The sequence below is a fragment of the Mus musculus genome, chromosome 3, assembly GCF_000001635.26.
Source record: "Mus musculus strain C57BL/6J chromosome 3, GRCm38.p6 C57BL/6J".
In the NCBI taxonomy this organism is placed as follows: Eukaryota; Metazoa; Chordata; class Mammalia; order Rodentia; family Muridae; genus Mus; species Mus musculus.
The window spans coordinates 15,369,060-15,441,148 of NC_000069.6; the positions used below are offsets into that span (position 1 = coordinate 15,369,060).

General features: G+C 38.6%; 1 protein-coding gene across 6 annotated transcripts; it reads right to left on the reverse strand.

Annotated features, from left to right (window-relative positions):
- Window positions 1-2,601: 2,601 nt before the first annotated feature.
- On the reverse strand, window positions 2,602-57,463 carry Sirpb1a (signal-regulatory protein beta 1A). Of its 6 annotated transcripts, none has more exons than XM_017319615.1 (6): window positions 57,274-57,463; window positions 47,778-48,128; window positions 42,130-42,447; window positions 41,352-41,666; window positions 9,934-10,048; window positions 2,602-2,799 (listed from the first exon to the last, which is right to left on the reverse strand). In XM_017319615.1, the coding sequence occupies exons 1-5, from the start codon at window positions 57,344-57,346 to the stop codon at window positions 9,936-9,938; spliced, it is 1,170 nt and encodes a 389-aa protein (XP_017175104.1). In that variant the 5' UTR covers window positions 57,347-57,463; the 3' UTR covers window positions 2,602-2,799; window positions 9,934-9,935. The 6 variants fall into 6 exon arrangements, with proteins under 6 accessions (XP_017175104.1, XP_006530136.1, XP_006530137.1 ...); XM_006530073.1 differs by having other exon boundaries at window positions 47,778-47,933; window positions 57,274-57,401; XM_006530074.1 differs by having other exon boundaries at window positions 47,778-47,890; window positions 57,274-57,346.
- Between the last annotated feature and the right edge of the window lie 14,626 nt (window positions 57,464-72,089).

Here is a 72,089-nt window from a genome sequence, read left to right on the forward strand (position 1 = left end):
ATTGGGTCTTCTGGATCATATGGTCCAAGTGGTAGAGGAGCCTGAATCTATTGGTGTGCCTTCTCCTATCCCAGGCCGCACAAAAAGATAGCAGCTTTCTGAGTCACTTCTTAAATTCACCTGGGTAACACACTCAAATGAAAAGATGTGCTGTCTCCAGAATCCAAATAGACCTACTTAACTTTTTGCTTCTTTCTTGGTGGTGGGAGTAGCCAGGTGAAATAACTCATCTTTCACCTTAGAAGCAATATCTGTGCATGCCCTATACCACTGGACTCCTAAGAATTCTACTGAGTCTTTGAAATTTGGTTGGATTTATTTCCTATCCTCTGATATGTATATGTGTTACCAATGAGTCCCAAGTGGTTACTACCTCCTGCTCACTTAGTTCAAGAAGAATAATCTCATCAATATAGTGCACCAATGTGATATTTGTGGAACAGACAGAAAATCAATATTTTTTCTAACTCAGTTATGACATAGGGCAGGAGAGTTACTATATCTTTAAGGGAAAACTGTACAAGTATTCTACTGGCCTCACCAAATGAAAGCAAATTGATTCTGGAAGATCTTATGGGCAGGTACTAAGAAGCCATTTTGGTAGATCAATAACTACATACCAGGTACCAGAAGATATATGTTAATTTTCCCAAATTACAAAACTAGATCTGGTACAGCAGCTGCAATTGGTATTATCACCTGATTTAATTTTCAATAGTTAACTGTCATTCTCCATGATATATATGTCTTCTGAACTGGCCAGATAGGAAAGTTTAATGGATATGTGGTGGAAACCACCACTTCTGCTTCTTTCAAGTCCTTGATGGTGGGAGCATTTTCTGCAATTCCTCCAAGAATAAGATATTGTTTTTGATTCACTATTTTCATGGGCAGAAGCAACCCTAAGGCATCCATTTAGCCTTTCCAACCATAAAAGCCTTTGAAGAAATAATATAGTTTTGGCCTGGCTAATGTGAGCCAAAGCTGTTGGCAGAAGCTTTTCCCTTCCCCCTGCTGCTTGAGGAATTCTCCCTGTTCCTGCCAGTATAAACAAGCCTTTCCCTGCCATTGTAAATGAGTTCAAGACTACCCAGACCCTACCCCGTCTGAGGGCACTCACTAACAGTCAACATGACCACAACTGCCAGAGCAAGACTAGCTGCTCTCAAAAATTAGCCATAAAAAAATAGCAATCCCTGGGACCTCAGCCTCAGTTTGAATTTGAAGATAAACCAACCTTGATGACAAAGTTTCTGACACACCAATAGCTGACCACCAAAAGTTAAAAAAAAAAAAAATAACTGTTACTTTGCTAGCTAATAATAATAAAGTTGTGTAGCCTCCCCCCCCCCAAAAAAAAAGTATTAAAAAAAACTGTACTGTTAGCAATCGGAGTTTACTTTCTCTGTGAGGCTGAGCAACCCCATGCACATTGGAACAAAAACCTCTTGCCATTGCAGCAATCTATTGTCAAGCTGTGTTTCTGGGGGTCATGTTCTCAACATCTGGGTCCCTGGGGGTCATAACACCTTCACTCCACAGGTCAAGGAATCAATGTGAGAATTCTGCCAGCTTCTAAGTATATCTATACCTATTATACATTCTGTAACTGGGAAAATGACCACAGGGTATGTTTGAGTACCTATTAGAACTACTATGAGTAAGTCATTGGCCAAAATGTCATTAATGACCATAGATCCATACACCCCTACTTTAACTGGAGGGCAATAATGTTTTTTGGGATCTCCTGGGATCAACGTCAATTCAGAAGCAGTAACCAATAGACCCTAGATCATCTGATTATTTATTTTCCCCTGGTGTACAGTTAACCTTGTAAAAGATCATAGGTTTCTTTGGGGAAGAACTAGAGAATGGCCAACAACAAAACTTTTAGGTGTCTTGTTAAAATCCATCATCAGGGGAACCTGGCCACAGCATCATTCAAGCTGGTTCTGGGTTTGCAAACTGGCTCCAGTATGAAGTGATTCACTGACCAAAATTCCTTTTTTCAATGATCCAATGAAGTCTTTATTTCATTTGTGTGAGAATTTTTCTGCTTATATAGATCAAACAGATATGCAGTAGGATTCCTATTTATTTTATGCCTTGAAACACTATGAATGATTAGCCAGTACCCAGTATGCCATCCATTGTTTCGTTTATGCTGTCCATTGTAATAACTATGATCACCTTGACTCTGGAGATTCAATGCTGCCTGGACATTGCTACCCCAGGGCCCAATTAAACCCATCGTATTTAATTCATCTTATTGAGCATCAGCATCTCCAACCCTAAGGTCTGTGACAAGGAAAAGGGCAAAAACAAAACTCTCCAAATGTCCTGGTGACCTTCTCACCAGCTTATAGCTTATAAAATTTATGAAGGGCATATCTTTTGGGCCTTTCCATTGTGGAGGACTAGGTTTTACATAACATATACAGTCTAGCATTGCAATTTCCTTGAGCCTTAAATTCCTCTCATCAACATTAAGCAAGGAATATCAGGTATCTCTAACTTCTTTTCAGTAGGTGTGCCCTTCAATTCTGTTGTAGTTCATCCCAGATATAGTCAAGTTGACAGCCAAGACTAGCCATTACCATGTACATCCTTAAATTCTTTTAATAATGAAAATAAAGACAACAAGAATACAATTCAATATGCACAGCTTTAAAGTTCTGGGATAGCAATACATATGCAGAGGTACAACAAGAAATTCTGAGTTGAAGTTGTCCTTCTAATTGAGTCCTTAGTAGTAGTCTTCAATAGCTGCTCATTAGCACTTATTTCCATTCGGAGCCTCTATGAGAAAAGTGATGGTATATATTTAGGATCCAATGTGGTGGGGGATGAAAAGGAAAATTGTGATGAACCAATTCTGACTGGATACTTCTTTAACCATGTACAAATTATTTTAGTGCTAAAGTGTGCCTGATACAGCTCTCTTTCTACATGGCTGTCTTGAATGAATAAGATATCCATGTCAACAAAATGACATGCATCATTTCAGTCTAGCTCCTGAATCAGGCAGTCTTCTGAGTCTAATCTTCATAATTACAGACAGGTCAAAGGAGAAACAGTCATTTTTACGGGACATATGAAAGCAGTAAATTTTGGACACATAATCTAGAATGATCTTTCTTTTGAACTCCATGTCGTTCTTTTACTATCATTGACTCAAATAGGAGATCTGAGCCAATACACCTTATACTATGCCTGGACCTATCACATCTACTGGGACACATTGGACACCTCTATTGATTATGGACCGAACAATTCCATAATATGATAAGACTTTTGCTATGTGGAGGGTCCCAAACTCCCCAGAGGACCCTCCACACCGCAGGCACACTAGCACACCCAGGATCTTGAGATCACTGGTGAGTGGAACACAACATATGTTCCAAAACACATGGAGGGTTTTGTGCCAGAAGGAACAGGGACAAAGGAAACCCATTCGACCAGTGGCTGGGGTTCATTCAGGATGGCACCAGCTCCATGCCATTTTGGGCACGAACTCAACAGGCCCTAGCACACCCAGGATCTTGGGATCACTGAGACCAGTGGATGCAGGAGAACACATGGGCAACAGACATAACAGAGAATCTTGGACAGGGTCCCTTTGGGCCTTTATCCTCAGCAAGGAGTTGGAGCTGAGACCCAGAACCCTGGGCACCTTCTCCATCAGAGAGTTGGCCTCCAGGGAGGGCTCTGACTCCAAGACTCAGGAGGTAGATCTGAGCTCCAGACTTCTAGGCACCTTCCCTGCAAGAGGAGAGTTTGCCTGCAGAGAGTGCTCTGACAACTGGGACTCAGGAGATAGTTGAACTCCCAGGAGTGCTGACAGAGGCCAACAGAATCACAGGAGGAACAAGCTCCAGCCAGAGACAACTAGAGCATCTAACACCAGAGATTACCAGATGGCTAAAGGCAAAAGTAAGAATCTTACTAACAGAAACCAAGACAACTCAGCATCATCAGAGTCCAATACTGCCACCACAGCAATTCCTGGACACCGCAACACACCCAAAAAGCAAGATTCAAATTTAAAATTATATCTCATGATGCTGGAAGAAGAATTTTAAAAGGACATTAACAACTCACAGGAGAAATACAGGAGAACACTGCTAAAGAGTTAGAAGTCCTTAAAAAAATTATAGGAAAATACGACCAAACAGGTAGAAGTCCTTAAAGAGGAAACACAAAATTCCCTTAAAGAATTACAGGAAAACACAACCAACAGGTGATGGAATTGAACAAAATGATCCAAGATCTAAAAATGTAAGCAGAAACTATAAAAAATCACAAAGGGAGACAACTCTGGAGATATAAATCCTAGGAAAGAAATCAGGAACCATAGATGTGAGTATCAGCAATAGAATATAAGAAATGTAAGAGAGAATCTCAGATGAAGAAGATTCCATAGAAAACATGGACACTGTAGATTGCTTTTGGCAAGATAGCCATTTTCACTATATTGATCCTGCCAATCCATGAGCATGGGAGATCTTTCCATCTTCTGAGATCTTCTTTGATTTCTTTCTTCAGAGACTTGAAGTTCTTATCACACAGATCTTTCACTTCCTTAGTTAGAGTCACACCAAGGTATATTATATTATTTATGACTATTGAGAAGGGTGTTGTTTCCCTAATTTCTTTCTCAGCCAGTTTATCCTTTGTGTAGAGAAAGGTCACTGATTTGTGTGAGGTAATTATATATCCAGCTACACCACTGAGGCTGTTTATCAGGTTCTATGGTGGAATTTTTAGGGTCACTTATATATACTATCATATCATCTGCAAATAGTGATATTTTGACTTCCCCATATTCAATTTGTATCCCTTGACCTCATTTTGTTGTCAAATTGCTCTGGTTAGGACTTCAAGGTAAACCAATGGAATAGAATTGAAGACCCAGAAATGAATCCACACACCTATGGTCACTTGATCTTTGACAAGGGAGCTAAAACCATCCAGTGGAAAAAAGACAGCATTTTCAACAAATGGTGCTGGCACAATTGGCAGTTAGCATGTAGAAGAATGTGAATTGATACATTCTTATCTCCTTGTACTAAGGTCAAGTCTAAGTGGATTAAGGAACTCCACATAAAACCAGAGACAGTGAAACTTATAGAGGAGAAAGTGGGGAAAAGCCTCAAAGATATGGGCACAGGGGAAAAATTCCTGAATAGAACAGCAATGGCTAGTGCTGTAAGATCGAGAATTGACAAATGGGACCTCATAAAATTGCAAAGCTTCTGTAAGGCAAAAGACACTTTCAATAAGACAAAAGGCCACCAACAGATTGGGAAGGGATCTTTACCAGTCCTAAATCAGACAGGTGACTAATATCTAATATATATAAGGAACTCAAGAAGATGGACTCCAGAAAACCAAATAACCCCATTAACAAATGGGGCACAGAGCTAAACAAAGAATTCTCAACTGAAGAATATCAAGCGGCTGAGAAGCACCTGAGAAAATGTTCAACATCCTTAATCATCAGGGAAATGCAAATCAAAATAACCCTGAGATTCCACCTCATACCAATCAGATGGCTAGGATCAAAAATTCATTTGACAGTAGATGCTGGCAAGGATGTGGAGAAAGAGGAACACTCCTCCATTGCTGGTGGGATTGCAACCTGGTACAACCAGTATGGAAATCAGTCTGAAAGTTCCTCAGAAAATTGGACATAGTACTACCGGGTGATCCAGCAATACCTCTCCTGGGCATATATTCGGGAGATGATCCAACTGGTAATAAGAACACATGCTCCACTATGTTCATAGCAGCCTTATTTATAATAGCCAGAAGCTGAACAGAACCCAGATGTCCCTCAACAAAGGAATGGATACAGAAAATGTGGTACATTTACACAATGGAATACTACTCAGCTATTAAAAAAATGAATTTATGAAATTCCTAGGCAAATGGATGTATCTGGAGGGTATCATTCTGAGTGTGGTAACCCAATCACAAAAGAAGTCACTTGATATGCACTCACTGATTAGTGTTTTTTAGTCCAGAAACTTAGAATATCCAAGATACAAGTTGCAAAACACATGAAACTCAAGAAGAAGAAAGAGCAAAGTGTGGGAAATTCGCCCCTTCTTAGAATTTGGAACAAAACACCCATAGATGGAGATAAAGAGACAAAGTTTGGAGCTGAGAGGAAAGGGTGGACCATCCAGACACTGCCTCAACCGGGGTCCATCACATAATCAACCACCAAACACAGACACTATTTCATACACAAGCAAGATTTTGCAGAAAGGACCCTGATATAGCTGTCTCTTGTGAGGCTATGCCAGTGCCTGGCAAACACAGAAGTGGATGCTCACAATCAGCTATTGGATGAAACAATGGGCCCCCAATGGAGGAGCTAGAGAAATTACCCAAAGAGCTGAAGGTGTCTGCAACGCTATAGGTGAAACAACAACATGAACTAACCAGAACCCCCAGAGCTCGTATCTCTAACTGCATTTTTAGCAGAGAATGGCCTAGTTAGCCCTCACTGGGAAGAGAGGCCCCTAGGTCTTGCAAAACGTATATGCCCTGGTACAGGGGAAACACCAGGGCCAAGAAGTGGGAGTGTGTGGGTAGGGGAGCAGAGGGCAGGGGGAAGGTATAGGGAACATTCAGGATAGCATTTGAAATGTAAATGAAGTAAATACCTAACAAATACCTAAAAAAAAAATACCTAAAAAAAAACACAACAACCAAAGAAATGCAAAATTCAAAAAGATTCTAACTCAAAAGATCCAGGAAATCCAGGAAACAATGAGAAGACCAAACCTAAAGATAATAGGTAGACAGGAGATGAAGATTTTTCAACTTAAAGGGCCAGTAAATATCTTCAACAAAATTATAGAAGAAAACTTCCCTAACCTAAAGAAAGAGATGCTCATGAACATTCAAGAAGCCCACAGAACTCCAAATAGACTGGACCAGAAAAGAAATTCCTCCTGACACATGATAATCAGAACAACAAATGCACTAAATAAAGGCAGAATATTAAAGGCAGTAAAGGAAAAAGGTCAGGTAACATATAAAGGCAGACCTATTAGAGTTACACCAGATTTTCCCACCAGAGACTATGAAAGCAAGAAGATCTTGGACAGATGTTATACAGACCCTAAGTGAACACAAATGCCAGCCCAGGCTACTATACCCAGGAAAACTCTCAATTACCATAGATGGAGAAACAAAAGTATTCCATGACAAAATGATCTTTACAAAATATCTTTCCATGAATCCAGCCCTTCAAAGATAATAATGTGAAAACTCCAACACAAGAAAGGAAATTACACCCTAGAAAAAGCAAGAAAGTAATCCTTCAACAAACCTAAAAGAAGATAGCCACAAGAACAGAATCCCAACTTTAAGAACAAAAATAACAGAGCAACAATTACTTTTCTTAAATTTCTCTTAACATCAATGGACTCAATTCCCCAATAAAAAGACATAGACTAACAGACTTGCTACACAAACAGGACCCAACATTTTGCTGATTACAGGAAATCCACCTCAGGGACAAAGACAGACACTGCCTGATCTAAAGCTGTACTACAGAGCAATTGTGATAAAACTGCATGGTACTGGTACAGTGACACATATATGTAGACCAATGGAATAGAATTGGAGACCCAGAAATGAAACCACACCCCTATGATCACTTGTTCTTTGACAAGGGAGCTAAAACCATCCAGTGGAAAATAGACAGCATTTTTAACAAATGGTGCTGGCTCAACTGGCAGTTAAGATGAAGAAAAATATGAATTAACCCATTCTTATCTTCTTGTACAAAGCTCAAGGCTAAGTGGATCAAGGAACTCCACACAAACCAGAGACACTAAAACGTATAGAGGAGAATGTGGAGAAAAACCTTGAAAATATGGGCACAGGGGAAAAGTTCCTGAACAGAACTGCAATGGCTTGTACTTTAAGATAGAGAATTCACAAATGGGACCTCATAAAATTGCAAAACTTCTGTAAGGCAAAAGACACTGTCAATAACACAAAAAGGCCACCAACAGATTGGGAACGTATCTTTACCATTTATAAATCAGATAGGGAACTAATATCCAATATATGCAAAGATCTCAAGAAGGTGGACTCCAGATAATCAAATAACCCCATTAATAAATGGGGTACAGAGCTAAACAAAGAATTCCCAACTGAGGAATCCCAAAGGGCTGAGAAGCACCTGAAAAAAATGTTCAACATCCTTAATCATTAGGGAAATGCAAATCAGAACAACCCTCAGATTCCACCTTACAGCAGTTAGAATGGTAAGATAAAAAATTCAGGTGACAGCAGATGCTGGCAAGGATGTGGAGAAAGAGGAACACTCATCCTTCATTGTTGGTGGGATTGCAAGCTTGCACAACCACTCTGGAAATCAGTCTTGCAGTTACTCAGAAAATAGTTCATAGTACTACAGGAGGATCCAGCAATTATTCTCCTGGACACATACCCAGAAGATGTTTCAACTGGTAATAACGACACATACTCCACTATGTTCATAGCGACCTTATTTATAATAGCCAGAAGCTGGAAAGAACCCAGATGTCCCTCAACAGAGGAATGGATACAGAAAATGTGGTACATTTACACCATGGGGTACTACTCAGCTATTAGAAACAATGAATTTATGAAATTCTTGGGCAAATGGATATATCTGGAGGATATCATCCTGAGTGAGGTAACCCAGTAACAAAAGAACTCACATGACATGCATTCAGTGATAAGCGGATATTAGCCTAGAAAATTAGAACACCCAATATACAATTTGCTAAATACCTGAAAATCAAGAAGAATGATGACCAAAGTATGGATACTTCGTTCCTCCTTAGATTGGGGAACAAAATATACATGGGAGGAGTTACAGAGACAAAGTTTGGAGATGAGATGAAAGGAATGACCATCCAGAGACTGCTCTACCTGGGGATCCATTCCATCATCAGTCACCAAACCCAGACAGTATTGCATATTCCAACAAGGTATATAACTGTCTCTTGTGAGGCTATGCCAGTGCCTGACAAATACAGAAGTGAATGCTCACAGTCATCTATTGAATGGAACATAGAGCTCCCAATGGAGGAGTTAGAGAAAGTATCCAAGGAGCTGAAGGGCCTGCAGCCCTAAAGGAGGAACAACAATAACTGACCAGTACTCACAGAGCTCATGTCTCTAGCTGCATATGTAACATAAGATAACCTAGTCGGCCATCAATGGCAGGTGAGGCCCTTAGTCTTCCAAAGATTACATGCTCCAGTATAGAGGAATGCCAGGTTCAGGAAGCAGGAGTGGGGATGGCTATTGAGGAGCAGGGCTGGGGGGTGGTTGTTGGGGACTTTTAGGATAGCATTTGAAATGTAAATGAAGAAAATATCTCACAAATATTGTTTAAAAAAGTCTTTCTTGGAGGTTAGTGTGTCTCAAAGGGTATCATAAGATTCTTGAGGAGGCTTTATATCTTAACATTGTGTCATGAATAGCATGACCCTCCTAATCATCCTACCACTCCCATGTTACTCCATTGAGTAACATCCATCTGGTGTTTTTAATATGAATTGTTCCCTATATACTAATCTGGATATTTGAATCCTGGTTCAAAGTTGATGGTGCTCTTTTGAAGATTTAGGTGGTACAGCATAGATAAAGGAAGTATGTCACAGATAGTGAAGTTTGAGAGTAAATGATTTTTACACTTCCAGTTTTTTTTTTTCCAATCTGGTTCATGCTTCCTTCTTAGAAATGTGAGCACTCAGTTCTATTTATTGGCTTCCACTACTCCCCAGAATGATGGATTCATGAGATATTGAAATAGTAAGAGGCCAAATAAACCCTTTCATCTACAAACTATCTTAGTCATAGTTTTGTCATAGTAATAGAAATTTGACCAATATCTCTCTTTTCCTCATAACTTACATTCAGGCATTTTGCTTCTTATGCATGTAAATGACAGTGGCAGCAATTAACAGCAGTATTTTGGATCCAAGGAGCACAGCTACAGGTATTTTAGCAATACCTGCCGTCTTCAGTTCTGAAAATCAAGGAGTACAATAAACCATTAGAAAAATCACATCATTGGTCTATACTTGACCCATTGGTTGACTCCTGATCCCTACAAAACTCTGCAGAGTTTGAGTGTGTTCTCTTTCACCATTAAATTCAGTAGTTCAACTTAGAAGACATGGTAAAGAGGGTGTCTACATGTAGAAAAATGAAATTACATGTATATTTATCATCCTGCACAAAACTCACGTCTAAGTGGATCAAAGACCTCAACATAAAATCGGATACAGTAAATCTCATAGAAAAGAAACTGGAAAATACCCTTGAAAGCATAGGTACTGGAGGCAATTTTCTGAACAAAATACCAATGGCTCAGGCTCTAAGACCAACAATTGATAAATGGGGCCTCGTGAAACTGCCTAGGTTCTGTAAGGAAACAGACACTGTCATTAAACAAAACAGCAGCCTCAATAATGGGAATGGATCTTCAAAAAACTCTACATCTAATAGAGTTGTAATATTCAGTATATATACAGAGAAGTCAAGGAGGTAGCCACTAACAAACCAAACAGAACAATTTAAAAAATGTTTGTAAAGCTAAAGAGAAAATTCTCAACAGAGGACTCTGGAGTTGTCAACAAACATTTAAAGTAATGTTCAAAATCCTTAGTCATAAGGGAAATGTAAATCAAAACAACTCTGAAGTTCTGTCTTACACCTCCAGAATAGCTATGAAAAAACTCAAGAGATAGCTAATGCAGGTGAGGATGGGAAGCAAGGGGAACATTTTATACCTGCTTGTGTGAGTGAAAATTTGAATAACCACTTTCAAAATCTGTTTGGTGTATTTTCAGCAAACTGGGAATAGTTCTACATTAAGACCCAGCTATTCCACTCCTGGGAATATATCCAAAAGATGATCTAATATCCCACAAAGATACTTGATCAACTATGTTCATAACAGCATTATTCATAAAACTGTAAACAACATAGTTGTCCCTCATCTCAAGAACAGATAAAAAGGCTATGGTAAAAATCTATACAGTGGAATACTGTTCAGCTATGAAAAAATAGACATCTCTTCTCGTCTGGGCTGGTACCCTGAGCAGCCCTTGGGCACAAATTCCGCACCCAGTCCCACAAAACCCAGATCCACTCCCAGGCACTCTAACACCCCCAGGATCATAGCATCAGAGGAGGAGGACAAAATAACTGCCCCCAAATCTGTAGTAACTGGGTCCAGCGGGACCCAGGCACCCAGGAACTCCACCGGACCAATTTCACAGATTCCTTCAAGTCTGAGCAGGTGCCCTAAGCAGAACTTGGGCACAAATTCTGCACCCAGTCCCACAACATCCGGAGGAAGCTCCACTCCCAGGCATTTTAACAATCCTGGGATCATAGGATCAGAGGTGCCCTGAGCAGACCTTGGGTGCTAATTCTGAAGCCAGTCTCACAACATCCGGAGGAAGCTCCACTCCCAGGCATTTTAACAATCCTGGGATCATAGGATCAGAGGTGCCCTGAGCAGACCTTGGGTGCTAACTCTGAAGCCAGTCTCACAACACCCAGGAAAAAGCTCTATTCCGGTCACTCTAAAATATCCAGATACACAGGATCCCAGGAACATGGTCACACAAGAATCGCAGGGTCCCAGAGGCAGCTTTACTCCCAGGAGCTCAGACAAACGTAGGATCTCAGGAACACAGGATCTCAGTATCACAGGATCATAGAGTCAGCTGAACTCTGAGGAGTTCTGACACAACCAGGATTATAGGAACTACAGGCTTGAGTCAGATATAGTGAAAGCAAGTAGAACTAGAGAAAAATCTGATGGTGGGAGGCAAGTGAAAGAAAATAAGCAACAGAAACCAAGGTTACCTGGCATAGTAGAACCAAATTCTACAACCATAGCAAGTCATGGATACGCCATCACAACTGAAAATCAAGATTCATATCTAAAATCAATTCTCATGATGGTGATAGAGGACTGTAAGGACATAAATACTCCCTTACAGAAATACAGGAGAACACAGGTAAACAGCTAGAAGCCCTTAAAGAAGAAACACAAAAATCCTTTAAAGAATTACAGGAAAACACAATGAAACAGGTGAAAGAAATGAACGAAATCGTCCAAGATCTAAAAATGGAAATAGAAACAATAAAGAAATCACAAAGGGAGACAATCCCAGAGTTAGAAAACCTAGGAAAGATATCAGGAGTCATAGATGCATGCATCATCAACACAATACAAAAGATAGAAGAGAGAATCTCAGGTGCAAAAGATACCATAAAAAACATTGACATAACAGTCAAAGAAAATGCAAAAATCACCAACCTACTTACCCAAAATATCCAGGAAATCCAGGACACAGTGAGAAGACCAAACCTAAGGATAATAGGTAGAGAAAAGAGGGACGATCCCCAACTTAAAGGGACAGTAAATATCTTCAACAAAATTATAGAAGAACACTTCCCTAACCTAAAGAAAGAGATGCCAATGAACATACAAGAAACTTACAGAACTACAAATATATTACACCAGAAAAGAAATTCCTCCTCTCACAAAATAATCAAAACACCAAAATGCACTAAACAAAGAAAGAATATTAAAAGCAGTAAGGGAAAAAGTTCAAGTAACATGTAAAATCATACCTGTCAGAATTACACCAGACTTCTCACCAGAGACTATGAAAGCTAGAAGATCCTGGGCAGATGTCATACAGATCCTAAGAGAACACAAATGCCTGCTCAGGCTACTATACCCAGCAAAACCCTTAATTACCACAGAGAGAGAAAACAAAGTATTGAATCACAAAACCAAATTTATATAATATCTTTCAAGCACCCTAAAGGATAATAGATGGAAAACACCAACACAAGGGAGGAATCAACCAAGAAAATAATCTTACAACAAAATCAAAAGAAGACAGCTACCCAAACATAATTTCACCTCCAACAACAAAAATAACAGGAAGTAACAGTCACTTTCCCTTAATATCTCTTAACATCAATGGACTCAATTACCCCCCAAAAGACATAGACTAACAGACTGGATACTTAAACAGGACCCAGCATTTTGCTGCATACAGGAAACTCACCTCAGTGACAAAGGCAGACACTACCTCAGAGTAAAAGGTTGGAAAATAATTTTCCAAGCACATGGTCCCCCCCCAAAAAAATGCTGGAGTAGCCATTCCAATATTAAATAAAATCAACTCTCAACCAAAAGTGTTACACACACACACACACACACACACACACACACACACACACACGAATGACTATGATAGGGAAGGATAGTTCATATGGGTAAAAGGAAATATCTACCAAGATGAACTCTCAATTCTCAACATCTATGCTCCAAATGCAAGGGTACCCACATTCATAAATGAAACCTTACTAAACTTCAAAACTCACATCGCACTCCACAGAATAATAGTGGGGGACTTTAACACCCTACTCTCATCAATGGACAGATCCTGGAAACAGAAACTAAACAGAGACACAGTGAAACTAACAAAAATTATGAATCAAATGGTTCTAATACATATTTATAGAACATTTCAACCTAAAGCAAAAGAATATACCTTCTTCTCAGCACTTCATGGTACTTTCTCCAAAACGGACCATATAATTGGTCACAAGACAAGCCTCAACAGATACAAGAAGATTGAAATAATCCCATGCACCCTACTAGATCACCATGGACTGAGGCTGGTCTTAAATACCAACAAAAACAATGGAAAGCACATATGCACATGGAAGCTGAACAACACTCTACTCAATGATAACTTTGTCAAGGAAGAAAGAAAGAAAGAAAGAAATTAAAGGCTTTTTGGAATTTAATGAAAATGAAGACACATCATACCAAGACTTATGAGACACAATAAAAGCAGTGGTAGGAGGAAAACTCATAGCTCTAAGTGCCTCCAAAAAGAAACTGAAGAAAACTTACTTTAGCAGCTTGCCAGCACAACTGACAGTCCTACAACAATAACAACAACAACAACAACAACAATAAATCAAATACACTGAAGAGGAGTAGGCATTAGAAAATAATTAAACCAAATATAAACAGAAAGAACTATACAAAGAATCAACAAATCAGGAGCTTGTTCTTCAAAAAACTCAACAAAATAGATCAACTTTTAGCCAGACTAACTAGAGGGCACAGAGACCTAATCCAAATTAATACAATCAGAACTGAAATGGGAGACCTAACAATGAAGTATATCTTAAATTAACTATTCTATTTGCTGAATATCAACAGTTGAAAACATTAAAATCTTGTTCTACAAACATCATGTAAATACTATTGATATTTTTTCACTATGTTTGAAATTAGCATTTTTTAATGTTTAACTACAAAGTTTTTGCTATTTTGAAATTTTAAAAATATAGTAACTGATAAAATAATTTCTTTCCTAAACTTTTTTTTTTACATAAACTGTTTGTTAGACAACGTACGCAGATACATAATACATTTTAAATACCCTTTCACTATATCAGGTGGTTCCATATAAAAACCTTTGAATATATTTCTTAATGACTCATTTTTAATATTTTATCTTCTTTTACTCTGCTTAACTCCCAAAAAATATTTTATAGGTTTTGCATACAATTTAGTATTCCACATTACATATAGGATCCTCAGTTATGGACAATATTAAATATTCATTAATTATAATTTAGGGTATGAAATATATGAATATAAGGATATATGAATATAATTTTACGTAATATTTGATTCTCAAAATACTCAATAGTGTTAATATGTTTTATGTATAAGACACATTTAAATTATTAAAAAAAATAAGAAAAAAAAAGAAAATATCCTGATCCCTCCCAGAGGACCCGGTGCACTCAGAGCAGTTGAGGACTGCTGTACTCAGAGCAGTTATCTGAAGACCTCCCAGGAGATCTACTGCAGCCAGAGCAACAGATCAACAGATTCTCTGCTTCTGTGAAGAGCCCCCAAGTGGAAGGCCTCACAGGTGGACAGATACAGCCAGGGCTGAAGGCCTACTGGGAGACTTGAAGTAACCAAAGGACAAAAGAGTCAGATTCTATACAGTCACCCAGACCAACAAAAATCAGGAATATCCAGATGGCAAAAGGCAAGCACAAGATCATAAGCAACAGAAACCAAAATACATGGGCATCATCAGAACCTGGTTCTTCCACCACAGCAAGCACTGAATACACCAACACACTTGAAAATCAGGAACCTGTCCTAAAATCCTATCTCATGAAGATAATAGAGTCCTGTAAGGAGAATATAAAAAAAAATCACTGAAAGAAATACAGGGAAACAGGTGAAGGAATTGAATAAATTGATCCAAGACCTAAAAGTGGAAGTAAACACAATAAAGAAAACTCAAATGGAGGCAAACCTGGCAATGAAAACAACTAGGAAAGAGGTCAGGAATTACAGATGTAAGTATTATCAACAGAATATAAGAGATAGAAGAGGGAATCTCAGGTGTAGAAGATACAGTAGAAGAGATTGACAGAACTGTCAAGAAAATTCAAAACATAAAAAACTCCTAACCCAAAGCATCAAAGAAATCCAAGACACAATGAAAGACCAAATATAAGAATAATTAGAATAGGGAAGTGTGAAGATTACCAGCTCAAAGGACCTGAAAAAGTCTTCAACAAAATCATAGATGAAAACTTCCCCAACATAAAGAAAGAGATGGCAATAAAGGTACAAAAAGCCCATAGAACACCAAATAAATGGGATCAAAAAAGAAAATCTTCTCATCATATAATTATCAAAATACTAAGGGCACAGAGCAAAGAAAGAATATTAAAAGCTACATGGAAAAAATGTCAAGTAACATACAAAATTAGACCTATCAAAATTACACCAGACTTCTCAATAGAGACTATGAAAGCCAGAAGAGCCTGATCAGAAGTCATTCAGACTCTAAGAGAACACAAATGCCCACCCAGGCTACTATACCCAGGAAAACTCTCATTCAACATAGATGGAGAAACCAAAATATTCCAGGACAAAATCAAATTCAAACAGTATCTACCTATCAACCCAGCCTGACAGAAGATCCTGAAAGGAATACTCCACACAAAGAAGATATGTGGACCAAAGAAAAGACAAGATATTTAGCATCTCACAACAAAGTCAAAAGCAGAGAACCACAAACATATAAAGCCACATCCAAAATCAAACAAAACAGGAACCAACATTCATCTCTCTTTAATATCTCTGAATATTAATGGACACAACTCAGCTATAAAAAGACTTAAGCTAACAGATTGGATACATAAAAAAGATCCAGCATTTTTCTGCATACAAGAAAGACAGCTCAAAAAAAAAAAAAAAAAGACAGGTACTATCTCAGATTAAAAGGATGGAAAAAAGTCTTCCAAGCAAATGGTCCCAGGAAAAAACCAGGAGTTGCCATCCTAATATCCAATAACATTTACTTTCAACTAAAAGTTATCAAGCATGATGAAGAAGGACACTTCATATTCATCAAGGGGAAAATCTACCAAGAGAAAGTCTCAATTCTGAACATTTGTGACACAAATGCAATGGCACCCAATTCCATAAAACAAAACAAAACAAAACAAAACAAAAACAACAACAACAACAACAAACTTTACTAAAGCTCAAAACACACGTTGAACCCCACAGAATAATAGTGGGAGATTTCAATACTCCACTCTCATCAATGGACAGATGCTAGAAACAGAAATTAAACATAGATACAGTGAAAGTAAAAGAAGTTTTGAAACAAATGGATTTAACAGATATCTACAGCACATTTCACCCTAAAACAAAAGAATACACCTTCTTCTTGGCACCTCATGATACCTTCTCCAAAATTTACCATATAATTGATCACAAAACAACCCTCAATTGATATAAGAATAATGAAATAATGCCATGCATCCTATCAGATCACCACAGCCTAAGGCTGGTCTTCAATAACAATGAAAACTACAGAAAGCGCACATACATGTGGAAACTGAACAATTGTCTACTCAATGATGACTTCACAAGGGAAGAAATTAAAGACTTCCTGGAATTTAATAAAAATGTTGACACATCATACCCATACTTATGGGACACAATGAAAGCATTGCTAAGAGGAAAGTTCATAGCACTAAGTGCCCTGTTAAAGAAAATGGAGAGATCTTACACTAACAACTTAACAGCACACTTAAGAGCTCTAGAACAGAAAGAAGCAAACTCACCCAAGAGGAGTGGAAGGCAGGAAATAGTTAAACACAGGACAAAAATCAATAAAATAAAAACAAAGAAAATGATACTAAGAATCAGCAAAACCCAGGAGCTGTTTCTTTGAGAGAATGAACAAGATAGATAAACCCCTAGTCAAACTAACTAAAGGGCCAAGAGGCAGTATCCAAATTAGTAAAATCAGAAATGAAATGGGAAACATAACAGCAGAACGGAGAAAATTTAAAAAAAAACATCATCAGAGTTTGCTATAACAATCTATAAGCAACAAAACTAAAAATATCTAGGTGAAATCAATAGTTTTCTATACAAACGCCATATGCCAAAGTTAACTCAAGATCAGGTAAATTCAGTCAGAATGGCTAAGATCAAAAATTCAGGTGACAGCAGATGCTGGCGTGGATGTGGAGAAAGAGGAACACTCCTCCATTGTTGGTGGGAGTGCAGGCTTGTACAACCACTCTGGAAATCAGTCTGGCGGTTCCTCAGAAAATTGGACATAGTACTACCGGAGGATCCAGCAATACCTCTCCTGGGCATATATCCAGAAGATACCCCAACTGGTAAGAAGGACACATGCTCCACTATGTTCATAGCAGCCTTATTTATAATAGCCAGAAGCTGGAAAGAACCTAGATGCCCCTCAACAGAGGAATGGATACAGAAAATGTGGTACATCTACACAATGGAGTACTACTCAGCTATTAAAAAGAATGAATTTATGAAATTCCTAGCCAAATGGATGGACCTGGAGGGCATCATCCTGAGTGAGGTAACACAATCACAAAGAAACTTACACAATATGTACTCACTGATAAGTGGATATTAGCCCCAAACCTAGGATACCCAAGATATAAGATATAATTTGCTAAACACATGAAACTCAAGAAGAATGAAGACTGAAGTATGGACACTATGCCCCTCCTTAGAAGTGGGAACAAAACACCCATGGAAGGAGTTACAGAGACAAAGTTTGGAGCTGAGATGAAAGGATGGACCATGTAGAGACTGCCATATCCAGGGAACCACCCCATAATCAGCATCCAAACGCTGACACCATTGCATACACTAGAAAGATTTTATCGAAAGGACCCAGATGTAGCTGTCTCTTGTGAGAATATGCCGGGGCCTAGCAAACACAGAAGTGGATGCTCACAGTCAGCTAATGGATGGATCATAGGGCTCCCAATGGAGGAGCTAGAGAAAGTAGCCAAGGAGCTAAAGGGATCTGCAACCCTATAGGTGGAACAACATTATGAACTAACCAGTACCCCGGAGCTCTTGACTCTAGCTGCATATATATCAAAAGATGGCCTAGTCGGCCATTACTGGAAAGAGAGGCCCATTGGACTTGCAAACTTTATATGCCCCAGTACAGGGGAACACCAGGGCCAAAAAGGGGGAGTGGGTGGGCAGGGGAGTGGGGGTGGGTGGATATGGGGGACTTTTGGTATAGCATTGGAAATGTAAAAGAGCTAAATACCTAATAAAAAATGGAAAAAAAAATAAATTAAAAAAAAAAAGATCAGGTAAACTATCTAAACAGGACCATATCATACAAGGAAATAGAAGAAGTCATTAAAAACTTCCCAACTGGACTCCACCAAAAGTAGTCTGCACAGGTGAGAGTGTGCCCTACAGACGCTAACAGCTTCTGGGATGGGCGGGAGCCACAGAGCTTCTGAGGCAGCGCCCTTTTAGGGCTCCAGACATCCGGCCACCTTCCCGGCCAGAGAACATGTGTCCACCCTGCCCGGGAGGCTTTTGCCTCAGGATCGGCGGGAGCCATCTTAGTTCCAGGACTCCACCAAAAGTAGTATACACAGGTGAGAGTGTGGACTACAGAAGCTAACGGCTTCTGTGACAGGCCAAAGCAACACAGCTTCTGGGAAAGGTCCTGTTTTGGGCCTTCATCTTCAGCCAGGAGGAGGTCTGAACACCAGATATCTGTACACCTTCCATGTAAGAGGAGAGCTTGCCTGCAGAGAGTGCTCTGACCACTGAAACTCAGAGGAGAGTGCTTGTCTCCCAGGTCTGCTGACAGAGGGTAACAGAATGAACAGAGGAACAATCTCTAAACAGAGACAACTATAAAAACTAACTCCAGGGATTACCAGATGGCGAAAGGTAAATGTAAGAATCTTACTAACAGAAACCAAGACCACTCACCATCATCAGAACCCAGGACTCCCACTTCACCCAGTCCAGGGCCCCCCAACACACCTGAAAAGCTAGACCAGGATTTAAAAGCATATCTCAAGATGATGGTAGAGGACATCAAGAAGGACTTTAATAACTCACTTAAAAAATACAGGAGAACACTGCTACACAGGCAGAAGAAATTAAAGAGGAAACACAAAATTGCCTTAAAGAATTGCAGGAAAACACAACCAAACAAGTGATGGAATTGAATAAAACCATCCAAGTCCTAAAAAGGGAAGAAGACACAATAATGAAAACCCAAAGTGAGGCAACACTGGAGATAAAAACGCTAGGAAAGAAATCTGGAACCATAGATGTGAGCATCAGCAACAGAATACAAGAGATGGAAGAGAGAATCTCAGGTGCAGAAGATTCCATAGAGAACATCGGCACAACAATCAAAGAAATTGGAAAATGCAAAAAGATCCTAACTCAAAACATCCAGGAAATCCAGGACACAATGAGAAGACCAAACCTACAAATAATAGGAGTAGATGAGAATGAAGATTTTCAACTCAAAGGACCGGCAAATACCTTCAACAAAATTATTGAAGAAAACTTCCCAAACCTAAAGAAAGAGATGCCCATGAACATACAAGAAGCCTACAGAACTCCAAATAGACTGGACCAGAAAAGAAATTCCTCCTGACACATAATAATCAGAACAACAAATGCACTAAATAAAGAGAGAATACTAAAAGAAGTAAGGGAGAAAGGTCAAATAACATATAAAGGCAAGCCTTTCAGAATTACAACAGATTTTTCACCAGAGACTATGAAAGCCAGAAGAGCCTGGACAGATGTTATACAGACACTAAGAGAACACAAATTCCAGCCCAGGCTACTATACCCAGCCAAACTCTCAATTACCACAGATGGAGAAACCAAAGTATTCCACAACAACACCAAATTTACACATTCTCTTTCCACAAATCCAGCCCTTCAAAGGATAATAACAGAAAAAAAACATACAAGGACGGAAACCACGTCCTAGAAAAAGCAAGAAGGTAATCCCTCAAGAAACCAAAAACAAGACAGCCACAAGAACAGAATGCCAAATTTAACAACAAAAATAATAGGAAGGAACAATTACTTTTCCTTAATATCTCTTAATATCAATGGACTCAACTCCCAAATAAAAAGACATAGACTAACAGACTGGCTACACAAACAGGACCCAATATTTTGCTGATTACAGGAAACTCATCTCAGAGAAAAAGATAAACACTACCTCAGAATGAAAACCTGGAAAACAATTTTCCAAGCAAATGGTATGAAGAAACAAGCTGGAGTAGCCATTCTAATATCTAACAAAATCGACTTCCAACCCAAAGTCATCAAAAAAGACAAGGAGGGGCACTTCATACCCATCAAAGGTAAAATCCTATAAGAGGAACTATCAATTCTGAATATCTACGCTCCAAATAAAAGGGCAGCCACATTCATTAAAGAAACTTTAGTAAAGCTCAAAGCACATATTGCATCTCACACAATAATAGTGGGAGACTTCAACACACCACTTTCATCAGTGGACAGATTGTGGAAACAGAAACTAAACAGGGACACAGTGAAACTAACAAAACTTATGAAACAAATGGACTTAACAGATATCTACAGAACATTTTATCCTAAAACAAAAGGATATTCCTTCTTCTCAGCACCTCACAGGACCTTCTCCAAAATTAACCACATAATTGGTCACAAAACAGGTTTCAACAGATATAAAAATATTGAAATTGTCCCATGCATCCTACCAGATCACCATGGACTATGGCTGATCTTCAATAACAAAATAAATAATAGAAATCCAACATTCATGTGGAAACTGAACAACACTCTTCTCAATGATACCTTGGTCAAGAAAGGAATAAAGAAAGAAATTAAGGACCTTTTGGAGTTTAATGAAAATAAAGCCACAACATACCCAAACTTATGGGACACAATGAAAGCATTTCTAAGAGGAAAACTAATAGCTCTGAGTGCCTCCAAAAAGAAACTAGAGAGAGCACACATTAGCAGCTTGACAACACATCTAAAAGGTCTAGAATAAAAGGAAGCAAATTCACCCAAGAGTAGTAGAAGGCAGGAAATAATCAAACTCAGGGGTGAAATCAACCAAGAGGAAAGAAGCACTATTCAAAGAATCAACCAATTGAGGAGGTGGTTCTTTGAGAAAATCAACAAGATTGATAAACCTTTAGCCAGACTCACTAAAGGGCACAGGGAAAGCATCCTAATTAACAAAATCAGAAATGAAAAGAGAGACAAAACAACAGATCCTGAAGAAATCCAAAACACCATCAGATCCTTCTACAGAAGGCTATACTCAACAAAACTGGAAAACCTGGATGAAATGGACAAATTTCTAGAAAGATACCAGGTACCAAATTTAAATCAAGATCAGTTTAATGATCTAGACAGTCCCATATCCCCTAAAGAAATAGAAGCAGTCATTAATAGTCTCCCAACCAAAAAAAAAGCCAAGGACCAGATGGGTTTAGTGCAGAGTTCTATCAGACCTTCAAAGAAGATCTAATCCCAGTTCTTCACAAACTATTCCACAAAATATAAACAGGAGGTACTCTACCCAACTCATTCTATGAAGCCACAATTACTCTGATACCTAAACCACAAAAAGACCCCACAAAGATAGAGAATTTCAGACCAATTTCCCTTATGAATATCGATGAAATGATCCTCAATAAAGTTCTCTCTAACCAAATCAAAGAACACATTAAAGCAATCATCCATCCTGACCAAGTAGGTTTCATCCCAGGGATGCCGGGATGGTCCAATATATGGAAATCCATCAACATAATCCAGTATGTAAATAAACTCAAAGACAACAACCACATGATCATCTCCTTAGATGTGGAGAAAGCATTTGACAAAATCCAACAACCATTCATGATAAAAGTCTTGGAAAGATCAGGAATTCAAGGCCCATACCTAAACATGATAAAAGCAATCTACAGCAAACAATTAGCCAACATCAAAGTAAATGGTGAGAAGCTGGAAGCAATCCCACTAAAATCAGGGATAGACAAGGCTGTCCACTCTCGCCCTACCTATTCAACATTGTAGTTGAAGTCCTAGCCAGAGCGATTAGACAACAAAAGGAGATCAAGGGGATACAAATTGGAAAGCAAGAAGTGAAAATATCACTTTTTGCAGATGATATGATAGTGTATATAAGTGACCCTAAAAATCCCACCAGAGAAGTTCTAAGCCTGATAAACAACTTAGGTGAAGTAGCTGAATATAAAATTAATTCAAACAAGTCAATGGCCTTTCTGTACACAAAGGATAAACAGGCTGAGAAAGAAATTAGGGAAACAACACCATTCTCAGTAGTCACAAATAATATAAAGTACCTTGTTGTGATGCTAACTAAGGAAGTAAATGATCTGTATGATAAGAACTTCAAGTCTCTGAAGAATGTAATTAAAGAAGAACTCAGAAGATGGAAAGATCTCCCATGCTCATGGATTGGCAGGATCAATATAGTAAAAATGGCTATCTTACCAAAAGCAATTTACAGATTCAATGCAATCCCCATCAAAATTCCATCTCAATTCTTCAACAAATTAGAAAGGACGTTCGGCAGACTCATCTGGAATAACAAAAAACCTAGGATAGTAAAAACTCTTCTCAAGGATAAAAGAACCTCTGGTGGAATCACCATGCCTGACCTAAAGCTGTACTACAGAGCAATTGTGATATAAAATGCATGGTATTGGTATAGCGACAGATAAGTAGACCAATGGAACAGAATTGAAAACCCAGAGATGAATCCACACACCTATGGTCACTTGATCTTTGACGGGGAGCTAAAACCATCCAGTGGAAAAAGACAGCATTTTCAACAAATGGTGCTGGCACAATTGGTTGTTATCATGTAGAAAAATGGCAATCGATCCATTCTTATCTCCTTGTACTAAGGTCAAATCTAAGTGGGTTAAGGAACTCCACATATAACCAGAGACACTGAAACTTATAGAGGAGAAAGTAGAGAAAACCCTCGAAGATATGGGTACAGGGAAAAAATTCCTGAATAGAACAGCAATGGCTTGTGCTGTAAGATCGAGAATTGACAAATGGGACCTCATAATGTTGCAAAGTTTCTGCAAGGCAAAAGACACCCTCAATAAGACAGAAAGACCACCAACAGATTGGGAAAGGATCTTTACCTATCCTAAATCAGATAGGGGACTAATATCCAATATATATAAAGAACTCAGGAATGTAGACTCCAGTAAATCAAATAACCCCATTAAAAAATGAGGCTCAGAGCTAAACAAAGAATTCTCACCTGAGGAATATCAAATGGGAGAGAAACACCTGAAAAAATGTTCAACATTCTTAATCATCAGAAAAATGCAAATCAAAACAACCCTGAGATTCCACCTCATACCAGTCAGAATGGCTAAGATCAAAAATTCAGTTGACAGCAGATGTTGGTGAGGATGTGGAGAAAGAGGAACACTCCTCCATTGTTGGTGGGATTGCAAGCTTGTACAACCACTCTGGAAATCAGTCTGGCGGTTCCTCAGAAAATTGGACATAACACTACTGGAGGATCCTGCAGTACCTCTCCTGGGCATATATCCAAAAGATGTCCCAACTGGTAAGAAGGACACATGCCCCACTATGTTCATAGCAGCCTTATTTACACTATCCAGAAGCTGGAAAGAATCCAGATGCCCCTCAATAGAAGAATAGATACAGAAACGTGGTACATTTATAAAATGGTGTACTACTCAGCTATTAAAACGAATGAATTTATGAAATTCCTAGGCCAATGGATGGACCTGGAGGGCATCATCCTGAGTGAGATAACCCAATCACAAAGAAAATCACACAATATATACTCACTGATAAATGGATATTAACCCAGAAACTTAGGATACCCAAGATATAAGATACAATTTGCTAAATGCATGAAACTCAAGAAGAACAAAGACCAAAGTGTGGACACTTTGCCTCGTCTTAGAATTGGAAACAAAACACCCATGGAAGGAGTTCAGAGACAAAGTTTGGGGCTGTGACGAAAGGATGGACCATCTAGAGATTGCCATATCTGGGAATCCATCTCATAATCAGTTTCCAAACGCTGACACCATTGCATACACTAGCAAGATTTTGCTGAAAAGACCCAGATATAGCTTTCTCTTGTGAGACTATGCCGGGGCCTAGCAAACACAGAAGTGGATGCTCACAGTCAGGTATTAGATGGATCACAGGGCCCCCAATGGAGGAGCTAGAGAAAGTACCCAAGGAGCTAAAGGGATCTGCAACCCTACAGGTGCAACAGCCTTATGAACTAACTAGTACCCTGGAGCTCTTGACTCTAGCTGCATATGTATCAAAAGATGGCCTATTCGGCCATCACTGGAAAGAGAGGCTCATTGGACTTGCAAAGTTTATATGCCCCAGTACAGGGGTATGCCAGGGCAAAAAAGTTGGAGTGGGTGGGTAGTTGAGTGGGTGGAGAGGGTATGGGGGACTTTTGGGATAGCATTGGAAATGTAATGAGGAAAATAACTAATAAAAATATTAAAAAAATACCCTCCCAACTGAAAAAAAGTCCAGGGTCAGATGGATTTCGTGCATAATTCTACCAAGTCTTCGATGAAGAACTGATTCCAATTTTCCTCAAACCATTCCACAAAATGGAAATAAAAGGAACACTACCTAACTCATTCTATGGAACCACAATTACTCTCATACCTAAACTACACAAGGATGCAACCAAAAAAAGAACTTTAGACCAATCTTGCTTATGAATATCAATGCAAAAATACTCAATCAAATTCTTGCAAACCAAATCCAAGAACACATTAAAACTCTCATTCACCACGATCAAGTAGGCTTCATCCCAGGAATGCAAGTTTGGTTTAATATTTGAAAATCCATTTATGTAATCCACTATATAAACAAAATCAAAGAAAAAATCACATGATCATCTCCTTAGATGCTGAAAAAGCATTTGACAAAATACAACACACTTTCATTTTAAAAGTATTGGAAATATCACAAATTCAAGGCCCATATCTAAACATAATAAAAGCAATTTACTGCAAACCTACAGCAAATATCAAATTAAATGGAGACATACTTAAAGCAATCCCACTGAAATTGCGGACAAGAGAATGATGCCAACTCACCACATATCTATTCAATATAGTACTCACGGTGTTAGCTAGAACAACAAATCAACAAAAAGAGATCAAGTGGATACAAATTGGTAAAGAAGAAATAAAAGTATCACTATTTGCAGATGATAGGATAGGATACATAACCAAAATTCAAAATTATACCAGATAACTTCTCCAGCTGATACACAACTTTAGCAAAGTGTCCTGACATAAAATTAACTCAAATAAATCAGTAGCCTTCTTTAATACAAAGGATAAATAGGCTAAGAAAGAAATTAGGGAAATAATTCCCTTCAAAATAGCCACAAATAATATAAATTATCTTGGGGTAAGTCTAACCAAACAAGTGAAAGACATGTAAGGCAATAACATCAAGTCTCTCAAGAAAGAAATCAAAGAAGATCTCAGAAAATGGAGAGATTGCCCATGTTCATGGATTGGGAGAATGAACATAGTCAAAATGACCATCCTATCAAAGGCAATCTTTAGATTCAATGCAATCCCCATCAAAATCCCAACACAATTCTTCAAAGACATGGAAAGAGCAATTCTCAAATTCATCTAGAAAGGCAAAAATCCAGAATAGTGAAAGCAATACTTAACAATGAAAGAATGGCTAGGGGAATCACCATCCCTGACCTCAAGCTTTACTACAGAGAAATGGTGATAAAAAGCTGAAAGAGTCAGATGCAGATATTTGTACTCTACCAATGGACAGAAGTAGCTGACCCCTGTTGTTGAATTAGGGAAATCTGAAAGAAGCTGAGAAGAAGAGTGATCCTGTAGGAAGAACAGCAGTCTAAATTAATCTGGACCCCTGAGATCTTTCAAACACTGGACCACAAAACAGATAGCATACACTATCTGATATAAGGCCCCCCAACACATACATACAGTAGAGGACTTTTGGGTCTATGTTCATTCAGAGATGATGTACCTAAACCTCTAGAGGGTGGAAGCCCTGGGGTATTTAGAGGTCAGGTAAGGTGGGGGACTAGGGCATCCACTTGGAGACAAGGGGGTGGGAAGGAGGTGTGGTATGTGGGGCAGTGGGAGGGTGGATGGGGTGGGGAATGGAATATGGAGTGAAAATAAATTAAATAAATTTTTTAAAAAGACAAAAGAAAGAAGCTACAAGTCTTCATCTGCAGCCAGGAGGTGGAGCTGATCCTCTGTCTTTTGTGCACTCTCCCTGCCAGAGGAAAACTTGCCTCCAGGAAGTGTGTGACCTAGGGATTCAGGTTAGATCATCATTTTCTCTCTCTAAGGCAACTCTCTAAGGCAGGTACACTCAGGAGAATAGCAGAACAGCTGGGGCAGGGTACTATGAGCATATATCTGCAGTCAGTAGTTGGGGCTGTTCCACGGCCCTCTGTCCAGGAAAGAACTGGTCTCCCAGGAGTGCTGACACAAGCTTACAGATTCACAGGAGTAACAAGGTCCAGCCAGAGAAAGCTAGAACATCTAACATCAGAGAGTACCAGTTGACTGAAGGCAAATGCAAGTATTCAAAAACCAACAGAAACCAAGACTACTTGGCATCATAAGAACCCAGTACTCCCACTAAGTCCACAAACAAAGGACAGCAAGTCCTCGATACCCCAACACACCATAAAATCAAGATTCAGATTTGAAATCATATCTCATAATGTTGGTAGAGGATTTTAAGAAGGACATTTAAAACTCCCTTAAAGAAATACAGGAGAATACAACTAAACAGGTAGAAGCTCTTAGAGAAGAAATACGAAAATTCCTTAAAGAATTACAGGAAAACAAAACCAAAGAGGTGAAGAAAATAAACAAACCCATCCAGGATCTAAAAATGGAAGTAGAAACAATAAATAAATCACAAAGGGAGACAACTCTGAAGATAGAAATCCTAGGAAAGAAATCAGGAGCCATAGATGCAAGCAGAATATAAGAGATGGAAGAGAGAATTCCAGATGCAAAAGATTCCATTTCATTGATAAACAACAATCAAAGAAAATGCAAATGCAAAAAAAACCTAACTCAAAATATCCAGTAAATCCAGAATACAATGAGAAGAACAAATCTAAAGATAAAAGGTATAGATGAGAATGAAGATTCTCAACTTTAAGACCCAGTAAATATCTTCAACAAAATTATAGAAGAAAACTTCCCCAATTTAAAAAAAGAGATGCCCATGAACATACAAGAAGCCTACAGAACTCCAAATAGATTGGACCAGAAAAGAAATTCCGCCCAACACATAATAACAAAAACACCAAATGCACTAAACAAAGATAGAATATTAAAAGTAGTAAAAGCCCTTCTGCTCCACTTGAGCCCCGAGGTACCTTGCCAGCGGAGGCGCCCGACACCCGCAAGGGCCCACACAGGATCCCCCACGGGATCCTAAGACCTCTGGTGAGTGGAACACAGCGCCGGCCCCAATCCAAGTGCTCGGAACCTGAGACTGCGGTACATAGGGAAGCAGACTACCCGGGCCTGACCTGGGGCACAAGATTTTATCGAAAGGACCCAGATGTAGCTGTCTCTTGTGAGACTATGCCAGGGCCTAGCAAACACAGAAGTGGATGCTCACAGTCAGCTAATGGATGGATCACAGGGCTCCCAATGGAGGACCTAGAGAAAGTACCCAAGGAGCTAAAGGGATCTGCAACCCTATAGGTGGAACAACAATATGAACTAACCAGTACCCTGGAGCTCTTGACTCTAGCTGCATATGTATCAAAAGATGGCCTAGTCGGCCATCACTGGAAAGAGAGGCCCATTGGACATGCAAACTGTATATGCCCCAGTACAGGGGAACGCCAGGGCCAAAAAGGGGGAGTGGGTGGTTAGGGGAGTGGGGGTGTGTGGCTATGGGGGACTTTTGGTATAGCATTAGAAATGTAAATGATCTAAATACCTAATAAAAATTGGAAAAGAAAAAAAAAAAAGAAAGATCACATTCAAGCCATAAGAAAATAGTTGTTATAATAATAAAAAAACAAAAGTAGTAAAAGAAAAAGGTCAAGTAGCATATGAAGGCAGACCTATTAGAATTACAACAAACTTCTCAACAGAGATTATGAAAGCCAGAAGATCCTGGAAAGATGTTATACAGACCCTAAGAGAACAGAAATGCCAGCCCAGGCTACTATACCCAGCAAAACTCTCAAATACCATAGATGGAGAAACTAAAGTATTCCATGACAAAAATCAAATTTACACAATATCTTTCCACAAATTCGACCCTTCAAAGGATAATAAAGGGAAAACTCCAACACAAGGAGGGAAAGCTGGAAAGTAATATTTCAACAAACCTAAAAGAAGATCGCCACATGAACAGAATCCCAAATCCAACAACAAAAATAACAGGAAGCAACAGTTACTTTTCCTTAATATCTCTTAATATCAATAGTCTCGTTTTCCCAATTAAAAAACATAGACTAACAGACTCTGTACATAAAAAGGACCCAACATTTTGCTGCATACAGGAAGCCCACCTTAGTTACAAAGAAAGACACTACCTCAGAGTAAAAGGCTGGAAAATAATTTTCCAAGCAAACGGTTGGTCCGAAGAAACAAGCTGGAGTAGCCAAACTAATATCGAATAAAATAAACTTTCAACCTAAAATTAGGAAAAAAACACAAGAAGGGACACTTCAGACACATCAAAGGTAAAATCTACCAAGAAGAACTCTCAATTCTGAACATCTATGCTCCAAATCCAAGGGCATACATTCATTAAAGAAACTTTAATAAAGCTCAAAGCACATATTGCACCTCACACAATAATAGTGGGAGACTTCAATAGCCCACTCTCATCAATGGACAGATCCTAGAAACAGAAACTAAACAGAGACACAGTAAAACTAACAGAAGTTATAAAACAAATGGATTTAACAGATACCTATAGAACATTTTTATCAAAAAAAAAAAAAAAGGATATACATTCTTCTCAGCACCTCATAGTACTTTCTCCAAAGTTGACCATATAATCGGTCACAAAACAGTCCTCAGCAGATACAAAAATATCGAAATAATATGATGCATCCTATCAGATCACCATGGATTAAAGCTGATGTTCAATAACAACATAAATAATAGGAATCCCACATACATGTAGAAGCTGAACAACACTCTATTCAATGATAACTGGGGCAAGGAAGAAATAAAGAAGTTAAAGACTTTTTTAGAGTTTGTGAAAATGAAGCCACAATATACCCAAACTTATGGGATGCAATGAAAGCAGTCTTAAGAGGAAAACTCTGAGTACCTGAAAAAGAAATTGGAGAGAGCATACACAAGCAACTTGATATCACACCTAAAAGCTCTAGAACAAAAGGAAGCAAATTCACTGACGATGAGTAGAGAGCAGAAAATAGTCAAACTCGGGGCTGAAATCAACCAAGTGGAAACAAAAAGAACCATACAAAGAATTAACCAAACTAGGAGCTGGTTCTTTGAGAAAACCAACAAGATAGATAAACTGTTAGCCAGGCTAACTAAAGGGTACAGGAACAGTATTATAACTGACAAAATCAGAAATGAATTGGGTGACATAACAACAAAATTGGAGGAAATCCAAAAAAATGATCAGATCCTACTCCAAAAACTGAACAAAACTGGAAAACATGGATGGAATGGACAATTTTCTAGATAGATAACAGGTACCAAAGTTAAATCAGGATTAAATTAATGATCTAAACAGTACCATATCACCTAAAGAAATAGAAACAGTCATTAATATTCTCCCAACCAAATGAAGCCCAGAAATAGAAGGATTTAGTACAAAGTTCTGTTAGTGCTTCAAAGAAGACCTAATTCCAATACTCCTCAAACTGTTCCACAAAATAGAAAAAGAAGCTACTCTACAAAATTTGTTCAATGAAGCCACATTGACTCTAATACCTAAACCACACAAAGACCCAACAAAGAAAGAGAACTTCAGACCAATTTCTCATATGAATATTGATGCAAAAATACTCAATAAAATTTCTGCAAACCGAATCCAAGAACACATCAAAACAATCATCCATCATGATCAAGTATGCTTCATACCAGGGATACAGTGATGATTCAACATATGGAAATCCATCAATATAATCCACTATATAAGCAAACTCAAAGACAAAACCACATGATCATCTCCTTAGATGCTGAGAAAGCATTTGACAAAATCAAACACCCATTCAGAATAAAAGTCTTAGAAAGATCAAGAATTCAAGGTCCATACCTAAACTTAATAAACACAATAAACAGCAAACTAGTAGCCAATATCAAACTAAATGGAGCAGAAATTGAATCAATCCCACTAAAATCAGGGACTAGATAAAGCTGTCCACTATCACCCTACCCATTTAATATAGTACTTGAAGTCCTTCCAGAGCAATTAGTCAACAAAAAATTGTCAAAGAGATACAAATTAGGAAGAAGTCATCAAAATATCACTAATTGCAGATGATATGATAGTATACATAAGTGACCCCAAAAATTCCACCTTCTAAACCTGGTAAACAACTTCGGTGATGTAGCTGGATAAAAAATTAACTCAAACAACTCAGTGCCCTTTCTCTACAGAAAGAATAAACAGGCTGAGAAAGAAATTAGGGAAACAACACCCTCCACAACAGTCACTAACAATATAAAATATCTTGGTGTGACTTTAACTAGGCAAGTGAAAAATCTGTATGATAAGAAATTCAAGTCTCTGAAGAAAGAAGTCGAAGAACTCAGAAGAGGGAAAGTTCTTCCAAGCTCATGGAGTGTCAGGATTAATATAGTAAAATATGCTTATCTTGCCTAAAGCAATCTACAGACTCAATGCAATCCCCATCAAAATTCCAACTTAATACTTCACAGAGTAAGAAAGGGCAATTTGAAAATTCATCTGGAATAACAAAAATCCTAGGATAGCAAAAATTTTTTCTCAACAATAAAAGAACCTCTGGTGGAATCACCATGCCTGACCTCAAGCTGTTCTACAGAGCAATTGTGATAAAAACATCATGGTACTGGTTCAGTGACAAACAGGTGGATCAGTAGATTAGAATTGAAGACTCAGATATGAACGCACACACCTGTGTTCACTGTGATCTTTAACAAAGGTATAAAACAATCCAGTGGAAAAATAGAAAGCATTTTTAACAAATGATGCTGGCTCAACTGGAGGTTATCATGTAGAAGAATGCGAATTGGTCCATTCTTATCTCCTTGTACAAAGCTCACGTCTAAATGCATCAAGGAACTGCACATAAAACCAGACACACTGAAACTCATAGAGGAGAAAGTGGGGAAAAGCATCAAAGATATGGCTACAAGGGAAAAAATCCTGAACAGAACACCAGTTCCTTGTGCTGTAAGATCAAGAATCAACAAATCAGACCTCATAAAATTGCAAACTTCTGTAAGGCAAAAATCACTGTAAATAAATCAAAAAGGCAGCCAACAGAATGGGAAAAGATCTTTACCAATCCTAAATCTGATAGACGGCTAATATTGAATTTATACAAAAACTGAAGTAGTTAGACTCCAGAAAACCAAATAACCCTATTAAAAATAGGGTACAGAGCTAAACAAAGAATTCTCAACTGAGGAATACTGAATGGATGAGAAGCACCTAAAAAAAGTTCAACATCCTTAATCATCAGGGAAATGCAAATCAAAACAACCTGAGATTCCACCCCACACCAGTCAGAATGGCTATGTTCAAAAATTCAGATGAAAGCATATGCTAGCAAGGTTGTGGAGATAGAGGATCATTCCTTCATTGCTGGTCAGATTGCAAGCTGGTATAATCAGTCTGGAAATCAGTTTGGCAGCTCCTCAAAAAAAATTGGGCATCGTACTACTGGAAGATCCAACAATACCTCTCCTGGGCATATACCCAGAAGATGCTCCAGTTTGTAATAAGGACACATGCTCCATCATGTTTATAACAAACATATTTATAATAGCCAGATGATGGAAAGAAACCAAATGTCCCTCAAGAAAGAATTGATACAAAAAATATGGTACATTAACACAATGCAGTATGACTCAGCTATTAAAAACAATGAATTTATGAATTTCTTAGACAAATGGATGGACCTGGAGGATATCATCCTAAGTGAGGTAAATCAATCACAAAAGAACACACATGATATACACACAGTGAAAAATGGATATTAATCCCCTAGCTCAGAATACCCAAGATACAATTCACAAAACACATGATACTCAAGAAGAAGGAAGACCAAAGTGTGGACACTTTGATCCTTCTTAGAATGGGGAACAAAGTACCCATGTAAGGAGTTACAGAGACAAAGTTTGGAGCAGAGACCGAAGGAATGACCATGCAGAGACAGCCCCACCTGGAGATCTATCCCATAAACAACCATCAATCCCAGACACTATTGAGGATGCCACCAAGTGCTTGCTGACAGGAGCCTGATAAAGCTTTTTCCCAAGAGACTCTGCCAGTGCCTGACAAATACAGAAGTGGATGCTCAGAGCCTTCCATTGGATGGAGAACTGGTTCCTCAATGAAGGAGCTAGAGAAAGTACCCAAGGAGTTGAAGGGGTTTACAACCCCATAGGAGGAAAAAAATATTAACTAACCAGTACTCCCAGAACTCCCTGTGACTAAACCACTAATCAAAGAAAACACATAGTGGGACTCATTGTTCTAGCTGCATGTATAGCAGATGGCTTAGTGGGTCATCAATGGAAAGAAAGGCCAGGCCCTTTGTCCTGTGAAGGTTCTATGACCCAGTATAGGAGAATGCCAGGGCTAGAAAGCAGGAATGGGTGGGTTGGTGAGCAGGGGAGGAGGGAGGAGATAGGGGGTTTTTGGAGGGGAAACTAGGAAAGTGGATAACATTTGAAATGTAAATGAAGGAAATATTTAATAAAAAAGAATAAAATATACCAAAAAATAAAACAAAATTCTTTTAAAAAAATCAAAGAAAACTTGGGAAAATAAAGCAATTATAGGCCGTGAACATTGCTATCCAGATATCAGTCATATATCTAATATAAGCTTTCATTTTAGTGCTATTATAACTTTGAATAAACTAGAGCAAAGTAAAACAAAATAAAGACATGGAACAACTTGTCACACCATCATAAGTGATTTTAAAATGCATATTAAACTCACAATGAACTTCACAATAAAATCCTTGGTATGTCCAGTGAAGAAATTAGGATTAAAATTGTTAAGATATAATTAGAATATCTTAGTATGTATGTATGTCTGTAGGCACTGAAATACTCAAATTATTGTGTGAAAATATTTTCTGTAATATCATGAATGTAACTATTCAAATTTGGAGCAAAATGCATAATTTTAATTTAGATATGAAACTTTGAAATAAGAAACATAAATATGAACTAATCTGGCAATCATTAATGATGGTGACCATCAAAATTTATTAGGACAACTAGGGTAAAACATAGTTTTTAACCAAGTTAATGTATATGTAATTTAGTAGTAATAAATTTAACTGAATTTTTACAATTGTAATAACCAGCTATGACACTGTGGTTACATAGAAGAAACAATGAAAATGTATACGGGCCTTTACTTTTATCTTAAAAAGATATATAAATCGTAAAACGTAAAATTTAATATCCAAAAAAAAAAAAAAAAAAAAAGAAAAAGAAAAACAAAGACATCATGAATTTTGCAGGCAATTGGATGGAACTTGAGAATATCATCCTAAGTGAGGTAACCCAGTCCCAAATGGACAGGTATGGTATGTACTCACTTATAAGTGGATATTAGTTATAAATTCCAGGTACCATGCTATACTCCACAGACCCAAATAAGCTAAACAATACAGAAGACACTACCGAGGAATCTTGAATCTCACATAGAAGGGATAATAAAATAGCCATAAGAGGCAGATGGAGGGACGGATTTGAGAAGGAGAGGCTTGCTGAGTTGTGTTAGGGCATCGGGATCAGGTGTGAAAAGGATAGGAGAGATGGCAAGATGGCCGTGAAAATTATTGGAAATCTGCAACTGATAGTGGTCAGCAGGTGAGAAGATCTCTATGATGAGACAGAGACCTGAAATAAGGGAAGCATCCAAGAATCAATGGGGTTGACCTTGCTTATTATTCACTATATTGGGGTTGTGGAATCTAAAGAGGACACCATCTGTAGCAAGACTGTAAACCCAGTGGAGTGATAGAAGCACCAATCCACCCACAAAACTCCTAATCTAAAATTTTTCCTGTCTCCAAGAAATGCAGGAACTGGGAATGGAAAAGAGACTGAGGAAATAGCTATCCAATAAGCTGTCCAGGTTGAGACCCATCCCATGAGCAAGCACCAATTCCTAAGCCTACCAATGATACTGTTATGTGTGCAGACAGGAGCATGTTGCCCTCTAAGTGGCTCCACCCAGCAGCTGGCTCAAACACATACAAGACACCCGCCAATGAATAGCAGATGGAGTTTTGGTATTCTTATAAAAGAATAAGAATATTATTATTCCTAGTATTAAGTAGGAAACATTGTGGGCCCTGAAAGGGATGGGAACTCCACAGGACAATAATAGTGTCAACTAATCTGGACCCTTGGGGTTCTCAGGGTTTGAGCCACCAATCAAAGAACATAAACTGCTACACTTAGGCCTTCCTGCACATGAGTCACAGATGTGCAGCTTGCACTTCTTGTGGGTCCCTAACTACTGCGACAGGCCTATACCAAAAGTTGTTGCATTAACATTGGATATGTTCTTCTAGCTGCACTGCCTTGTCTGTCCACAGTGGGAGAAGAACTGCATAGCATTTTATAGACTGGACATGCCTTTGTGATAAAGGATTACTAGAGGGACCTCCATCCATTTAGAGGAGAAGGAGATGGGAGGGTTGTGAGAGGAAATGACTGCAAGGGGGCAGCAAGTAGGATGAAAGGGAACAATTTTTAAAAAAATATAAATTGATGAAAGTGGTGTGTTGAAGTCTCCCACTGCTATTGTGTGAGGTGCAAGGTGTGGTTTGAGCTTTACTAAAGTCTCTTTAATGAATGTGGCTGCCCTTGCATTTGGAGCTGTCTCTTGCGAGGCTATGCCAGGGCCTACCAAACACAGAAGTGGATACTCACAGTCAGCTGTTGGATGGATCACAGGACCCCCAATGGAGGAGCTAGAGAAAGTACCCAAGGAGCTAAAGGGGTCTGCATCCCTATAGGTGGAACAACAATATGAACTAACCAGTACCCCCCGGAGGTCGTGTCTCTAGCTGCATATGTATCAGAAGATGACCTAGTTGGCCATCAGTGGAAAGAGAGGCCCATTGGTCTTGCAAACTTTATATGCCTCAGTACAGGGGAACGCCAGGGCCAAGATGTGGGAGTTGGGGTTGGGGGGATGGGGGACTTTTGGGGTAGCATTGGAAATGTAAATGAAGAAAATACCTAATTAAAAAAATAAAAAATAAAAATAATAAATTAAAAATAGGTGTCTATTTCTCTATTGTCCCCAGGTTAAATCTCCAATTTATAGCACTATATTTTATCAAATAAATTTTACACAAAGTAGATGAACCATCAAACTGAACCTTTTGCAAGGATGTGTTGCGGTCAATATCTCCAACCCAAATATGCTCCGGCAATGAAAACACAACACAGTTAATATGATTACATGCTGTGCGCCTAGATTGGGCAAATCTACCACTACACTACCACCTTCCACAGCTTGTGAGACCCCTTAGAACTTGCTGTTTCTCCAGGCCGTTTGCTTCTGCTCTGCTTTTCTCCTTCTTCTCTCCCTCTCACCTCCAGCTTCACCTTCCCTTTTATCTGCCCAATCATCAGTTCTCATTTATTTTACAAAGGTGGCAAACAGGTTTATAGGAAATCACCTGAGTGCTGACTTATTCCTTGTTTTCAGCCACTCATAGGAGAATGGAATTAACATCAAATATAATTAGCTCCTGGGCTATCAAAAACAAGGATGGTTGGATTTTTAGAACTTGAATAAATTCTGGCAGATTGCAGACCCAGAACAAATTATTTTCTATCATATTTATGACTCTTAATAGCCATATATTATCCTCCTTTGTCCCTTACCAAACAGCTTTGTGGCAATTTAGGTGAATCATCTGGAATGTACTTGGAGAAATTTTTCTTTGGAATGTATTAATTTAGCAGATTACTAATGTCAACCAACCCAGATATTTAGGACTTAAATCTCTACCAGATTTCTCTATGTGATAAGCAACCTCTTCCATGTTTTTACCAATTAATTTAAAAAGAGTCTTGATTAATGGCTTTCTTTCTTCTATCACTACACAAAAAAATATAAACTGCTTCCACAGTGAGCTTTTATGTGATCCAAATCTGTGTTACTGTTTCATGGTCACTGATAGTTGAATTCATCATGAAACACTTCTTGTCTTCTTTGAGGAGAGAGTTGTGAATCTCTGTCAACTGTTAAATTCTTGATTTTCAGAATCCTGTGGGTCAGGGACTATAGTGCCCACTATGCTAGGAGAACTGATCCCTAGGGAGAGTTACAAGGTTAGTGTGATCCAGAAATGCTTCTACTTGGTAGTATTTTGGACGATCCCTGAGAGATTATCCTTAGACCAAGAGGTTTTCAGTCTCTCAAGTACTCAGGGAAAGCTGTGAACAGGGCATATACACGAAAGAGGATGGTAAATGGAAAGGAAGAGAGTTGACAAGCTGCCTTATTTAGATATAAGCATCCTGGAAAATTTCAGATTTGGGGGAATAAAAGAATCCTAGTGAAGTATAAAACAGCCTGATGGAAATGCTTGCTGGAAAACATGCAAGAAAAGGATGAAAATTGTATACATAAGAATGCAAGAGTAAAGATTTCATGATTTAGAATCTCAACTATCATGTAGTCCATGTCCACACTAGTATAGATGCCATCTAAAATCTTTCTGTTGCTCATGAAAATCTAATTTTAGTTTTGAAGTCAATCAAAGATTAACGTTTGTTTTTAAGAATAGAAACAGGATGGTTGCATAGTTCATTGGGTGCAGTGTTTTCACAACATATTAGAGGCCCTCAGATCAATCCCAACAAGCCATACCCAACAATATACATAATTTGGATTATAATCCTAATACCTGGGGTATGGAATATAGAAGGTCAGAGGTATGATTTTTTACTTGCCCAAGTTCATAGAACAGCATCTGATACTTGTAAATGTTAACTTGACACAACCTACAATTACCTAGTAAGAACATTGCATTTTAAGGACTTGGTAAAATTGTGTTAGCCTGTTGGTAGGTCTGTGGAGGTTTGTCTTGATTGTTAACTGATATGGTAAAATCACTCTTAATGTAACTGCCTTCATTTCATTAGACTCTGGGCCCCACACTGCATAAAATCAGTGAAGAAATGTAGGTGAACATCAGGCAGCAAACAGAAATGTTGGGGGTATTCTATCTCAATGCTCTTGACTGTAGATTGGATGTATGAATTCCTGCCTTACTTTCCATATGTAACTTGCAATTGTAATTTAAACAAAACCTTTCATCTCTTGTGTTTCTTGTGGTCAGGATATTTTATCATAGCAACAGACATGAAACTATATCCTTGTCTGAAATGACAGACAAGCAAATTCAAATTATCTTGATGGGCCCATAAGAAGAAGCAAACACCCAACTTTATGTATCAGAGTTATAATATAAATTCTATTGCCTCCTCCCTCCTTTTCACTCTGAAATAATTCTCAGAGTCCATCCCATCTCTCTGAGTAGTAGTAATGTCTTTTGAGGTTCCTGCAATGTGATCACCTTTTTATCTTGGTTAGACTATCTGTTTAATATATCTGTTTTTATCCACAGTCGTCCAGAATAATCTTGATTTCTATATCTACCATAGAGAACATTCTTCAGATTCTCTCCAGTTATTGTGGTCTGGAGAGTACCTTTAAATAGAAGAATATATATTCTAATTTTTAGTTCAGTTCTGACTACTGATATAGTGGTGTTTATGATCACAAAACCAATGGCTACACTGGGTATGATTGTTTATATTAAACCAAAATGCCATAGTTACACAAAGAATGGTAATTCTTTTGCATCAAACACTGAAATGGATGCCTCCCACCTCAAGGAAACAAAGAAGGTCAAGCTAAAACAGGAGTTAACAGAACGCAGGAGATAATATCTTTAGAGTAGCAACAAAGTCTAAAGAATAAAAAATTCACATAAACAGAATAGAATTTATAGCTTGAGATCAAGGAAGGAAAGTTAACCTTAAGTTGTGTTAACTAAAGAAATGTTCAACATCCTTAGTCATCATGGAAATGCAAATCAAAATGATCGTAAGATTTCACCTCACACCAGTCAGAATGGCTAAGTTCAAAAATTCACATGAAAGCAGATGCTGGTGAGGATGAAAAAGGGGAAAACTCCTGTATTGTTGGTGGGATTGTAAGCTGGTACAACCATTCTGGAAATCAGTCTGGCAGTTCCTCAGAAAATTGGAAGTAGTACTACCTGAGGACCAAGCTATACCACTCCTGGGCATATACCCAGAAGATGTAATAAGGATACATGCTCCACTATGTTCATAGCAGATATATATATATATATCTATGCTAATATAATATATCTGACTAATATATATTATTATATAATATATTATTATATTAATACATTATTATACAATATATATTATAATACAATATATCTGACATATATATATATTAGTCAGAAGCTGGAAACAACCTAGATGTCTTTCAACAGAAGAATGGATACAGAAAATGTGGTACATTTACACAAGGGAATACTACTCAACTATTAAAAACAATAACTTCATGAAATTCTCAGGCAAATGCATGGAACTTGAGATATCATCCTGAATGAGGTAACCTAATCACAAAAGAAGGCACATGGTATGAACTCACTGATAAGTGCATAATAGACAAAAATCTTAGAATACTCAAGATACAGCTCACAGACCACATGAAGCTAAACCCAGACAATACTGCAGATGCCAACAAGTGCTTGCTGACAGGAGCCTGATATTGCTGTCTCTTGTGAGGCTTTACCAGAGACTGACAAATGCAGAGGCAGATGCTCACAGCCAACCATTGGACTGAGGACAGGGTCACCAATGGAGGTGTTAGAGAAAGGATTGAAGGAGCTGAAGTGGTTTACAACTGCACTGAAAGAACAACATAAACCAACCAGACCCCACCAGAGCTTCCAGAGACTGAACTACCAACCAAAGAGTACACATGGAGGGACTCATGGTTCCAGCCTCATATGTAGCAGAGGATGGCCTTGTTGAGCATCAATGGGAGGAGAGACCCTTGGTCCTATGAAGGCTGAATGCACCAGTGTAGGGGAATGTCAGGGCGGGGAGGCAGGAGTGTATGGGAAAGTGGGGGAACACCCTCATAGAAGCAGAGGGACAGGGAATGGGATAGTGGGTTTTGGGGAAGGGAACTGAAAAAGGAGATAATATTTGAAATGTAAATAAAGAAAACATCCAATAAAATGCATAAAAAATGAATGTCAATAAAATCTTTTGACAAATTCTAGTGCAGAAGTAAAAATTCAGAAAAATGCAAAAAATTCTTCAGAAGTACCACATTAAACAATACACCCGATATTGTATGAGTAATATGACTTCTTATAAACCTTAAGAGAAATTGATTTCAGAAATAAAATGGATAACATTCTCCATGAAATATTACATTCAACAATATACCCATTATCAGATGACTGATATGACTTTTTAGAAACGTTAAGGAAAAATTGATTTCACCCTTTTAACACATAGAAATAGATTTTTTTTTGAGCTCGAAAGAGTTTAATAGGAAAAGCTGATGAGAATTTAAGGATGAAAAAAAAACTAATTTTGGTGTGCAAAATAGAGTATAAAAATAATTTGAGACAAATTTCAAAATAGAGTCAATTTCAGATCATTGTTGGGAACTACAGTTAAATTTATTGAATATATATTTTAAATGAAAATATCATGATTTACCTGAGCACCCACTGTGGACTATATTTGCACTGTATGGACTGATGCTTTCTAACCTTGACATTTTTAACTGGCATATTTATAGATAATTAGGCGACCCAGTGTTTATCCAGCCAATGAACTCACAGCAAAGGGGGGATGCCAAGGAACATGAGTTTTTCAAAAGTCACTGGAGTTGAGGATCTTTTTTGTTGTTTTAAGAGAAGGAAAAAGATATTCACATAAATGGGTCCAATCTAATGCAAACTAACTGCTAGCATCGTAACAAGTTGAAAAGAAATACTTTACTAGCAAGTTTTCCTTATACCTTAGTGATAGCAGTGCTCCAATGGACATTTGATTTTCCTTTATTTCATTAGTCCAGATCATATGCTGTGTGTGTGTGTGTGTGTGTGTGTGTGTGTGTGTGTGTGTGTGTGTACAAACAGGTTGTCAGGTGACCCGTTGAAATTTCACTCCATTAGGACACTATATTTAGGAAATATCTAAAATGTAATGGAGTCAGTAAAGATATGGTAAAGGAAACACATGAACATAAGGATGTTCACAAATGTTAGGTAAAACAGGGAAGGGGCAAGATACTGGAATTTGATGATACCTTCCATTCTTAATTATTTAATCTATTAGTGGAAAGATATGTGAGACGTGTGAGAAGTTGGGAATGAAATATGACGTTAACATTTTACTTTGTTGTTGTCAGGATAATGCTACAATAATCAAGAATGTTACCTTATACATAAAAAATGAAGCCCAATTTACATTTAGACATAAGGGTGGGGTGAAGACCTCACCAGACTTGGTAGCAGTACCTTTCACTCTCTGATGTTCAGTGACCAGCACAGTATGGGTTTCAATGACTTCTGCTTGTTCATCATGCTCAACCTTGCATGTCACTACCATGTTCTCCTCAAGGGCAGATATGTTCACCAAGAGACAGCTGATCCAGTTGTAAGTTCCATCCTTGTTTACTATAAGTGTAAAAGGTACTTCTCTCCGGGATATATTTCCATTCTCTAACCAGGTCAACTGAAAACTTGGAGGATAGAACTTCTGTATTTGGCAGGTGACATTTATCACATTCCAAACCATTGTTGGCTGCTGGCGGATCTCCAGGGTGGGTGGAACTGAAAAGTACAGAAAGAACCTGAGATAGATGGAACCTAGGCACAGACATTCTCCAAAGAAGAGCTGAATGTTAAGGATCCACCTCTGTTGCAAATGCATTATGTATACAGAATGTGTGTTTTGTTCAGAGGAAGGCAAACATAAGTACAGCTCTTCTCACACAGGCACTCAGGCTGTGGTGGGGTGAGGATATGAAGAGGTAACATTTATAAGAAGAATTATTGGGTACACTAGGAAAAACTAAATGCCTAGAGGTTCTGTGCATGATATATGTGGTTCATAATTAGTATAGGTTTAATTTCTTCTGTAAAAATAAGTACAATTCCTTTTATGTAGTGATCATACTCTGTGACCACCACCAACCCCCATCCATCTAGGTAGTATATAACAGTGCTTGCTAGGAATTATGAACAAACAATTCTGACTAGGTATGCTACTGAGCTAGGATTCAGAAACATCTACCTTGAATGAACTCAGAGATGTGAGCAATCCCTCTGAGAGGGGCTCGATCTAAAGTGACATGATCCACTTCACAGATGATCTGAGAGCGGACATCCCTAGGTTCCAACACCACCTGGACTGTGCTGGAAACTCTATAGGAGACACTTGTTTCTTCCGGTTCCACAGAAGTTTCCAAGTGAGAGATCTCATCTCCATTCTTGAACCACTTCAGCGTGAGGTTCCGCGGAAAGAATCCATGGGATCTGCATGTAAAGGTCACTGTCTGCTGAGGGACAGCTCTGGCTGCAGGACCGGAGACCATAGGTGAAGATGGTTTAGCTATAAAGCAGCATATAAACAAAGATGTCATTTTGATAGCCACCACTGATGACATAACATTGTGAAGAACCTTCCTAGATATTATCCATTAATTATTAAACATTGTTGTTTACTGTCAGGATTGTTGTTACCAGGCAACTAGGAACCTGCTGGTCTCCCATGTCATACCTGTGTCCAAGCAGCAGACATTAAGTCTTCATCCTCAATGTTTTGCCCCAGGTTTGTCCAGATCCTTCTGTGCTATACAATGTTCTGTGTCTCCAGAGGACAACACAAAGAAGGGCAAACCCAGGTGCAATTTGCCTGGGCCAAGGAAGGTAATTACAAATGTATTTCAAATTTCATATCACTTATTCCTGCTGGCCTCATGAATCCTCTACAATCTAAGGTAAATGTTCCTAGATTTACAATTATTGTAAGCTAGAAAATTACACATATAATAGTATTGCCACAAAGCTGGAACCCTTCCTCATTTCCTCTAGTTATTTTTATTTTTCACTTCCTTCCTTCCTTCCTTCCTTCCTTCCTTCCTCCCTCCCTCCCTCCTTCCCTCCCTCCCTCCCTTCTTCCTTCCTTCCTTTCCTTCCTTTCTTTTCTTTGTACCCATCTGCCTTATGTGTTCTCTCTGCTAAGAAATGAATTTAAAATTGAGAGCCTAACCATCTGCATGTCCATTTATAGGTTTCAGTTGTACTTAGTCTGAAGTAAAAATCAGAGATCGCTCTCCATCAATGAAGCCAGGTTTAATTCCCTTTCAAATTGGCAATCACAAGGAAAATAGATGCAAGCCCATTGATCAGATAGAAATAATCTCTAGTCTTAAAATCACACATAGAACTTGATTGTTGGGAGGAAGACACTAGGCTTTGTAGATGTCTTATGCTGTGGTTATTATGAATAGCAGGCTTCATTTGACAATTATACACAATTGTATTTGTACATATATGATTCCTTATTAAATGACCAGCCAGACAGGAAGATAAACAAGTGCTTTCTGAAGTCGGTATATCTAAATCTCGCCACAACTAATGTTCCTACAAGATTGAGGGAGTATAGCCAGTCACAAATTATTGGGAGTTTCTGGCTAATCTGATACTGCCAAGATTCTAGTAACCAAATCTTTGGTATGATTAAGATCAGAGTATATGTGGGTGGAGATGTTACACATCTAAAGTCAAAATTCATCTGACACTCACCAGGTGATTAACTAAATCCTGATCTCTAACTAATACATATAAACATCCCCTTTGATGGGACTCTGGTCCATTTGAGCATGGCTCTGACAGACCTTGCCCTTCTCCTTATACCCTCTACCTTATCAAAAGCTGTTAGATTATATACTAAAGCTAGAAACCAAGGTCTGTTTCCTTATTTGGCCACTTCCTGCTCCTGAGTCTGATTACCAAGGTCCAGCTATCAAAGTATTGAAGTCTGGCAATTAAATCTCCCTTTTTGGCTCATGAAATTAATATTCCCAATTAAAATTAAACACTTCATCATAACACAGTATTTCCAATTTTACCTATATTAATTGCCATTTTCCTGTGTGTCACATCTGTCCCCTCTCTACCTAGAGGCAGTCCTTTCTTATTTGGGACAAAGACTCCTCTCTCCCTGCTTTGTTTTCCTTTTCTCTGTCATCCTCTATCTTCTGTTTTTGTCTCCTATTCACTGACCTCTATTACTCTGGGAAAATAAATTTTCTTTTGGCTGATAGGTAGGTTTTGATAAGGACTTGAGCTGATACTATTCCTAATACCCTCCCATAAAAACTGGATTAAAAACCTCAGCCACGAGGAAGACATAAAGAAAGAGAGCGATGTCAGTGAGATGGCTTCAGTGGAGAACAACAGCTTTCTTTTGGGAAATGAATGTGAAGTCACAGAAAATGATCTCTGAGATACAAAGGTAATAAAAGACATTTTTTTTCAGCCTCAGTATTTTAATCTGTAGCATGATGATGATCACAGATCCTTCAGAGGGAAAGAGGGGCCTCTGTATATCAATCAACACAACAACATGTAAAAATACAGTTAGTATATTATGACTGTTAAACCTTGGACAACTTAATGAAACTTATCCTTAGTTTTCCTTCTGTAGAATGAGGGTACCTATTCCCATTTTGAGGGTGCTATGTCTACCCAGAGAAACAGTGAATGTCCAGCATCAGCCTGTATAGCATCCCAGCACTGCTAGTCTCTGACATTTATCCAGGACAAGATCTTCAGCATATTCTTTCCCCTGCTAGCACAGAATATAGACTTGCTCCTATGAAGGAGTGAAGTCATACAACATACTTAGAGAAACTGTTGACTGTTAGGAAATATTTCATCACTGTAACTGTGCTACTAATGGGTCATGTGATCTTGGACATTCCACTTTCCCTATTTCTATTTCTACTTTATAAATCCAACTTGAGGATTTCTCTGCTAAATCCCTACTCCAGGTAGCTCTGGGCAGAAAGAGGCCTTTGTTCCAGGGAACCCAGAGTCCTGCATATTCTGATTTATTTCTTCTTTATATTTTCAATACTTTTTCATGGATGCTGCCCAGAGAATATGTAGGAAGAAAAGCATCTATTTTGTGTAACTCTATGAGGTAGGGATTGCCATCAACACTTGCCTCTTCTTTACCTGTTTACATGTCAGGTTTTTCTTTGAACTACAGAGTCTTCTCTAAAGGGAAGAGATGACCTTATTTTTATAGAACATGATTATGGAGAAAATGACATAATAGAGACACAGTATACAGCAGTTGCTGATTGTTATCCAATCTTATAATAAACATCATCATTATAACTAATGAAGCAGCATTATAACATATACACATGAAGCTAGGATCACTGGAAGCTCTGGACTGTATTTTACGTCAGCTTCTTGCTGGTTGGGGTTTCCTCTACTTTGCATTTCCTAGAACATTATTGCCCTTGTTTATGATATGTATGAATTCCTGGTGAACCCATTTTCCTTGTCTCTCTTCACTGAAGTGTTGTGATAAGATTTCCTACACCACACCTTAGTGGAGAAACCGTAACATCTTTATAAAATGATACACTCTCAAGTGCCACAGCCCTCCTCAATAGGACATTTTTTTTTTATGGCCAGGGTAGTGAATATAAAAATAAGTCCACTCTGGACCTGTGTGGATGCAAACTATTAATGACTAACTACTGTTTTAGTAGCAAACATAAATGGAATATTCATGGCCTACCATCTTAAATATGCTGTCTCTTGCTGCTGCACTATTGTTTCTCATAAGGAATAATATGGGATGAGAGTATTGTTAACATGTGTGAAGCTTGCTGATAGTTACTGCATATTAGAATCTGAGTTTGAGGAAAATCTTGAAATTTTGGAGGTGGTGATGAATAGAATTGGGGTTAGGCTCATGAATTCTGACTCAACATCTCTTGTGAATCAGGCACCTAAGTGGAGATGGTGCCTCTTGTTTGAACAGAAAGAGGTTGGCCAGGAATGAGAGGTGGATTCCTTGACAGATCTCAATACTAACTGGATGTGTGATCATGGACAGAGCATTGACATACAGGTCTCACTTCTCTAACAGGACTGGGATGGATAGTGTGATTGTTTTTCATGCTGTAAAATTATCAGGATCAAGACCTAGATAGAAGCATTCATGTATCTATCAGAAAATTCAATGTGAGGGCCTGGCTGCCTAATCTTGTGATTGAATATGATCCACATGGAGACTTCTCCAGGGAGAAACACAGGGAGTCAACATTGGCTCAATCCTTCAGTGCCTGTGAGAATAGGTCTCTGATACAAAATAGTCTCTGACAGTCCCAAGTCCCAAATAACTAGTTAGGCTAAGTAGAAAGGAGGGCTCAAGGGGAGATTCTTAAATCTCCCTAAGGTTGGGTAATAGAATAGATGCAGGAGACCTTTGGTGGGGTGGGTGAGTATATAAACAGAAGGGATCATGTGGTGGTAGATAAAGGGAGGTGTATATTGGGATAAAGACTAGAATAGGGTGTGCATTTGGGAGATGAAGTTGAATCCTATCAATGGAAATGTCCAATAATCAGGAGGGATGACCCTAGTCAAGATGTCAAAATTAGTAATAAGGGGAATATGGAGCCTCAACTGGCCATCACATATATGATATGCTTAAGATTTTATGGTTGAATAATGTCATCCAAAAAGTAAATAAGAACTTTGTTTAAATTTAGGAATTAAAATATATTATAATATATTTTTATATCATATTATATGTAATAAAATATGTCCTCTTGAAGAGCAGGAACTTAATTAATCCATGAATCACCTCTCTGGACCCTGAGTTATATTAATTTTATGTTTGATTTAATACTTTCCTATAAAGTTTGTGATTTCACACAACAGATATTTATCATTTTATCCTTTGTGGTTCAAATTTGTTGAGTCAAGGTAAAGAACATGGATTCACATATACCCAATGTCCAGGTGGGCCAGTTTCCGAGTTTCTGTCTTTGAACATGGTTTGGTCTCTCGAGGGTACTCTCCTATATCATCTGTCTTCTCATCACTGCACCTAGTTTACTGAGTCACTCTGAGTCTCACAACTCTGACAATTCAGATCCCTTCTTCCCTGGGCTTTGATGATCAGGAAAGACTGTCCTGTACTGAATTTATTACCCTATGCTACTTGTCCAGAACTATACAATCTTCATTTAAAATATGAAAAGAGCAAAGGGAACATAGGAAAAGCCATAAAGTGAAGTGTATATATAGCAAAATAAGAACACCTGTAAGCAGTAACCAAATGTATGTTAATTTACACATTAAACTTACAAGATATACAGAGGATTTGAGCATTTTATGAAAAAATACAAATATAGAAATGGAAACAGTAACATTATTAGTCAGCAGTTCAGGGACAATAGTCAAAAACTGGGAAGAAAATAAATAATTTGGAATGTGGGCATATTATTGAAAATATATTGTCTTTCATACTGCTAGTTTGAAAAAATAAAAGTATAAATCTAACATTGTGAACTAATTCCTTTGATATGAACTCAGAGCGAATCACACAAGTACACATTATGATAGAACTGGCAAAAGCTGACTACAAATCTGAGATAGAGTGAGAAATATAAGTTTCTTGGAGCAGGAAGAGAAATGTATGAATTTATACTCACTTCCTGAAAGGGGAAACCTCTAGCACATAGCACATCCACACTTCTTCTCAGGTTCTTTGGTCCAGAGTTATGATAAAGTAAACCTATGTATATTAGGGTCCTTTCTACACATGTTTCTTACTTTTTCACAGAGTATTAGAGTCTTCAGACCTGTAGGAGAAATGAAGGATGAAAGAGAAAATGTAGTACTTACCAAGGACTAACAACTCAGTGCCACCTCCAGACTGAATCTCAATGTCAGGCTCTGATGATCCTCTCTGGAACTTCACACAGTAGTAGGTACCCGAATCAGCAGGAGTGACATTACTGATACGGATGGAAAAGTCCATGTTGTTTCTCTTTGTAACATCTGAAACATTTGTTATTCGGGGGGAATGTTCTCCTGTGAACGGGTATATCAAGAGTCGACTTTGTCCTACACCCCTATACCACCTTATGGGCCCCACAGGGAGGAGGGATGTCACTGTGCAGTTTAGAGTGGCTGACCCTCCAGCACCAACAAAAAATGATTTAACAGGTTGGATCACTTTCAGCTCTCTCACAGCTGCTCCTGCAGAAAACATCAGTTAGTTTTCATCTTGATGTAGAACCACAGGTTCCTCAAGTTTGTAATTAAAGAAAAAAAGAAAAAAACGTGTTACTCACTAGAGCTCAGCAGGTACATGAGCATAGTTCTTCTAACTTGTGCATTTTAATACAAGATCGTAGTACAGAAGAGAAAATTGAATAACAGATACTTGCAACTTGGAAAGATTCTAATTGAAGCCCTAATTTTGTTAAGATTTAGCATGCTTCATCCAGTATTTGCTTCTGTTTCCTTTTCTGTGAATGTGGTCTAGGGAAATTCTGTTACAATAGTGTTGAATGTGATTATGTGACTCTTTTACACCAAACAGACATAAATTTAAGTATTTAAGTATAGTGACTTATACATTTGATTACAAAATCCTTATGATAGCATTTGCTGTATCATGTAGAGTGATGGTGTCATAGATAGGTTCTAATAACTTGCTCTCATCCATTATCTGAACCCTTCAATTCCCACTTCCTTGATTTAGAGCCCAAAGAAACAATCTCACACCTAACACAAAACTAAACCTCCTGACATACTTTACTTTCCCCCTGTCCACAGTTCCACTACTCAGGTGAACATTCACTGTACAGGTTCTGGCCATACCTTCCACAAAATGTAAGCACCCTACCTACAGACTGAACATGCCACTCCCTTGGTTTGGAAGCCATGTCCCTAGCCACTGACACCTTCCCCTACACACTGACCCTGCCACATTTTTATACTGTACTCTTCCCTATTAGGACAGAGATTTACTCCTTATGTGCACAGCACACAAGTCAGAAGAGGTAAGATCCCCACTTGCAATCTGAGCCTCATAATCCCTCCTTTCAGAACTAAATGACTGAAACTTTTGACACCTTGACCATCACTTTGCCTATGCTTCAATATGTTGTTACATGGTTTGCCTTAGGAAGCTCTGCCTCATCCAATCCTTCAACCATCCCTCCATCTATCAATCCACCCATCCATTTGTCCATCCATCTGTCTGTCCATCCATCCATCCATCCATCCATCCATCCATCCATCCAAATGTATATGTCTCTTGGTCTATATGTATGTGTGAAAGTAAATGCATGCATATAAGCATGTGTGAGTGCTTGTGGAGCTGATTGTGGCACAGTCAAGCCCAGCCAGAGTGTGGGTATATATATATATATATATATGTATATATATATATATATATATATATATATATATATATATATATATATCCACATTTGCCTGTTGAAAGGATTTTACTTCCTTTCCTTTCCTTTCTTTCTGGTTCACAAAGAGTTAACCAGCTTAGCCATAGAGGCTTCCACCTGCCTGGACCTGGAAGAAAGCAATAGCAATAAAATTTCACTTAATTCTGAACTGCTAGAAAGCAGGTATTAATTGTCCAAGCCAGTGGGTTTTAAACACAGAGTAAGCAAGAAAAGTTTTAGAATTTTTTAGAAGTTATATGCAACAATCCAGTATAGTTAGGGTGAGAAAAGGCCAGAAACAACCAGTCTTCAAAACTGCCTTTATATCAAATGATGTGTCCCACTTTAAATCATTCCAGGGTAGGCTGGCTCTTGGCACCAACACACAGTTATATTTCCCAACCATCCCATAGCCCCACACTCCTGTTATTAATGTAGATATTCATTGCTCAGTTGAAGGCCATGATAGCTAGAAGAAGTAAAAGTCATACCTGATATATTAACCCTCCTACTCTCTCAGTTTGGAAGTCATGGCCTAAGCCACGGATACCTCCTGCTCTCCGCTCTCCCCTGCCATGAATCTTCCCCTATTAGGACAGACAATGGCTATCTGGGTGTAGGCTACACACTTAAGAAAAGATATGATCCCCACCTGCCATCTGAATCCACCAACAACTTCTATTCAGCGTAAAAAGACCTAAGCTTCTGATACTTCATCTTCTAACAGCTCTCTGTTGCCATAACTCATCTATACATAGATGGATAGTGTATTCTTATGTATAGGCCATATCACACAGAAGAAAAAAGATGGAACAAATGTCATACTAACTACCAGAAATCTAGCCTCCATCTCTACTGAGATTTCCTGCTGAACCAAAGGTCATGTTGGGTACAAGGAATATAGACTACAAAAATCAGAAGACTAACAAGGAAAGAAAAGCAAGGAACAAATCACTATCCAACAACAACAAAGTAAGAAATCTGCTCCTAGAGTGATATTCATTCTAAATCCAGAGATGCAAGTGTAAGAACATAATGAACAACAGCCATGATAATACAAGGCATAACCAGAGTCCAGGTATCTTACTACACCAATCCATAAATATTCCAAAATTGCTAAAGCATAAAAAATGATCATAAATCCAACTTTATGAAAATGATAGATATCCTTAAAGAGAAAATAAATGGATGAAATGGAATGGATGAAACTAACAAAAAAAAAAATCCTGATTATGGTAACCTAGACCTAAAATGATTGCATAATATGTACTCACTTATAAGTCGGTGTTAGCTGTAAAATAAATTATAATCATGCTAAAATCCAAAGACCCACGAGCTAAGTAAAAAGAAGGGCTAGTCTACTACACCAATCCCTGACTATTTCAACACAGCTAAATCATAACAAAAATGATCATAGGCCCTGAACAACTTGAAATACCAGGGGAACCTCCATTCTGCATCCACCTCTCACACTGCCTTCATCAGTAATGCAGGTCCTGAGCCATATAGGTAAGCTTCCCTTTACAATTCCATCTTCACTGCTTGCTGAGCCCTCTGTTCTAAGCCAAGATGTAATGACAAGCTGGTATCTCAGGGAGACCTCCATTCAGCTGCCACCTCTCCCCTCACTGTCACCAGACCTCCAGATCATTAACCACACAGATAAGCTTCCCTTTTCCCACCAATCATGCCTGCTCTCTGAATCATTTGGGCCACACACACCTATGGTCACTTAATCTTTGATGAAGACACCAAAACCAGCCACTAGAAAAAGAGACAAATTCTGCTAGCTAAGTGGCAATCCATGTGTAGCAGAGTATAAATTGATCCATACTTATCTCACTGTACAAAGTTCAAGTCCAAGTTGATCAAGGACTTCAATTTAAAACAAAATAAACTTTTATTGTTAAGTCTAATTTTCACTATCCTGGGTTTTTTGTTATACCAAATGAATTTGAGAATTGCTCTTTCTAACTCTATGAAGAATTGAGTAGGAATTGTAATGGTGATTGCATTGAATCTGTAGACAGTTTTCCACAAAATGGCCATTTTTACTATATTAATCCTGCCAGTTCATGAGCATGGGAGATGTTTCCATCTTCTGAGATCTTCTTCAATTTCTTTCTTCAGAGACTTGAAGTTCTTGTCATACAGATCTTTCACTTACTTGGTTAAAGCCATACTAAGGTATTTTATATCATTTATGACTATTGTGAAGGGTGTCTTTCCCCATTTTCTTTCTTATCCACTTTATCCTTTGTGTAGAGGAAGACTACTAATTGGTTTGAACTAATTTTATATACAGCCACTTCCTTTCCAATTGGTATCTCTTTGCTGTCCCTTTGTTGTCTGGCCAGGGCTTTCAGTACTATATTGAACAGATAGAGAGAGAGTGGACAGCCTTGTCTAGTCCCTGATTTTAGAGGTATTGTTTTAAGTTTCTCACCATTTAGTTTGATGTTGGCTACTGGCTTGTTCTATATTGCTTTTACCGTGTTTAGGTGTGGGCTTAAATTCCTGATCTTTCCAAGACTTTTAACATAAAGGGATGTTGAATTTTCTCAAATGCTTTCTCAGCATCTAACGAAGTGATCATGTAGTTTTTTTTTCCTTTGAGTTTGTTTATGTAGTTGATTATGGTAATGGATTTCTGTATATTGAACCATACCTGCACTCCTGGGATGAAGCCTATTTGATTGTGGTGAATGATCATTTTGATGTGTTCTTGGATTCGGCTTGGGAGAATTTTATTGAGTATTTTTACATTGATATGCATAAGGGAAATAGGTCTGACATTCTCTTTCTTTGTTGGGTCTTTGTGTGGATTAGGTATAAGGATAATTGTGGCTTCATAGAACAAATAGGGTATTGTTCCTTCTGTTTCTATTCTGTGGAAGTTTGAAGAGTATTGGTATTAGGTGTTTTTTGAAGGTCTGATAGAAATCTGGACTAAAACAAATTGGGCCTGGGATTTTTTGGGGGGTGGGGGTCGGAGACTTTTAATGACTGTGTGTATTTGATTAGTGGTTATGGGACTGTGTAGATGGTTTATCTGATCCTGATTTAACTTTGGCACCTGATATCCATCTAGAAAAATGTCCATTTCATCCAGTTTTCCAGTTTTGTTGAGTATAGGCTTTTGGGATGATTTTTTGAATTTACTTAGTTTCCGTTGTTCTGCCTCCCTTTTCATTTCTGATTTAATTAATTTGGATACTATCACTGTGCACTTCAGTCTGTCTAGCTAATGGTTCATCTATTTTGTAGTTTTTCACAAAGAACTAGCTCCTGGTTTTGTTGATTCTTTGTATAATTCTTTTTGTTTCTATTTGGTTGATTTCAGCCCTGAGTTTGATTATTTCCTCCAGTCTACTCCTCTTGGGTATATTTGCTTCCTTTTGTTCTAGAGCTTTCAGTGGTGCTGTTAAGCTGCTATTGTATGGCTCTCTCCAGTTTCTTTTTGGAGGCACTTAGAACTATGATGTTTCCTCTTACCACTGTTTTCATTGTGTCCCATAAGTTTTGGTATGATGTGCCTTCATTGACATTAAATTGTAGAAAGCCTTTAACATCTTTCTTTATTTCATCCATGACCAAGTTATCACTGAGTAGAGTGTTGATCAGCTTCCACATCTATGTGGGCTTTCTATTGTTTTTGTTGCTATTGAAGATCAGCTTTAGTCTGTGGTTATCAGATAGGATGCATAGTATTATTTCAATCTTCTTGTATCTGTTGAGGCCCATTTTGTGACCAATTATATGATCAATCTAGTAGAAGGAACCATGAGTTGCTGAGAAGAGGATATATATATATATATATATATATATATATATTGTTTTAGGATCAAATGTTCTATAAATATTTGTTAAAACCATTTAGTTCATAACTTCTGTCAGTTTCACTGTGTCTCTGATTAGTTTGTTTCCATGATCCATTGGTGAAAGTAGGGTGTTGAAGTCTACCACTATTATTATGTAAGATGCAATGTGTCCTTTGAGCTTTAGTGAAGTTATTTTTATGAATGTTGGTGCCCTTGCATTTATAGCATAGATGTTCAGAATTGAGAGTTCATTTTGGTGGATTTGTCCTTTGAGGAGTATGATGTGTCCTTCCTTATCTTTTTTGGTAACCTTTGATTAAAAGTCAGTCAAAGGACACTGTTAATAGGACAAAATGGCAACCAACAGATTGGAAAAATATCTTTACCAATCCTAAATCCAATAGAGGGCTAATATCCAATACGTACAAAGAATTCAAGAAGGTGGACTCCAGAGAATTAAATACCCCTATTAACAATGGAGTAGAGAGCTAAACAAAGAATTTTCAACTGAGTAATATTGAAATGCTAAGAAGCACCTAAAGAAATGTTCAATATCCTTAGTCATAAGGGAAATGAAAATTCCCTGAAAATCCACTTCACACCAGTCAAAATGGCTAAGATCAACAACTCAGGTAACAGCAGATGCTGACAAGGATGTGGAGAAAGAGGAATACTCCTCCATTGCTGGTAGGATTGCAAGCTGGTACAACCACTCTGGAAATCATTTTGGCAGTTCCTCAAAATATTGGACATAGTACTACCTGAGCACCCAGCTATACCACTCCTGAGCATGTACCTAAAATATTCTCCATAATATAACAAAAATGCATGCTTCACTAAGTTCATAGAAGCTTTATTTACAATAGCTAGAAGGTAGAAAGTACCCAGATGTCGTTCAACAGAGGAATGGATCCAGAAAATAAGGTAAATTTACACAATGGATTACTACTCAGTGATTGAAACAATGACTTCATGAAATTCTTAAGTAAATGGATAAAACTAGAAATTATCATCCTGAGTGAGGTAACCCAATCACAAAAGACCACTCATGGTATTCACTCACAGATAACTGGATATTATCCCAAAGACTCAAAATACCCAAAATACAATTCATAGACCACATGAAGCTCAAGAAGAAGTGTGAGTGCTTCAGTCCTTCTTAGAAAGGGGAAGAAAATGCCCATATTAGCAAAATCAGAGACAAAGTATGTAGCAGAGACTGAAGCAAATGTCATCCAATGAATTTTCCACCTGGAGATCCATCCCATATGAAGTCACCAAACCCAGACTCTATTGTGGATGCCAAGAAGTGCTTGCTGACAGTAGCCTGCTATAGCTGTCTCTATAGAGGGGCTCTGCCAGAGCCTGAGAAATACAGAGGAGAATGCTCACAGCCAACCATTGGAATGGGGTCCCCAATAGAGAAGTTAGAGAAAAAACTGAAGGAGCTGAAGTGGTTTGCAACTCATAGGAAGAACCACAATATCAACCAACCAGAGTTCCCAGGGACTAAACCATCAACCAAGGAGTACACATGGTCCAACAGCTCCAGCCACATATGTAGCAGAGGATGGCCTTGTCTGGCACCAATGGGAGGAGAGACCCTTACTACTATGAAGGCTTGAGGCCCCAGTGTAAGGGAATTCGAAGGCAGGAAAATGGTAAAGGGTGCGTGGATTGGAGAACACCAGCATAGAAGCAGGGGGAAGGGTATAGAACAGGAGGTTTCTGGTGGGGGACGACTGGGAAATGGGATAACATTTGAAACATAAATAAAGAAAATATCTAATAAAAAATCTGACTGTATCTGTGAACAATAAAGAACACATTCTTCTGGTAATTATCACAGAGAGTAAGCCACATGCATGCACATTTTATTATCTTTTGTATAGCAGCTTTATTAATTTCATTTTCTTTCAAACAAAACAAAACAAAACAACAACAACAAAAAACAGATAAACTAAATCTCATCAAAGAGAAAGTAGGAAAGAGCTTCAAATACGTAAGTACCAGAGAACAATTCCTGAACAGAACATCAATGGTTCAGGCTCTAAGATCAAATATTGACAAATGAGATCTCACAAAAATTGAAAATCTTCTGTAAGGCAAAAGGCACTTTCAATAGGACAAAAATTGCAACCTAGATTGGGAAGAATCTTAACCAACCCTACATCTGATAAAAGATTGGAAATATTAGGAAAAAATCTTTACCAACACTACATGTGATAAAAGGCTTATATGCAGAATATACAAAGAACTCAAGAAGGTAGACTCCAGATAATAAAATAACACTATTGAAAAATGAGGTACAGAGCTAAACAAAAAATTCTTAACTGAGGAATCTAAAATGGCCAAAAGGAACCTAAAGAAATGTTCATCATCTTTACTTTCTGGGTAATGAAAATCAAAATGACACTGAGATTCCACCTCACAACAGTCAGAATGGCTAAAATAAAAATTCAGGTGACAACAGAAGAATGGTTCCAGAAAATGTGGTACATTTACAAAATGGAGTACTACTCAGCTATTAAAAACAATGACTTCATGAAATTCACAGGCAAATGGATGGAACTAAAGAACATCATCCTGAATGAGATATCTCAATCACAAAAGACCACACATGGTATGTACTCACTGATAAGTGGATATTAGGCAAAAAGCTCAGAATATACACAATAAAACTCACAGACCATGTGTAGCTGAAAAAGAAGGAACCTAGGTATTGATGCATCAGTTCTTCTTAGAAGGGGAAACAAAATAATCAGGGGAGGTAGATAGATGGAAGGAGAGACCAGGGAGGGAGGGAGGGAGGGAGGGAGGGAGGGAGGGAGGGAGAGAGAGAGGTGAAGGAGTAGGAGGAGGGAAAAAAAGTGACAGGATCAGGTATAGGAGTAGAAATACAGAGGGTCCGGAAAATGAAAGGATATGTGTAGCAGCAGCAAATAGAGAACTGGGTGTAGCCACTTGAAAGTGCCAGATTCCAGGAATGTAAGAGGCTCTCAAGACCCAATAGGAATGGCATAAACTGAAATACCCAACAAAGGTGAGAACCTATAGAGACTATATCCAGAGGTTAGGCACAACCCCCAGTTGAGGGATTGGCCACCCACCCATCTCAAAAATATTAACACAGAATTGTTCCTGTCCTACAGGGATAAAGAATGGAGCAGAGACTAAAAGGAAGGCCATCCAGAGACTACCCTACCTAGTGATCCATCCCATCTGCAGACATCAAACCTAGACACTACTGCTAATGCCAAGAATTGCTTGCTGACAGGAGCCTGTTATAGTTGTCCCCTGAGAGGCTCTGTCAGAGCCTATCCAATATGTATGACAATGCTCACAAACATTGGACTGAGCACAGGGACTCACAACGGAGGAGTTAGGGGAAGGACTGATGAAGCTGGAGGGGTTTGCAACCCTATAGGAAGAACAGCAATTTCAACAAACCAGAGCTCCCAACCTCAGAGCTCCCAAGGACTAAATCACCATCCAAAGAATACACATGGAGGGACACATAGCTCCAGCTGCTTATACAGCAGAGGATTGCCTTATCTGGTATCAATGGGAGGGGAGCCTCTTGGCCTTATGGAGGCTTGATGGGCCAGTGTAGGGGAATGCAAGGGTGGTGAGATGGGAGTGGGTGGGTGGGTTTGTTTGGGAGCACTCTCATACAAGCAGGGGGAATGGTATAGGGGTTTGCAAAGGGGATCTTAGAAGAGGGATAAAATTTGAAAGCTAAATAAATAAAATAATCAATAAATAGAAAGAAGGAAAAGAAAAAGAAAAACCTGACAACATACTGGCACCATGCGGATTATTATTAGTCCTGTTTGAAACAAATAGAAGGAACTAAAGCTCACTGGAGGGGGTCATGAAGAGCAGGGATATGTGGAAAATATTATGGATGAATCATTTCTACTCTATGTATCAAAGCTATAAGCTCACATTCCAGTTCAGGCAGTGCTCAAAATTCTGGCTCTATTATAAGAGACAATGTTCTTACCTCTCCTGTGACAGTTCAGGTAATTAACTGGAATCCTTTACTTTCAATGGTAAGAGTAGCTCTGAGACAGGGAGATGATACTATTGTTGGGGCATGCTCACCTTTAAATCCCAGAAGCAGGATCAACAGCAGGACACTGTGAGGAATGTGGGTCCAGGCATCTAGGAGAAGCATGGTTGGTGTTAAGAACCCTGTTGGGACCAGAATCAGTTCTCATGAGATCTCAGGTTCTTACATGTAGAGAAAGGAAGTATTGTGACTTATTCTGCATAAAGATTACTTCAATGTTATGTGAAAAAAGGAACCATACTGCTTATATTGAAATAGCTAAACAGTGTTGCATTCAGCTTCAGGGAAGGAGTTCTTATTTACAATTTGTTTTTAGAGGGACTCCGATATGCATAACATAATCCTTTCTCTTTCTTTTGACCCTGAGCTTGTGCCATGTTGTCTCAAGTGTCTTGTCTTGGTAACACACCAGTTAGAATCCAGTACAAAAGAATGTTTCCCAAACACCTAAGATCCTAGATGTTGTTGATTTGTGTCATATTCTTTCTCAGTGTCACATAAAGTTCTCAGTTTGTCTCATATAATATTTGTAAGATCAGCCCAAAGCTGGAATAAAGCAGTGGTTCTCTGGGAATGATCCCTTGTATATCTTTTACTGATATCAGTAAATGTAGTCCAAGAGAAACTTAGGAGTCTTTTTGCTACACAAGCACAGTAAATTATGTTATAATTAGTATCAATTGCCAACTTCTCACAAAAGAAGGAAGCCACAAGAGACATCAGTGAGAAATTGTCTAAGTCTGACTCTATCTTAGCCCATCTGTAAGGGATTATCTCTACTTAACTGATTTGGGAAAACTCATCTTAATTTTGTGTCAAATATTGTCCTACATAGAGCATCTTGAAGTGTAAAATAGAGCCAGTTGAATACTAGCATGCATGCATTAATACATTGGTCTCTGCTGCTGTCTGTGGATATAATGTGACACCCTGCATCAAGATCTTGCCACCCTGACGTCTTTGCAATGAGGAACTGTTTTTGGAGTTCTCAGCCCCAAAACACCCATGATCTCTTAAATTGTTTTTGGCAAGGTATTCAGTCATATTATTTTGATTTTTTCTAGATAGCAAATGGGAACACCTTAGTAAGTATATGCTTAATGGAGTTTGAAATGGTATACTGCAAAGAATATTAAATAGCTTATTTTTGGAGCCAGGGAGGACATAGTGACACAATGATGTCAGAGTCCATTTTAGACAGAAATAAGATATTTCAATTCTTACTATATGCAGATAGGAACTAGGGAAAGAGGGGTATAAGTGTCTTTATCAATCTCAGATATGTGTGTAGAAAAATGAGCAGGAAAGCTAAGCCTCAAGATACAATTTATTTCCTGTAATGCATATATAAGAGCTGTTTGCCAGATAAGGCAATCCTCTGCTACATATCCAGCTGTAGCTGTAAATCCTCCCATGTGTACTCTTTGGTTGGTGGATTAGTCCCTGCTTATCAGGCATCAATGGGATGGTAGCCACTTGGTCCTGTGGGGGCCCAATGACCCAGCGTATGGGAATACTAGGGTGCTGAGGTGGAAGGTGGGTGGGTAGGGGAGCCTCCTCATAGAGGCAGGGGAGGGGGATGGGATGGAGGATTTGTGGAGGGGAAATAAAAGCAGAATAACATTTGAATTGTAAGAAATAAAACAACCAATAAAATGAATGAATGAATGAATCAATCAATCAATAAATAAATACTATTTGATTTGGTATTTCAGTGTGTGCAAATGTTAATCTTGACTGTGAACTCAGCAGCCGAAAACAGGAACCTCAATTGAGCAATTTCCTACTTTATGCTGCCCCATGGGTAGCACAGAAATGACTAATAAAATGTAGCAAGAACCATGAAGCCAGCACATCTGTTTGGCAAAGTCTGGCAAGGCTGAGCCAAAGGCTGATTTAGCCACTGTGATGTCTTTCACCTTAGGTTTCTGAACTCTAATTGTTTCATTTTTGCTAAGGTGAAATACTTCTAGTGGAATATGATGTTGTTGTTCTGGAAGCATATGAAAGTTAACTTTGAAAAGATTTCTTTTAGTCACATTATGAATTGTCCATGAATCTTTGTCCAGTGTCATGATATTACACACTAAACAAGTAGGGAATTGAAATGTACTTGTATGGCTGAATTTGTGCCTTCTGTGCCCTTGGTTCTTATACTGAGAATAAAATATATCCAAATAGTAGGGGAACTACATTTGTATTCATCAGTAACATAACCACTGACAGTCATTGCTCATAGTAAGTCCAGCAAAGACTAACGAGCAAACTTTATGTGACAGGGAAGTAAGAGGGGAGTCAAGTGTTCACTATTGTGTATAGTTAGAATACTGGATATTGCTTGGTCTGTAGCAATTTCTTGCTAATCAAAATCATTGTACACTATTGTGATACTGTTAAATGAAAACTTAAAATTAATAATAGTAAGTGTGGGGCTAGTTTCTAGACAGCAAATTAACTGAGAAAGAAATTTGAAAAATCATTAAGGTATGAATAAAGTGCCATGTGGTCCCCTCAGTTTTCTGAGAAGGTAAGACTTCACCCAGTGAAACAGCAAACGTAAATTTAAATATGTTTCCATGAAATAAGGCAGATATGTTGTCTTTCTCTTTTTTTTGTTGTTGGGTTTTTGTTTGTTTGTTTGTTTGGTTGGTTGGTTTGGTTTTGGTTATTTTTTCTTTTTTTATGGGATATTTTCTTTATTTACATTTCACTTGTTATGCCCTTTCCCTGTCACCCCCCCCCCCCAGGAACTCTCTATCACCCCCTCCTTCCCCTGGTTCTATTAGGGTGTTCCTCCACCCACCCATTCCCACCTCCATGTCCTCAAAGTTCCCTACCCTGGGGTATCTATCTAGCCTTCATAGGACCAAGAATCTCTCCTCCCATTGATGCCTGACAAGGCCATCCTCTGCTACATATGTGACTGGAGTCATGGGTCCCTCCATGTGTACTCTTTGGTTGGTGGCTTAGTCCCTGGGAACTCTGAAGTATCTGGTTGGTTGATATTGTTGTTCTTTCTATGGAGTTGAAAACCCCTTTAGCTCTTTCAGTCCTTTTGCTAACTCCTCCACTAGGGACCCAGTGCTCAGTCCAATTGTTGGCTGCAAGCATCTACCTCTGTATTTGTAAGGCTTAGGCAGAGACACTCATGGGACAGATATACATCAGGCTCATTTCAGCAATCATTTCTTGGCATTCAATATAGTGTCTGGGTTTAGTGACTGTATACGATGTGATTCTACCCCATACCAATCAGAATAGCTAAGATTAAAAACTCAGGTGACAGAAGATGCTGGAGAGGATGTGGAGAAAGAAGAACACTCCTCCATTGACGGTGAGATTGCAAGTTAGTACAACCACTCTGGAAATTAGTCAGGTGGTTCCTCAGAAAATTGGACATAGTATTACCTGAGGATCCAGTCATACCACTCCTGGTCATATACCCAAAAGAAGATTCTCCAACATATAATAAGGACACATGTTCGACTATGTTCATAGCAGCCTTATTTATTTATTTATTTATTTATTTAATTTATTTATTTTCTTTTTTATTGGGTATTTATTTCATTTACATTTCCAATGCTATCCCAAAAGTCCCCACATGCTCCCCCAACAACTCCCCGACCCACCCACTCCCACTTCTTGGCCCTGTCGTTCCCCTGTACTGAGGCATAAAAGGTTTGCATGACTAATGGGCCTCTCTTTCCACTGATGGCCGACTAGGCCATTTTCTGATTCATATACAGCTAGAGACATGAGCTCCAGGGGGGTACTGCTTAGTTTATATTGTTGTTCCACCTATAGAATTGCAGTTCCCTTTAGCTCCTTGGGTACTTTCTCTAGCTCCTCCATTAGGAGCCCTGTGGTCCATCCAATAGCTGACAGTGAGCATCCACTTCTGTTTGCTAGGTCCTGGCATAGTCTCACAAAAGGAAGCTCTATCTGGGTCCTTTCAGCAAAATCTTGCTAGTGTATGCAATGGTGTCAGCGTTTGGAAGCTGATTAGGGGATGGATCACCAGATATGGCAGTCTCTAGATGGTCCATCCTTTTGTTACAGCTCCAAACTTTGTCTCTGTAACTCCTTCCACGGGTGTTTTGTTCCCAATTCTAAGAAGGGGCAAAGTGTCCACACGTTGGTCTTCCTTCTACTGGAGTTTCATGTGTTTAGCAAATTATATCTTATATCTTGGGTATCCTAAGTTTCTGGTCTCATATCCACTTATCAGTGAGTACATATTGTGTGAGTTTCTCTGTGATTGGGTTACCTCACTCAGGATGATGCCCTCCAGGTTCATCCATTTGCCTAGGAATTTCATAAATTCATTCTTTTTAATAGCTGAGCAGTACTCCTTTGTGTAAATGTACCGCCTTTTCTGTATCCATTCCTCTGTTGAGGGGCATCTGAGTTCCTTCCAGTTCTGGCTATTACAAATAAGGCTACTATGAACATAGTGGAGCATGAGTCCTTCTTACCAGTTGGAACATCTTCTGGATATATGCCCAGGAGAGATATTACAGGATCTTCCAGTAGTACTATGTCCAATTTTCTGAGGAACCGCCAGATTGATTTCCAGAGTGGTTGTACAAGCTTGCAATACCACCAACAATGGAGGAGTGTTCCTCTTTATCCACAACCTTGCCAGCATCTGCTGTCACCTGAATTTTTTATCTTAGCCATTCTGACTGGTGTGAGGTGGAATCTCAGGGTTGTTTTGATTTGCATTTCCCTGATGATTAAGGATATTGAACATTTTTTCAGGTGCTTCTCTGCCATTCAGGATTCCTCAGGTGAGAATTCTTTGTTTGGCTCTGAGCCCCATTTTTAATGGGGGTTATTTGATTTTCTGGAGTCCACCTTCTTGAGTTTTTTATATATATTGGATATTAGTCCCGTATCCGATGTAGGATAAGTAAAGATCCTTTCCCAATGTGTTGGTGGTCTTTTTGTCTTATTGACGGTGTCTTTTGCCTTGCAGAAGTTTTGCAACTTAGGAGGTACCATTTGTCTAATCTCAATCTTACAGCACAAGCCATTGCTGTTCTATTCAGGAATATTTCCCCTGTACCCATATCTTCGAGGCTTTTCCCTACTTTCTCCTCTATAACTTTCAGTGTCTCTGGTTTTATGTAGAGTTCCTTAATCCACCTAGATTTGACCTTAGAACAAAGAGATAGGAATGGATCAATTCTCATTCTTCTACATGATAACCGCCAGTTGTGCCAGCACCATTTGTTGAAAATGCTGTCTTTCTTCCACTGGGTGGTTTTAGCTCCCTTGTCAAAGATCAAGTGACCATAGGTGTGTGGGTTCATCTCTGGGTCTTCAATTCTACTCCATTGGTCTACTTGTCTGTCACTATACTAGTACCATGCAGTTTTTATCACAATTGCTCTGTAGTATAGCTTTAGGTCAGGCATGCTGATTTCACCAGAGGTTCTTTTATCCTTGAGAAGAGTTTTTGCTGTCCTAGGTTTTTTGTTATTACAGATGAATTTGCAGATTGCCCTTTCTAATTCGTTGAAGAATTGAGTTAGAATTTTGATGGAGATTGCATTGAATCTGTAGATTGCTTTTGGCAAGATAGCCGTTTTTAATATATTGATCCTGCCAATCCATGAGCATGGGAGATCTTTCCATCTTCTGAGATCTTCTTTAATTTCTTTCTTCAGAGACTTGAAGTTTTTATCATACAGATCTTTCACTTCTTCAGTTAGAGTCACGCCAAGGTATTTTATATTGTTTGTGACTATTGCGAAGGGTGTTGTTTCCCTAAATTTTTTCTCAGCCTGTTTATCCTTTGTGTACAGAAAGACCATTGACTTGTTTGAGTTAATTTTATATCCAGCTACTTCAGTGAAGCTGTTTATCAGGCTTAGGAGTTCTCTGGTGGAAATTTTAGGGTCACTTATATATACTATCATATCATCTAAAAAAAAGTGATATTTTGACTTCTTTCTTTTCAATTTGTATCCCCTTGATCTCCTTTTGTTGTCGAATTGCTCTGGCTAGGACTTCAAGTACAATAGGTTGAATAGGTAGGGAGAGAGTGGACAGCATTGTCTAGTTTCTAATTTTAGTGGGATTGGTTCCAGCTTCTCACCATTTACTTTGATGTTGGCTACTGGTTTGCTGTAGATTGCTTTTATCATGTTTAGGTATGGGCCTTGAATTCCTGATCTTTCCAAGACTTTTATCATGAATGGGTGTTGGATTTTGTCCAATGCTTTCTCTGCAACTAATGCGATGATCATGTGCTTTTTGTCTTTGAGTTTGTTTATATACTGGATTATGTTGATGGATTTCTGTATATTGAACCATCCCTGCATCCCTGGGATAAAACCTACTTGGTCAGGATGGATGATTGTTTTGATGTGTTATTGGAATCGGTTAGTGAGAACTTTATTGAGGATTTTTGCAACGTTATTCATAAGGGTAATTGTACTGAAGTTCTCTATTTTTGTTGGGTCTTTTTGAGGTTTAGGTATCAGAGTAATTGTGGCTTCATAGAATGAATTGGGTAGAGTACCTTCTGTTTCTATTTTGTGGAATAATTTGTGAAGAACTGGGATTAGATCTTCTTTGAAGTTCTGATAGAACTCTGCACTAAACCCATCTGGTCCTGGGCTTTTTTTGGTTGGGATACTATTAATGACTGCTTCTATTTCTTTAGGAGATATAGAACTGTTTAGATCATTAACCAGATCTTGATTTAATTTTGGTACCTGGTAACTGTCTAGAAGCTTGTTCATTTCATTCAGGTTCTCCAGTTTTGTTGAGTATAGCCTTTTGTAGAAGGATCTGATGTTGTTTTGGATTTCTTCAGGCTCTGTTGTTATGTCTCCCTTTTCATTTCTGATTTTGTTAATTATGATGCTTTCCGTGTTCCCTCTAGTGAGTCTGGCTAAGGGTATATATATTTTATTGATTTTCTCAAAGAACCAGCTCCTCGATTGGTTGATACTTTGAATAGTTCTTGTTTCCACTTGGTTGATTTCGCCTCTGAGTTTGATTATTTCCTGCCATCTACTCCTCTTGGGTGGATTTGCTTCCTTTTGTTCTAGAGCTTTAAGTGTGTTGTCAAGCTGCTAATGTTTGCTCTCTCTTGTTTGTTTTTGGAGGCCCTCGGGGCTATGAATTTTCCTCTTAGAAATGCTTTCATTGTGTCCCATAAGTTTGGGTATGTTGTGGCTTCATTTTCACTAAACTCCAAAAAGTCCTTGATTTCTTTATTTATTCCTTCCTCGACCAAGGTATCATTGAGAAGAGTGTTGTTCAGTTTCCATGTGAATGTTGGCTTTCTATTATTTATTTTACTATTGAAGATCAGCCTTAGTCCATGGTGATCTTCTAGGATGCATGGGACAATTTCAATATTTTTGTATATGTTGAGGACTGTTTTGTGACCAATTATGTGGTCAATTTTAGAAAAGGTAACATGAGGTGCTGAGAAGAAGGTATATCCTTTTGTTTTAATATAAAATGTTCTGTAGATATCTGTTAGATCCATTTGTTTCATAACTTCTGTTAGTTTCACTGTGTCCCTCTTTAGTTTCTGTTTCCATGATCTGTCCATTGGTGAAAGTGGTGTGTTGAAGTCTCACACTATTATTGTGTGAGGTGCAATGTGTGCTTTAAGCTTTACTAAGGTTTCTTTATGAATGTGGCTGCCTTTGTATTTGGAGCATAGATATTCAGAATTGATAGCTCCTCTTGGAGGATTTTACCTTTGATGAGTATGAAGTGCCCCTCCTTATCTTTTTTGATGACTTTGGGTTGGACGTTGATTTTATTAGATATTAGAAAGGCTACTCCAACTTGTTTCTTCAGACCATTTGCTTGGAAAATTGTTTTCCAGCCTTTCATTCTGAGGTAGTGTCTACCTTTTTCTCTGAGATGAGTTTCCTGTAAGCAGCAAAATGTTGGTTCTGTTTGTGTAGCCAATTTGTTAGTCTATGTCTTTTTATTGGGGATTTGAGTCAATTGATATTAAGAGATATTAAGTAAAAGTAATTGTTGCTTCCTGTTATTTTTGTTGTTAAAGTTTGCATTCTGTTCTTGTGGCTGTCTTCTTTTAGGTTTGTTGAGGGATTACCTTCTTGCTTTTTCTAGGACATGGTTTCCGTCCTTGTATTGGTTTTTTTCTGTTATTATCCTTTGAAGGGCTGGATTCGTGGAAAGATAATGTGTGAACTTGGTTCTGTCGTGGAATACTTTCGTTTCTCCATCTAAGGTAATTAAAAGTTTGGCTGGGTATAGTAGTCTGGGCTGGAATTTTTGTTCCCTTTTGTTTGCATAACATCTGTCTAGGCTCTTCTGGCTTTCATAGTCTCTGGTGAAAAATATGGTGTAATTCTGATAGGCTTGCCTTTATATGTTACTTGACCTTTTTCCCTTACTGCTTTTAGTATCCTATCTTTATTTAGTGCATTTGTTGTTCTGAATATTATGTGTCGGTAGGAATTTCTTTTCTGGTTTAGTTTCTTTGAAGTTCTGTAGGCTTCTTGTATATTCCTGGGCATCTCTTTCTTTAGGTTTGGGAAATTTTCTTCTATAATTTTGTTGAAGATATTTGCTGGTCCTTTGAGTTGAAAATCTTCATTCTCGTCTACTCCTATTATCTGTAGGTTTGGTCTTCTCATTGTGTCCTGGATTTCCTGGATGTTTTGAGTTAGGATCTTTTTTGCATTTTCCTTTTTCTTTGATTGTTGTGCCGATGTTCTCTATGGAATCTTCTGCATCTGAGATTCTCTCTTCCATCTTTTGTATTCTGTTGCTGATGCTCGCATCTATAGTTCCAGATTTCTTTCCTAGAGTTTCTATATCCAGTGTTGCCTCACTTTGGGTTTTCTTTATTGTGTCTACTTCCCTTTTTAGGTCTTGGATTGTTTTATTCAACTTCATCACCTGTTTTGTTGTGTTTTCCTGCAATTCTTTAAGGGATTTTTGTGATTCTTCTTTAAGGTCTTCTACCTGTTTAGCAGTGTTCTCCTGTATTTCTTTAAGTGAGTTATTAAAGTCCTTCTTGGTGTCCTCTACCATCATCATAAGATATGCTTTTAAATCCGGGTCTAGCTTTTCGGGTGTGTTGGGGTGCCCTGGACTGGGCGAAGTGGTAGTGCTGGGTTCTGATGATGGATAGTGGTCTTGTTTTCTGTTAGTAAGATTCTTATGTTTACCTTTCGCCATCTGGTTATCTCTGGAGTTAGTTGTTATAGTTGTCTCTGGTTAGAGATTGTTCCTCTGGTGAGTCTGTTAGCCTCTATCAGCAGACCTGGGAGACTAACTCTCTCCTCTGAGTTTCAGTGGTCAGAGCACTCTCTGCAGGCAAGCTCTCCTCTTAAAGGGAAGGTGCACAGATGTCTGGCGTTTGGACCTCCCTCCTGGCTGAAGATGAAAGCCCAAACAAGACCTGTCCCAGAAGCTGTATTGCTTTGGCCTGTCGCAGAAGCTGTTAGCTTCTGTAGTCCACACTCTCATCTGTGCAGACTACTTTCAGTGGAGTCTTGCAACCAAGATGTCTCCCACTGATGTTGAGGCAAAGCCCTCCAGGGCCTGGTGTACACCTATCCTCTGGCCAGGAAGGTGGCCGGATGTCTGGAGCCGGAAAAAGGGGGCTGCCTCAGAAGCTCTGTGGCTCCCGCCTGTCCTGCCTGTTAGCTTCTGTATTGCACACTCTCACCTGTGCAGACTACTTTCGGCGGAGTCCTGGAACCAAGATGGCTCCTGCTGATGCTGAGGCAAAGCCCTCACAGCCTTATTTATAATAGCCAGAAGCTGGAAAGAACCTAGATGTCCTTCAACAGGGGAATGGACACAGAAAATGGCTACATTTACACCACAGAATACTACTCATCTATTAAAAACAATGAATTCATGAAATTCTTAGAAGGGGCTGAAGGGGTTTGCAACCCATAGGAAGAACAACAATATCAACCAAGCAACCTCGCTCCCCAGAGCTTCCAAGGACAAAACCACCAACCAAAGAGTACACATGGAGGGACTTAAGGCTCCAGCTGTGTGTGTAGCAAAGGATGGCTTTATTTAACATCAATGGGAGGGGAGGCCCTTAGTCCTGTGAAGATTCAATGCCCCAGTGTAGGGAAATACCAGGGCAGGGAGGCAGGAGTTGGTGGGTGTGTGGGTAAACACCCTCATAGAAGCAGGGTGAGGGTGCATGGGATAAGAGATTCTGGGGCGAGGAAACTGGGAAAGGTGATAACATTTGAAATATAAATGAAGATAATTTAAAAATAAAAAACTGACTGTCCAGACTGTTGAAAAGTCCAGCTAGTGGGGGCTGGATAAAGACCCAACAACAATCCCCAAGCCATGTCCTGATGCTTCCCCCCGGCTCAGGATGGAAGACAGAAAGAAGCCTAACATGGCTACCCTCCAAAAGGCCCAACAAGCAGCTGACTGAGTCAGAGAGGGATACTTATACTCAGCCAATGGAAAGAAACTGCATACCCCTCTGGTTGGTTAGAAAAAGGCTGGCAGAAGTTTTAGAGGAGGGTGACCCCATAGGAAGTCTAGTCTCAACTAACCTGGACCCCCAAGATCTCTCAGACACTGAGCTACCAACCAGGCTGCACACACTAGTTGGTACGAGACCACTGGGCCATATGTGGCAGAGGTCTACCTAGTCTGGCCTCAGTGAGAGAAGAAACACCTAACCCTAGAGAGACTTGAGGCCCCAGGGAGTGGGGAGGCCTTGTTGAATGGGTTATGGGACATCCTATTGCAGATGGGGGATTGGAACAATTGGATGAGGAAGTGTTGAAGGGTGGTCCGGGAGGGGAATCATGACTGAACTGTAAAGAAAAAAAAAAGATTAAAGATAATTAAAAAACAAGGAAAAATGAGGCAACAGCTCCATTATAGAGACCTAGAAACTGAGGACTCCTACCATAGATTCTAGAATAGGAGAATTCTAGTTCTTAAGAGAATCCTAACAAAAAGATGAGAGAAATGAGGCCATAACTCACCAAATCCTTAGGAGTAGAACAAAATTTGAGAACGATGTTCTCTAGGTTTAAGAGTTCATGTTCTCTCTGTTTTGAACAGACTGGGGCCTTTCATTTTGTGCTTTCCAATCATTCCCCTTTGAAATATGGCTGCCCTTTGCTTGTCCCAGTGTTTCATTTATATGTAGATGATTTTTAGTGATTTCAGTTTTACAACTGAAGTAAATTTGCCCCTAAATAGTTCATGCCTTGAGTCTCACCCATATTTAATATGAGTGGTCTTTTGAGTCAGTGCTATAAAGAAGGGTTAAAACCTTGAGATTATTTGAACTTAATTTAGGTGTTTAGACACACATTTGTGAGAAATGACAGAATGCTATGGTTCCAATCTATCCTCTAAAGTTTGTGCATATGTTGAAAAATTAATCCTCTAATTTTAGGTTAATGGTATTTGGTGAGAGGTCTTTTGAGTTAGTTAGATGAGATCCCATATACAACCACCAAATCCAGACACCATTGTGGATGCCAACAGGAGCCTGATATAGCTGTCTACTGAGACACTCTGCCGGTGCATGACAAATACAGAAGTGTATGCACACAGTCTTCCATTGGACTGAGCACAGGATCCCCAATGAAGGAGCTAGAGAAAGTACCCAAGGAACTGAAAGGGTTTGCAGTCCCATAGGAGGAACTACAATATGAACTAACAAGTACCCCCAGAGCTCCCTTGGTCTAAACCACCAATCAAAGAAAATACGTGATGGGACTCATGGTTCTAGCTGCATATGTAGCAGAGGATGGCCTCCTTGGACATCAATAGGAGGAGAGGCCCTTGGTCCTGTGAAGGTTCTATACTCAGGGCTAGAAAGTATGAGTGGGTGGGTTGGTGAGCAGGGGGAGGGGATAGGGAGTAGGAACTTTTCAGAGGGGAAACCAGGAAAGGAGATAACATTTGAAATGTAAATAAAGAAAATATCTAATAAAAAATAAATAAGAAATGCAAAGACAAAAACAAACAAAGAAGAGAAAAGAAAAGAACTCCCTGAGAGCATTGGCAGCTTTATAAAAACAGACCCAAGCTGGTTCTCTTGTCCTTCTTCATATTGTTATTGTACATGTTGTTATTGTACATCAAGAAAAATCCCAGTAAAGGCTAAACAAACACCAGACCTTGCGGTGTACATTACTATCACTTGAAGTAATAGAAGAAAATCTAAAACTACCTATTGTATATCATAGAATCTAGAGGAACATGAGCCACTAGAAGTCTATTTTACCTTCAATTCATTTACTATCCCTGTAAACTTGTCTACAACTTCCTTGCTTCAATCTCTTCAGTGTAATCATCAATCATCTGGTCTTTCTTTGAGTTTTATATTTTCTGTGGCTACATATGTTAAACTTGTATGCATTTAATACATTCATGTCTTCTACTTTTAATCCATTTATTACCTATTTACTAGCCATGATTAAGTTTCAAATCTATATTGGGTGAAGAGGGAAACTTGTCAATTTTCTCTCTTCCTTCCTTCATTTACTATTTCCCCCCTCTCTACCGTCCTCTCTCTTGTCATCCTCTTTCCATCCTTCATTCCTTACCTCCCTCCAGTTCATCCTTTCCTTCTTATTTTTGTTTAATTTTTACAGTGGTTCTGAGAATGGAGTCCAGTGCTTCATGCATACTAAGCACGCCCAACATCACTGAGCTCCACCGTAGCCCCAGTCCCTAGAGAAAAGAAAATGAAGCAGTGCATTAAGAAGACTCAACAAGTACACCTGGGACCTAACTTAGGTATTGTAATAATTTACTCATAATATATAAAGATTTATACTCTTCAGAAACGACTATTTCAAAATTAGGGATTGCGAAAATATTTGGACCCTAGCTTTAAAATCTTGCTAAACAAATTTGGAATAAATAAATACTTGAATGATGTATCAAAAGTAAGGATTTCCCATCATTCAATAGTTTAAAATATTTACTACATAAAAATGAATAATATTTAGCTCTGCATTATATTTCAAACACTGGTGGAACTAAATGGAATCTAGGTAAGAGACACAGTATAAAATATTCATAATCCTAGAGAATATAAATTAAAATGTAAGAATAAAATATTGGGCTGGAGAGATGGCTCAGCGGTTAAGAGCACTGACTGCTCTCAACCTTCCAAAGGTCCTGAGTTCAAATCCCATCAACCATACGGTGGCTCACAACCATCTCTACTGGTGTATTTGAAGACAGCTACAATGTACTTACATATAACAATAAATAATATTCTTTAAAAAGAATAAAATGTTAATTTTTGTGAATTTTATATCTTGACTTGGTTCAAACATTGTAATTATAATGTATGCACTTCAATATAATGATATGTGATATATTATAATGATATATATTATAGATGTACAGAGTGTCAAGATATGTGATATAGTGTTTGGAGGGAGTAGATTTGAGTATTCAATTTCCAGTGAAGAAAGATTAGAAGAAACTGAAGTTTCCCTCAGTCATTTCCCTTATTTTTTTTAAGTAAATAAACTGCTACGTAGAATTTGAGTATATGGCTGTAGTAAAATAGTTCCTCTATCGAGATATGGATTTAAAAATTTAAAAACCAGAAAGCACAGTATTGGGCTTCAGATAAAAATGTGGTTCAGAACAAGAGAGGGATGATTTCTAGCTTAGTGGTCTTCCCTGTTGCTGAGATGAAATATCTTGATACAAGTAATTTAAATGAGGAAGTACTTTATGTTGAGTCACAGTGGGAAGGTATATTACATTTTACTGGAATCACCTTAGTAAGAGCTTGAGACATGTGGTCATATATGATTTACACAGTCAGGAAGAAGAAAGAAATGAATGCTGCAGCTTTGCTGCATCTCTTTGTCCTATTCAATTCAGAGCTTGGGTCCAAGAAATAGATCCTCCCACTTGGGAGGTGGGTCTTCCCTCTTCAAATTGCCAAATTGCCAAATCCCTCACATAGTTGGCCATGGGCAAACCTAAGATAATTCTCACCTTTGTGTCTAGAACCTTGTTGCTAGGTGAGATCTACCCCCCCACACACACTCTCAGAACGCTGCAGTGGAGATTGAACAGAAGCTTATGATGGAAAAGGGTTTGGAAATAAATATGATAGCCCTTGACCTCCCTCAGAGACCTATGTGCCCTATTTCTATGCCAGTTGTGACAGTTTAGATGAGAATTGTTCCTGTGGGATAATATATTTAAATAATAGGCAGTACATGGAACTCTTTGTGAAGGGTTAGAAGGTGTATCACTGGGAGTGGGTTTTAGGTTTCAAAAGACTCATGGCATTCCCAGCATGTAGTCTACCTCCTGCTTAAAGTTCTGGAGTGTGAGCACTCAGTTGTTTCTGCTGCTGTCTTTGATACATCATCATGGTCCCTTAATCTCTGGAATGATAAGCCAAAGTAGTTTCTTTCTTTTATATTTTTACTTGTTCATGGTGTTTATAACAGCAATAAAATGGTAACCAACATATCAGTATAACCGTTAGAGTTGTTTGAATACTTTTCTCCCCAATAGACTCATGTCTTTGAATGCTTGGTCCACAGGGAAGGAAAATATTAAGAAATGTGTCCTTATTCAAATAGGTATTTTATAGTTAGAGGAAGTGTGTTATTTTGGGGGTAGGCTTGGAGGTCCTATGCTCATGTTCCACCCAGTGCATAAGGGAAAATATATTCCTGGTTTCTTGGAGATCAAGATGTAGATGTCTTGACTTCTTTTCCAGTACCATGCCTCTCTGTCATTCTTGCTATGATGATAATGGACTGAACCTCTGAAACTGTAAACCAGACCAATTAAATATATTCCTTTATAAAATTCCCCTTGAATGGTGTTTGTTTATAGCAAT

What these genes read in the sequence shown, in the direction of transcription:
- Sirpb1a (NM_001002898.1), bottom strand. Translation starts at nt 57,346, where the DNA reads ATGCTTCTCCTAGATGCCTGGACCCACATTCCTCACAGTGTCCTGCTG. An exon ending in CACTGAGTTGTTAGTCCTTG is followed by an intron (nt 42,448 to 47,777) that starts GTAAGTACTACA and finishes GCTGCTTTATAG; the next exon opens with CTAAACCATCTTCACCTATG. An exon ending in TGAACATCAGAGAGTGAAAG is followed by an intron (nt 10,049 to 41,351) that starts GTACTGCTACCA and finishes CTTGATTTTCAG; the next exon opens with AACTGAAGACGGCAGGTATT.